The sequence below is a fragment of the Impatiens glandulifera genome, chromosome 5 (genome assembly GCF_907164915.1).
Source record: "Impatiens glandulifera chromosome 5, dImpGla2.1, whole genome shotgun sequence".
NCBI classification, from domain to species: domain Eukaryota; kingdom Viridiplantae; phylum Streptophyta; class Magnoliopsida; order Ericales; family Balsaminaceae; genus Impatiens; species Impatiens glandulifera.
In genome coordinates this window covers 45,908,687-45,980,775 of record NC_061866.1, presented here as the reverse complement: position 1 = coordinate 45,980,775, position 72,089 = coordinate 45,908,687, and the positions used below count along the sequence as shown (strand labels likewise).

The window sequence follows — 72,089 nt, the reverse complement described above, 5'->3', positions numbered from 1 at the left end:
AACAATAATAATAATAATTTTAATAATAATAATTATTATTATAATAATATTAATACTAATAATAATTTTAATAATAATAATAATAATAATTTTAATAATAATAATAATAATTTTAATAATAATAATAATAATTTTAATAATAATTTTAATAATAATAATAATAATTTTAATAATAATTTTAATAATAATAATAATAAATTTTAATAATAATTTTAATAATAATAATAATTTTTTTAATAATAAAATTTTTAATAATAATAATAATAATTTTAATAATAATAATAATAATAATAATAATTTTAATAATAATAATAATAATTTTAATAATAATAATAATAATTTTAATAATAATAATAATAATAATAATTTTAATAATAATAATAATAATGATGATAATAATAATAATTTTAATGATAATAATAATAATAATTTAAATAATAATATTAATAATTTTAATAATATTAATAATAATAATAATAATAATAACAATAATAATGATAATAATAATAATAATAATAATTATAATGATAATAATAATAATTTTAATAATAATAATAATTTAAATAATAATAATAATAATTTTTAAAATATTATTTAGTTTATTTTAAATGAAAAAAATGATTAAATAAAAAGGTTATATATTATTAAATTTCTAAAATATAATATACAAAATAATTTACAAAAACATATTATTTACATCATCTAACATTATATTGGAGGGTTTTAAGTCGCCAATAATATATCCCAAATCTTTGATAAATTTTTTACAATTTTATAAAATTTTAATAATAATAATAATAATAATTTTAATAATATTAATATTAATAATAATAATAATTTTAATAATAACAATAATAATTTTAATAATAATAATAATTTTAATGATAATAATAATAATTTTAATAATAATAATTTTAATAATAATAATAATTTTAAAAATAATAATAATAATAAAATTAATAATAATAATAATAATTTTAATAATAATAATTTTAATAATAATAATAATAATTTTAATAATAATAATAATAATAATTTTAATAATAATAATTATAATAATTTTAATAATATTAATAATAATAATTTTAATTTTAATAATAATAATAATAATTTTAATAATAATATTAATAATTATTATTTTAATAATAATAATAGTAATTTTAATAATAATTTTAATTTTAATAATAATAATAATAATAATTTTAATAATAAAAATAATAATTTTAATAATAATAATAATTTTAACTATAATAATAATAATTTTATTAATAATAATTTAAAAATATTATTTAGTTTATTTTAAATGAAAAATGATTAAAAAGATAATATTTTATATTATTTTGTAATAATAAATTTATTAGATTGTATTTTATTTTCTCATTCTGAAAAAAAACATATGATTTGAAAAAACATATAATTTGTTAAATTAAATAATGTTATATAATTTGTTAAATTAAATAATGTTTATAGATAGAGTATAAATTAAAATAAAATGTAATTATACCTTTATTGATTAAGATTAAAATTAAATCCTTATCACATTTAATAATAAGTTCGATAACATTACATTTAATAATAATTACACTTAATAATAATAATAAAAAGATTTTAGTTAAATTGATTAGATATTTTAACATAGAAGATTTTATTTATTTTATAAAAAAATATTACAAAATAATATTAGTTTTATTTTTTTATATAATGTTAAATAATAAATATTATTTTTTTATTTTAAATGTTTCAAGTCAATAAAAAAGAATGTTTTACTTAAAACAATAATAATAATAATGAACCTCAGTTTAAAAATAAAATAAAAAAATAATTGTTGCTTTATATTTATTTATTAGGATTAAGAATTATCATAAGCTGAATTATAATAGAATTTAATATGTTATTTAATTTATTAAACTATATAAGTTTATAAATTTAAATATAAAATAAATATATATTTTTTCAATTTAACTTAAAATATGTAAAAATAATAAAATTTAATCAAATAGGTACAGCAAAACACACTTTTTTTTTTTCAGAATTTAATAAAAGAGTTAGAATAAACAAATAATTAAAATGAGATTAAAGTCCAAACAAACTGATCATTAATTCAATTAAACTAGAAGAGAGAACATCATGGTGTGAACCCTTGTTGACTGAGTCCAATCTCAACTCATAATTATTTATTTATTTTTTTAACTTTGAATACTGTATCTAAAAGAATTAAAACATAACATATTTTTACTTTATTTTAATAAAAATTAAAAAATATTATTTTAATAATTCATCTTTAAATAATTTAAATAATTTAGGTATACTGCATATTTATCATACACTCAACCGTCTCTATTTTGAATTAATTAATCAATTTGTAAAAACATCATATTTACATCCATTCTCATCCTATGCATGCATGATTTTAGGTTCTGAATAGATAACTATACATTTAAAATAGACATTTTAGAATTTTCAGTGTTAAACTTAAATAATTCCAAAATTTAGAATAAAATACCAAAATATCATGTTTAATATTTAGATCACACCTAATATTCAGAAGTTATGCAAATTGTAAGTAAATATGATAAAATAAAAAATAAAATAAAATGCTTTTGTCATGTCCTATCTATCTATCTATGTGGAGAAATAATTAAAATAAAACATGAAATAAATTATTGAAAAGATACTAGGCCCAAACCTAATTAAATAACCCTAAGTGTTGATATCAAATCCCTACACCAACATTCTAACTCTTTTTAAAATATATGCATACATGCAAAGATAGTTTTATGATTTCTGTTTCGTGGATCACATAACAGAACAGACAGAAGAACACATGGCTTGTACATCAGCAGTCACTCTTTAGCTTCTAAAAAACAGAGAGCGTAATAAAACCATGCAATTAATCCTCAGAATCCGATCATGAAAAACCTGATAACTACAATAGTCTTTCAAAATAGAATCCTTCTTATGAAGTGAAAGAATCCTCTGAATCCAATCATCTAATCTTTGAAAATAGAACGCATAACACCTGCAACCCTAACTCCACTAGTGTCTCTATCAAATTCCTCACAATTTCATTCGAGAAGACACTAATAGGACAGACAGGTCATGAATGATTAATCGGAAGTTCATAGAATTTCCATAACCACTACGAAATTGCGTTCTTATAAACTAACTATTCTAGAAGATCGATAGATAAATGATTTAAGAACACTACCATACCAATATACAACAAAGTTGTCGGAAATTGCTATAAAGAAAATTCAGAAAACAAAAAACACTTACGAGTCATAATTTCTAACCTAAAAATCTGTTTTAATTAAAAAAAATGCATTTGTCTTAACATATATATAAGAACATACATTCAGCCATTCGTATTCCCTGTCAAGTTTGATTACTCAATTGGCAACACAAATTAATCACATTGTCTACAAGTTACTCATGAAATGATCAATAATATGTGAAAATAGTGCAAAGAACAAGTCGAATCAAAAGATAACAAAGAGAGAAAAATCTATCGAATGAATTTTGAAATTGAATTATAATAGAGGGAAGTCTATCAGATTAATTTTGAAATTGAATTATAATAAGTTTATGCTTACAAAAACATTTAAATAAGATTGTGGTTTTCATGCTAGTTCTTCTTAGTTACAAAAAAAAAAAAACTTGAACAAACTTATAATGGACAGAGAATTGATGATCGCTTATCGACTTAGAACAAGCTATTTGTGCTCCGGTAGTGGTGTATTGAATTTTCTGAAGAGTACCTCGAGAGGTTCGTGAAGGAGAACTCTGTTATAGACTGAAACTTTTTCATTCAGCAAACATTAAAATGAAAGGGTAACATATCCCTAACATACTAACCTACCTCACTTCAAAATTACCCTAATGTGAAATGATAAACATACTTCACTATAAAACATATATAATAGCTTTCGGCACTTAATTCACTAAGCTGTTGTTTGTTACTTAAAGAACAAACAAAGTTTTTTATGTTTTTGTAAATAACAACAATTATCATTGTTTTTTTTACAATTATCATTTATTATTATTCTTTCTTTTTTACTTTTAAATTATATCTTATAGAATTAGTAATTATTTTTAATAACAATTATATTTTATTTAAATTTAATATATTTTAAATTAGAATATAACTTAAAATGTCTGTCATATCAAATTTAACTTTTATAATATAAAATAAAATTTATATTAAATTAAAACTTTAATATTTAAAAATTGCAAATTATTTGGGTGGCCCTTGAATTTTTTAGATCGTTTACATTTTATCTTCAAATTATTTTTTAAAATAAATCACCCCTCAAACTTTCGAAAAAGATCACCAATGATCCGTCTGTCAATTTTTTTTATTCCAAACTTTCGAAAAGGATCACCAATGATCCGTCAGTCAATTTTTTTTATTCCCTTAGCAAGTTTGATTACTCAATTTCCAACCCAAATTAATCACATTGTCCAGAAATAATTTAAATTTAAATATAAAATAAATATATATTTTTTCAATTTAACTTAAAATATGTAAAAATAATAAAATTTAATCAAATAGGTCCAGAAAAACACACTTTTTTTTCAGGATTTAATAAAAGAGTTAGAATAAACAAATAATTAAAATGAGATTAAAGTCCAAACAAATTGATCATTAATTCAATTAAACTAGAAGAGAGAACATCATGGTTGAACACTTGTTGACTGAGTCCAATCTCAACTCATAATTATTTATTTATTTTTTTAACTTTGAATACTGTATCTAAAAGAACTAAAACATAACATATTTTTACTTTATTTTAATAAAAATTAAAAAAAAATTAAATTAAAAAATATTATTTTAATAATTCATCACTAAATAATTTAGGTGTACTGCATATTTATCATACACTCAACCGTCTCTATTTTGAATTAATTAATCAATTTGTAAAAACATCATATTTACATCAATTCTCATCCTATGCATGCATGATTTTAGGTTCTGGACAGATAACTATACATTTAAAATGGACATTTTAGAATTTTCAAGGAATCGAATTATGTTAAACTTAAATAATTCCAAAATTTAGAATAAAATACCAAAATATCATGTTTAATATTTAGATCACACCTAATATTCAGAAGTTATGCAAATTGTAAGTCTAAATATGATAAAATTAAAAACAAATAATAATAATGCTTTTGTCATGTCCTATCTATCTATCCTGTGGAGAAATAATTAAAATAAATCATGAAATAAATTATTGAAAAGATACTAGGCTCAAACCTAATTAAATAACCCTAAGTGTTGATATCAAACATTCTAACTCTTTTTAAAATATACGCATAGATACAAAGATAGTTTTATGATTTCTGTTTCGTGGATCACAGAACAGAAGAACACATGGCTTGTACATCAGTCACTCTTTAGCTTATAAAAAACAGAGAGCGTAATAAAATCATGCAATTAATCCTCAGAATCCGATCATGAAAAATCTGATAACTACAATAGTCTTTCAAAATAGAATCCTTCTTATATATGAAGTGAAAGAATCCTCTGAATCCAATTATCTAATCTTTGAAAATAGAACGCATAACACCTGCAACCCTAACACTCCACTAGTGTCTCTATCAAATTCCTCACAATTTCATTCGAGAAGACACTAATAGGACAGACAGGTCATGAATTATTAATAGGAAGTTCATAGAATTTCCATAACCACTACGAAATTGCGTTCTTATAAACTAACTATTCTAGAAGATCGATAGATAAATGATTTAAGAACACTACCATACCAATATACAACAAAGTTGTCGGAAATTGCTATAAAGAAAATTCAGAAAACAAAAAACACTTACGAGTCATAATTTCTAACCTAAAAATCTGCTTTAATTAAAAAATTACATTTGTCTTAACATATATATATAAGAACATACATTCAGCCATTCGTATTCCCTGTCAAGTTTGATTACTCAATTTCCAACACAAATTAATCACATTGTCTACAAGTTACTCATGAAATGATCAATAATATGTGAAAACAGTGCAAAGAACAAGTCGAATCAAAAGATAACAAAGAGAGAAAAATCTATCGAATGAATTTTGAAATTGAATTATAATAGATCAGGGAAATCTATCAGATTAATTTTGAAATTGAATTATAATAAGTTTATGCTTACAAAAACATTTAAATAAGATTGTGGTTTTCATGCTAGTTCTTCTTACTTAAAAAAAAAAATACTTGAACAAACTTATAATGGACAGAGAATTGATGATCGCTTATCGACTTAGAACAAGCTATTTGTGCTCCGGTAGTGGTGTATTGAATTTTCCGAAGAGTACCTCGAGAGGTTCGTCGACAAGGAGAACTCTGTTATAGACTGATACTTTTTCATTCAGCAAACATTAAAATGAAAGGGTAACATATCCCTAACATACTAACCTACCTCACTTCAAAATTACCCAGTGTGAAATGATAAACATACTTCACTATAAAACATATATATAATAGCTTTTGGCACTTAAAGAACAAACAAAGTTTTTTATGTTTTTGTAAATAACAACAATTATCATTGTTTTTTTTACAATTATCATTTATTATTATTCTTTTTTACTTTTAAATTATATCTTATAGAATTAGTAATTATTTTTAATAACAATTATATTTTATTTAAATTTAATATATTTTAAATTAGAATATAACTTAAAATGTCCGTCATATCAAATTTAACTTTTATAATATAAAATAAAATTTATATTAAATTAAAACTTTAATATTTAAAAATTGTAAATTATTTGGGTGGCCCTTGAATTTTTTCGATCGCTTACATTTTACCTTCAAATTATTTTTTAAAATAAATCATCCCTCAAACTTTTGAAAAAGGTCACTAATGATCCATTTGTAAATTTTTTTTATTCCCTTGTGAAGTTTGATTACTCAATTTTCAACCCAAATTAATCACATTGTCTACATGTTATTCATGGAATGATCAATTAGATGTGAAAACGGGATGAATGAGAGATAAAAAAAAAAATAAGCCTAATCAAAAGATAATAAAGAGAGAAAAGTCTATGGGATGAATTTTGAAATTAAATTAAAATAAAAGAAGTCTATCAGATGAATTTTGAAATTGAATTATAATAAGAGTTTATTGTTTACAAAACATTTGAATAAGATTATGACTTTCATGCTAATTCTTTCTCTTTAGTTAAAAAAAAAAAAACTTGAACAAGCTTATGATAGACAGAGAATGATCTCCTATCGTCTTAGGGCATCTCCAACCCTACTGCAAAATGGGTTTGCAGTAGCCCATTTTGCTCCAACCCTACCGCATTCCCAGCGGTATTTTGCAGATCCGGCAAATATGGAGAGAGAAGCCGACAAATTTGGCGTACTACTATTCATCACTGCAATTAGGCATAAAATGTAATCATGTCCTCCAACTTTTGTATTTCTTTTAATTAAGGATTTTTTTATTTATTTTTATATTAAACATTTTTCTAATTTTATATATTTATAATCTTTAATATATAATCTTTTTATATTTATATATAATTTATTTAATTATTTAATAATTTATTTATTTAAATTATATTTATGTGTATGAGTTGTTAATTTATAATTAAATTTTGTTTCATAAACAAATAAAAAAAAATTGGGGTTAAATTTATAAAGTTAATAAATATATAGATAATATTAGTAAAGTTAAAAAGTTGGTATAAAAAAGAATATTATGAGAATATTCTTTTGAATTTAGAAATGGGTTTTTGGGTTAGAGATGAATTACTGTTTGATGTGATGTTTACTGTATTTTGGAGTTGAAAATGGTGTTGAGGATTGGAGATGGTCTTAGAACAAGCTATTTGTGCTCCGGTATTGGTGCATTGAATTTTCTATGAGTACCTCGAGAGGTTCATCACTCTGTGACAGACTCTGAAACTTTTTCATTCAGCAAACATTAAAATGCAAGGAAAACATATCCCTGAAACATACTGACCTACCTCACTTCAAAATTACCATGGAAATTACACTATGGGTCTCTCTTAAATTAGGTTTTTTTTTTTTTTGGTTAAAGTAATAAAAAATCTGTATAAAATATGGATAAATTTTTTGGGTAGAATGAGTTTTGAGACATTTAAGTCCTCATTATTGTTAAAAATTACGGAACGTACCACTAGATAATAAGGTTTAATAATTTAAAATTTAGAAAAATTGTAAAGATTTATAATATTTTAAATAAAGGAATGAAGTGATTGAAAAGATTGAAGTGATGAATAAGAAGAGAGAGAAAAATCAAATTAATCCAAAAAAAAACTAAATAGAACATGCCCTATTTAGACTGACAAGTTGAATCAAGAGATAAAACAAAGAGAGAGAAATCTATCCTATGAATTTTGAAATTAAATTATAATAGTTTATTGATTACACAATATTTGAACAAGATTTTGATTTTCATGGTATCCTTAATTTTAAAAAAAAAAACTTGAACACTTTTTTGAACACTTTTATGATGGACATGGACATAGAATGGTCTCCTATAGAACTTAGAACAAGCTATTTGTGTTGTGGTGGTGGTGCGTGCATTTAATTAAAATACAGGTTTTGTGACTTTTGTCAATGGAACTATGTTATAGACTCTCAAACTTTTTCAATTAGCAAACATTAAATGAAAGGGAACCTATCTCTAAAATATACTAACTTAACCTCACTTCAAAATTACCATAATTCACGAATCACTATGAAACATATATTATAGCTTTTGGCGCTTAATTCACTTAAACTTTTTTTGTTAATTAAAAGAAAAAACAAAGTCATTTACGTTTTTGTAAATAATAACATTTATCATTGTTTTTTATACAATTATAATTTATTATTAATTCTTTTTTTACTTTTAAAATGTATCTTATAGAATTAGTAATTATTTTTAATAACAATTATATTTTATTTAAATTTAATATATTTTGAATTAGAATATAACTTAAAATGTCCCATCACATCAAATTTAATCTTTATAATATAAAATAAAATAAAATTTATATTAAATTATAACTTTAATATTTAAAAAGTGCAAATTATTTAGGTGGCCTTCAATATGTAAGAGATCGATCAAAGAACAAATCGAATCAAGAGATAATAAAGATAGAGAAATCTATCAGATGAATTTTGAAATTTTGAAATTGAATTATAATAGAGTTTATAGCTTACAAAACATTTGAAAAAGATTTTGGTTTTCATACTAGCTCTTCTCAATTTTAAAAAAAAAAACTTGAACAAGCTTCTTATGGACAGAAATTTATCTCCTATCGACTTAGAACAAACTATTTGAGCTCTGGTGCTGCGTTGAATTTTCCGACGAGTACCTCGAGAGGTTAGTCAATGGCAAACTCTATTAAAGACTCCCAAATTTTTTCAATCAGCAAACATTAAGTTTAAAGGGGAATATATCTCTAAATCATAGAGACCTACCACACTTCAAATTTAATCTAATTTATGTTATATTTTATAATTTTTTTTATATTTATAACTTATATTTTATAACTTTAATTTTATAAATTATCTTATAATATGTTAAGTTTTAATATAATATGTTTGTTTATTTAAATGTATTAGAATTATTTTGTTGTTTATGAATTATTGATATATAATTAATTTTATCTTAAATTTATGAAATGAAAGAGAAAAGATTGGGATTAAATATGTAAAGTTAATAAATATATAGATAATATTAATAAGGTTAAAAAATTAGTGTAAGAAAGGATTAATATAAGAATATTTTTTTTGGTTTGAGAATTAGTTTTGAGTTGGAGATAAATTATTGTTTGATGTACTGCATTTTGAGTTTGAGAATAAGTTTATGGGTTGGAGATGATTTTACATAGATATAGATATATTATGTACCATATTTTCTTGAATTTTCAAATTGTCTGAACAAAAATATAATTGCAGAAAGTAAACAATCTCATACTAAAATTTCATATCTAAAAAAAATAATCTTAATTATATATTATTATTATTTTGTATGTGACCCAAAAAAAAATGTATTGACAAGGATGAATGATGAGAGTTAATCATGTAATTTTGTATTAATAATATGAGAAAGAAGAAGATAGAATTAATTTTTTTTATTAATATTGTTGTTATGTAAACACGTTTAAATATTTTATATATATTAATTAATATAGGTGTGATTAAACAAAAATATGACACTATTTCAGCCTATTTTAATATGACAAAAAAAATTGCGATCAATAAATGGTTGCATATAACGTCTTTAATGGAAGTTTATTTCTTATATCTAAGTATAAATTAACTTTATGTTTTGTAAAGGCCTGATCAGCGTCGAACCCAACAACATATTAAATAATTTATTTGATTATTTTTGTTATAAAAATGTTATATTTTAATAGTGATTTATATTTTATTATTTTTGTTATTATAAAGCCTAGATGGTTCTCCTACTCTACCCAAAGTTTGGGACTAGTTTTGATTGGTTCAGGTTTATATTCAGATTCAACTAAATAACTTAGGTTATAATAATTGATAATAAGATAGAGGAGGTGATATTTTTTAGTAAAAAAATTAAAAGTTATTAATATATAATGAAAAATAAAAAATAATATTTCAAAATATATGATATTTTAATATTTTAATTAATAAATTAAATAATGTGATCAAAAATAAAAAAAAAGTTTGAAGTGTTGTTTTTTGATTTTTAGTTATTCAAATAATTTCAAACTAACAGTTGTAACGTAATACGTGAGATGATGTAATTGTAACTCCCGGGAATTGTTTCCTTGGTCCGTAGCATAGCACGTGTCTGGACGACACGTGACAAGACGAGAAATCGTAGGGTGACTCGATGTTCGATGCGTTTCAACTTTGTTTTGCGTGTCAAGCGTCTTTTAAAATAAAACATTTAATTTTTAAAAGATTTTAAAAATATCTAGGATTTTTTAGAAATTAATTATGTGAGAATAACTAATTTTGTTCAAATTCTAATAATCTGGGGGTTAAACAATAATTTAACCAGAACCCGATTTGAATTAATCAAACATAACTATTTTAAAAGATTACTTTATTTGAAAACAGAGTCGCCAAAAGATTTTAGAATTTTTTTTTATTAAAATGTACGTGTATATGCATATTTAGTACCGGAGTTTCTATAAGGGGTTCAGTCTTTGGTTACGCTCGGAAAAGGGCTTTCGCGTTATGTCCTACGCGCCCGTCAAATGACGGTTTTATTTTTTAAAGCAAAGTTTGGCTATTACAAGATTTATTTATAACATTTATTTCATTTAATTAGTAGTATGATGGTCCTAAACAATGATATGTTTAGATTACGTAAATAATTGTACAAAATTATTTAAAAGGGCGTACCTGCGATTGCGTTGATATAAGATTAAACAAAACCTGAAAAATATCAGAAAAATGTTAAGAATTTAAAAATAAATTCCAAACGGGGCCTTAGCCAAAATATTTGTTTAGGAAATATCCCAAAATTTAAATATCATTTTCTGACATTTCAAGATTATTTGAAAATAGATTGAGGTTCTAAAATTACAAAAATAATTTTGTATTTTAAAAATTGGAACAAAATAGGCAGGGTCCGGTTTTGGTGATCTGGGTTTAGACGGGTTCGTTCTAGACCAAGGCTCTAGAGTATGGGTTAAGGGACCGGAGGGCTCGGTCTCAAACTTAGACTACTCGGTCGAGGGATCGGAGGGCTCGGTCCTAGGCTTCAAGAGGTTCGGTCCTGAACTTGGGATGTTTGGTCCTAGGGTTAAGGAGGCTCGATCCTGAACTCAAGTTGTTCGGTCATAGGTATGAGAGGTTTAGTCCTAGGTATAGTTTACTTGTCGGGTACTTCGGTCCTATGTTATAAGGTTCTCGATCCTAGGGTTAGGAGATCATCGGTCCTAGGCTAAGAGAATGTTTAGTCTTAGGTTAGAAAAGGGAGTGCTCAGTCCTTCCTCAAGAACATCGATCATAATCCTCGGTCTTAGCTCAAGAACACCGATCCTAATACTCGATCATAGCTCGAGAATACTAGTCCTAGGTTAGAAAACTCAGTCTGGGTTCCTCGGTCCTATGTCAATTTTCTTGGTCCTAGGTCAATTTTTTCGGTCCTAGGTTTCAGTCAGGACCTAGAATTCTCGGTCCTATTTCTCAGTCCCGATCTTACAGGACTCGGTCGTTAGGGACCAAATATTCTTGATTTGGTCAAAACTTACAGAAGCTATAACTTTTTATACAGATCATGGAATCATGATCTGTATGTTGCAGATGATTCATATTATTATAAGTAGTGGATTCACACAATCATGGGCAGATTTATCGACCACATATCAATATTAATTTGAATTGCGGTAGAAATGTCACATTACTCCTTAATTATTTATTTATTTTTAATTCAATTTATTTTTAATTTCTATAATTCATAAAAAAAAATGGGTAAAACATACATTTATATATTCGTTTTATTCACAATTTTCTTGTTATTTTTTGAGTCTAACCTAATTTTTTTTCAAGTGCACTCCAACTCGAATATAATTTATACCTCATAATACCAAAATAAAATCAATATTTTTTTTAAACAAAAAGACATTAGTCCGACCCAACATTTTTGTGGCAGCAACTCAAACCTCCAAACCTCCAATTTGGAAATGACTAATGACGATTTGAGAAATTCACAAACAGATTTGGAAAATGGGAAGATAAATGGAAGAAAGAAATCTTTGATTTTTTTAGGTTTAGACTTGTAAGAGGATAAACGGGAAGAAAAAGAAAGGAAGAGAGATGGAAGGAAAAGAAAGGGAAAGAGAGATTTATTTAATAATATTTTTGTTTGAATTTGTTGTTTATTTAATAAATTTTAAAAATCACCGGATTGGCTTCGGGTATTCAATTTTTTTTTCCGATCCGGAAATCCGGTAAAAATATCCGATCGGGTCGGCCGGATCAACGGATCGGATATTTCGGATCAAAATTTTTGGCCACCCCTAGTTTTAACAATATAAGTTTAACTTTTTAACTAACCAATGTATATATATGTATATATAATGATGCTTAATTTTAAAAGTGTCTGGATTGTCAGGATGAGAGTTGTGTTTAATTTGGATATATATATGTGAGAGTAAATGAATATTTGGATCGGATTGTGGGTTGACACGCCCATAAATTTAAAACGGTTAAAAATAAAATAAAAAATACTATTAGTATGTTTCGAACTTGAAACCTATCAATAATAAGTATAACCTTTTAACCAAATAGGTTAATAAAATTTTATATTTTAAATTCAACACCAAATTTTATGAAAAATGACGTTTATATATATATATATATATATAATGATACTTAATTTTCAAAGTTCCCTTCTTACCGGGTCGAGAGATGTGGTTAATTTAGATATATATGTGAGAGTAAATTAAAAATGTTATCACATTTTAACCGTAATTTTTTTTCTCAGTTTTTATATCATTACTCACGCACGGTTACCTACAAGTTCTTTTAATACCACTTACTTAATTTGTTCAACTTGATATATTTTTTCTTTGATTTTATGAAACTCAAATAAATTTGACTTTAGAGTCATACTAAAAATTAAAAGATTGAAAAGACAATTATTAGAAAATTAATTTTTTTAAATTTGTTATATTATTAACATCTAGATTAATCTTTTATGATTTTATATATATTGTCTTATAATATTTAAATATTTAATTTTCAAAAGGTAACTTATTTTTTTAATTAATTTTTTATTGGTTTACAATTTGAAATTTAAGGTCATTTTCAAGTATATATCCAGAACATACATAATTGTCGAAAGTTTACTTAATAGTTTTTCGTACTATTTTGACCGTCTTAAAAAATAATAAATAAACTTATAACAAGTATATTTTGACACATCTATTTTTATAAATGAGAGAAATATAAGAATATTTAAAATGAAAAAATATTAAAGGTAAATTAACATAATGATAATTTATTTATATTTTTTTTATGAAAAATGAAACTTAATGATTTTGAGATTTTCTTTTACTCTTTTTTCTTGATTTAACTCTCAAGTATTTGGGGAAAGTAAAAAATAATTGATTACCTTTTAACAAAAATACAAAATCTTAATTTTTTATAATTATTCATTTAGTTTTGAATTATTTTTTAAGTCAAACAAGACTAAAAAAATATTATAACTAGTGGATTCATATCATCTTACAAGAACACACAATCAGGGGCAGATTTATCTACCACATATCAATATTAATATGAATTGAGGTAGAAAGGTCACATAACTCCTTAGTTATTTAATTATTTTTAATTCAATTTATTATTAATTTCTATAATTTATAAAAAAAATTTGGTAAAACATACATTTATATATTCGTTTTATTCACAATTTTCTTATTATTTTTGTAGTCTAACCTAATTTTTTTTCAAGTGCACTCCAACTCGAATATAATTTATATCTCATAATACCAAAATAAAATCAATATTTTTTTTAAACAAAAAGACATTATTCTGACCCAACATTTTTGTGGCAACAACTCCAGCCTCCAATGTGGCAATGACTAATGACGATTTGAGAAATTCAAAGAAGAAAGGAAGAGAGATGGAAGGAAAAGAAAGGGAAAGAGAGATTTATTTAATAATATTTTTGTTTGAATTTGTTGTTTATTTAATAAATTTTAAAAATCACCGGATTGGCTTCGGGTATCCGATTTTTTTTTTCTGATCCGGAAATTCGGTAAAAATATCCGATCGGGTCGGCCGGATCAACGGATCGGATATTTCGGATCAAATTTTTTGGTCACCCCTAGTTTTAACGATATAAGTTTAACTTTTTAACTAACTAATGTATATATATATAATGATGCTTAATTTTAAAAGTGTCGGGATTGTCGGGTCGAGAGTTGTGTTTAATTTGGATATATATGTGAGAGTAAATGAATATTTGGGTCGGATTGTGGGTTGACCCGCCCATAAATTTAAAACGGTTAAAAATAAAATAAAAAATGATATTAGTATGTTTCGAACTTGAAACCTATCAAAATAAGTATAACCCTTTAACCAACTAGGCTAATAAGATTTTATATTTTAAATTCAACACATAATTTTATGAAAACATGATGTTTTAACTATTTAATGATACTTAATTTTCAGAGTTCCCTTGTTACCGAGTCGAGAGATGTGGTTAATTTAGATATATATGTGAGAGTAAATTAAAAATGTTATCACATTTTAACCGTAATTTTTTTATTCAGTTTTTTTATCATTACTCTCGTGCAAATGCACGAGGTTACCTACTAGTTCTTTTAATACCACTTGCTCAATTTGTTCAACTTTATATATTTTTTCTTTCATTTTGATGAAACTCAAATAAATTTGACTTTAGAATCACACTAAAAATTGAAAGATTAAAAAAAAATTATTAGAAAATTAATTTTTTAAAATTTGTTATATTATTAACATCTAGATTAATCTTTTATGATTTTATATATATTGTCTTATATTATTTAAATATTAAATTTTCAAAAGGTAACTTATTTTTTTAATTAATTTTTTTATTGGTTTATAATTTTAAATTTAAGGCCATTTTCAAGTACTAATAGTTTAATCCAAAACATGCATAATTGTCGAGAGTTTACTTAATAGTTTTTCGTACTATTTTGACCATTTTAAAAAATAATAAATAAACTTATAACGAGTATATTTTGACACATCTATTTTTATAAATAAAAGAAATATAAGAATATTTAAAATGAAAAAATATTAAAGGTAAATTAACATAATGATAATTTATTTTTATTTTTTTTTATGAAAAATGAAACTTAATGATTTTGAGATTTCTTTTACTCTCTTTTCTTGATTATCTTGATTTAACTTTCAAGTATTTGGGGAAAATAAAAAATAATTGATTACCTTTTTAACAAAAACACAAAATCTTAATCTTTAATAATTATTCATTTAGTTTTGAATTATTTTTTAAGTCAAACAAGACTAAAAAAATCTTATAACTCATGAATTTATACCATCTTACAAGAACAAATATCTTATTATAAGCAGTGGATTCATACAATCAGGGGTAGATTTATCGACTACATATCAATATTAATATGAATTTCGGTAGAAATGTCACATAACTCTTTAATTATTTAAATATTTTTAATTCAATTTATTATTAATTTCTATAATTCATAAAAAAATGGGTAAAACATACATTTATATATTCGTTTTATTCACAATTTTCTTGTTATTTTTTTAGTCTAACCTAATTTTTTTTAAGTGCACTCTAACTCGAATTTCTCAATCCGACTCTACCCACGTGTAGGTCTCTATTTTTTTCATTTTTCTTTTTAATAAGAAACACTATTAATATTTAACACTATATTATGTGTCTTCTACTTATTTTCACTATAAATAGCTTGAAGTTTATCCTAAACATCTCATCAAAATCTTCTCTCTTTTCATATTTATATATTTAAATGAGTTATGACAAATCTCAGATTATAAGGAGCTTTCATCGTGGTGATGGTGATGATGATGGTGAATTTGATACTTACAATATACAATAGACTTCGACCAGACTATGACCCTAGAGAGTCACGTTCTTTCACGAAAATATGGGTTTGGACTATCTGAATGAGAGGAGAATCACAAAAGTAATACCGATTTTCAATTCATGAACAAAGATACTCAAAGAGTGGCACCAGGAGGGCCAAACCCTCAACACAACAAAAGTCAACCACAGAAAGAGACTTAGCTGCTTTTTAAGAAACATGAACAAAATTAATCAAATTATATATATATATATATATATATATATATATATATATATATATATATATATATATATATATATATATTTAAATAAGTTCACAAAATTGAATAATGGGGTTTAAATATATTTCTTATATATCATCAGTTTCATGGAATCTTATTTACATGCATGTATAGATTTTATTGTTAATATTATATCATAATTTTATTGTGCATGCATATACTCTATAAGACATTGATATGAACTATTAAATTGCAGAGATGAAAAAAGAATAAAAAATCACTGAATCTCAATTTTAAAATAATGATTAATCGGTTAACTTGCAATATCTTATAATTTGAAGGACAATTTCAGAGTGAAAATAAATTTGATTATAGGGTTCAATTTATTGATTTTGCTCTCTCTAGAATAATCTCTATTTTTTATTTTTTTAATTAAACTTTATATTTGAGACATACAAGAGATAATATTATAGTAAAATAAATAATAATAATAAAGAAGATTATACTACTATTTATTTGAAAATATATTTTCTATATATTATAAGAATACAAATAGAAGGGATAATATTATAGGAGATAAGTAATAGTAAAGAAGATTAGACTACTATTTGAGAAAATATATTTTATGATTTTATATAAAGTAAAGATAACTAAATATAAAAAATGTTAAGATCTTTAATAATAATTTAAAGTTAGAAAATTGGTTGGAAAATATAATACCGTCACTATATTGTTGCTAATGGCTGTGATTTTGCGAAGTTTGAGATTATTAGGTTAAAAACAAAATCTAAATTTTAGCTTATATTTGTTTGAAATTTTGTTTTCTCAAATAACTAAAGTTAATAAAGTTTAAATATTTAGATTAAGTTAAAAATATCCAAATTCAAACTTAAATAATAATAAAACATCCAAATATTATTTAACATGTTTCTAAAAATAAAGGAAATAAGTAATAAATTTTGTGTTGAATAGAGATTTATGTACCTTCTTATAATAGGAGAATATTAATAAAAAAAATATTCACATCTTAAAAAAATAATAATAATAAATAAAATCTTAATAGGATTTGTATTGAATGAATAGAAAAATACCTCAAATTTTATATAATTATTTAAGTTCCTAGAATTATTTTTCAAACCCAACAACAATATAACTTGTGGATTCATATCATGTTGTTCATTCATAAGTAGACTAGGGCTGCAAATGAGTCAAGTATCTCGTGAGCTACACGCGAGCCGCTCGATCAAAGCTCGGCTTGAGCTTGACTTTAATCGAGTTCGAGCCGAGCTCGAGCCAGCTCGTTTAATATTCGAGCCGAACTTGAGCTCATATAATGCTTGCTCGATGACTTGTCGAACTTTTTCGAGCCTGAGAATATAATATATATTTTTATTTATTTAATATTAAAATTTATAACAATATTTATTTTTTCTCTTTCTTTTCAAAGCTCATATAATAGGCCCAATCCATATTATTATAATTTAAAGCAAAACACTAATTTGTAGTCTCTTTTTCTTCTTTCTCTTCCGTCTTCACAATTTCTTATTCTTCATTGCCATTTTAACTTCTTCTTCACCATTTCATTTTCTTCTTTTTCACTATTTCATCTTCTTCTTATCTTCTTATTCTTTTTCACCATTTCATCTTCTTCTTCACTATTTCATCTTCTTCACCATTTTATCTTCTTCTTCACTATTTCATCTTCTTCTTATTCTTCTTCACTATTTCATATTTTTCTTCTTTTTCCGTCTTTACTATTTCTTTTACTCATTGATAATAAGTTGATTCAATTTTTCATATTATATTTCTTCTACAATATTTTTCTCATTCATTCACAAGGTTTATAGGTAAATTAAAATCTATCTATTTTCACTTCTAGTATAGATAAATTTGATTTCTTTTTGTATTATGAGAAACTTATGCTTATAGTATGAATATAGAAAAACACTGTTTTATATTATATATATATAAGCATGAAATATAGAAACACTATTATATATAAGGTTTTTTAATTTATATTAGGGTTGATATATAATGATTTTAAATATATATTTGGGTTGGATTAATGATAGAAAACAAAGAGTAAATAAGGATATAATAATTAGTATATTATATATAGAGTAATGATAGGGAACACGAATATGGGGCCGCGAATGTCAGCAAAAATAGAATATTCCTTTAAACATCGAATATTTGATTAATTTATCCTATTATCACGATTAATTATTTCACTATTTTTTTTTATATTTATTATTTCTCATTTAACTGGTAAAATAACTCAACACTTTATAACTTATATTTATTAATTAATTTCTTTTTTCACTAAACTCTAATTTCTAAATTTTAAACTCTAAACCCTAAATTTTAAACCCTAAATCCTAAACCCTAAATTATAAATCCTAATTAATACTATTGTTTAGTTAAATTATGAATTTATCTTTTTTATTTTTTTATATTTTTATGACTTTTCAATTCCTTTATTTATCAAATATTTTTTATTTATTCTTTATGCAGTCTTTTTTCTTTTTCTCATTATTTTTTTGTAATGACTTATTAATATTTTTTTAGTTTTATTATTTATAAATATTTATCTAATATTTCTATTCTCACGTTAATTATTTTCTCTCCACAATTGGTGACTAATTATTAATAAATTAATTTTTTTCACTCATTTCTTTTGATAAATTCATAATTCAACTAAACTAACCTTAATATAAATATTAATTAGGGTTTAGGATTTAGAGTTTAAGGTTTAGGGTTTAATAGAAATATTAATTAGGGTTTAAGATTTAGAGTTTAGAGTTTGGTTTAGAGTTTAGGATTTAAATAAACTATAGTTATAGTGAGATAAATTAATTGATTAGTGAGAGAGAAAGAAAGATAAATTAATTAATTCTTAGAAGAGGCAGAGAGAATATTCCGTGTTGACATTCGCGGCCCCGCGTTCCCTATCATTACTCATTATATATTATATAATGTTATATAATATTGAAGGAGATAAAAAAATGTTAAAATGATAGGAGGGCCGCCGAAAGTCCGCGAAAATAGAATATTCTTTTAAAATACAGAATATTCTCTCATTTTATTAATTAATTTCTCTCTCCTTTATTAATTAATTTCTCCCTCTTCTTATTAATTAATTTATCTCTATTGTCTATATAAATTAATTAGTTTATCTCTCTTACTAATTAATTAATTTATCTCTATCCTCTCTAATTAATTTATTTAAATCATAAACTCTAAACCCTAAATTTTAAACCCTAAATAATATCTCTTATTTTTATTTAGTTGAATTATGAATTTATCAAACAAATTAATTAATTAGAAAATGATTAATCGTGAGAATAGAAATATTAGATAAACATTTATAAGTAATAAAACTAAAAAAATATTAATAAGTCAATAGAAAAAAATAATAAGAAAAAGAAAAAAAGAGGGCATAAAGAATAAATAAAAAGAGAGTTTAGGGTTTATGATTTAGGGTATAGAGTTTAGGGTTTATGATTTAAGGTTTAGGGTTTAGGATTTATGGTTTAGGATTTAGGGTTTAAGAGTTAAAGATTAGGGTTTAGCGAAAAAAATAATTAATAAATACAACACATTATATTTTATTTTACCAATTAAAGTTAAAGTTAAATGAGAGATAATAAATATTAAAGAAATGAGTGAAATAATTAATCGAGAATATGGATAAATTAGTTAGTAGAGATAGAGTTAGAAATTAATTAATAAAAAGAGAGAATATTCAGTAATTAAAAGGGAATATTCTATTTTCGCGGACTTTCGGCCCCCGCTTTCCTGTCATTACTCATATATTATATATTATATTGAAAAAGATAAAGGAAAATGTTAATATATTATATATAATAAAAAGTAAAGAAATGTTAGTATATATTTTATATATAATATGAAGGGATAAAAAAAATGATTGTATATATATTATATATAATATGTTGAGAGGAAAAATGAATTTATAAGATTGATAATATATAAAAAAAAAATGAGTAGATTCAAGCTATAAATAAGTTAATAAATTCTTGTTATATTTGCAGTCAAATAGTTTAAATATATATAATAATATTTAACATAAAACATGTCTAATATTTTGTTGACAGTATCTATTTCTTAATGTATAAGTTAAATTTTAAATATTTTTTTAACATATTTTTATATTAATATTTTTAAGCTTGAACATTTTATATTATTGGTTGTAGGTAAGTACGTGTTATGCTTGAAAAACTTAAAAAAATTAATATATTGAATGTTCAAACAATTTATATTATTTTGTACTTTAAGTTTAAAATTTTATGTTTTATAATTTTGATTAATAATGGTGGTGTGATGTTTTTGAGTTTGGACTATCATTTTTAAAATTTTGAATATTTATGATTGTTTCATATTTTTATTTTAAAATATGTTTTAAATATTGAAATATGTATAAAAGTTTGATATTTTCATTTTGAAAATAATGATTTGAGTTCAAGCTCGAGCTTGAGTTTAAAAATTTAAATATAGTCAAGCTTTTTGAGCCGAACCGAGCTTGTAGTTTAATAGTCGAGCTCGAGTTCGAACTCAAATTTATAAACTCGTTCGAGTCGAGCTAAAAAATACTAAATCGAGTTGAGCTCAAGCTGGTTCGAGCTCGACTCATTTGCAGCCCTAGTGTAGACCATATCACTTTTTATTTATTTTCTTTATTTTTTAATAATAAATTAATTAATATTAGTAGGTGACTTTACTTTTCCTACGTGATGACAAATCTAAGATTATCAAGAGCTTTTATTGTGATTGTGGCGATGATAAATTTCGATCAGGCTAGAATATTATAGAGCCACGTCCTTTTATGAAAATATGGATTCTAACTAACTAAATAGTAGAAGAATCACATAAGTAATGTCGATTTTTAGTGCTTAGACATACATACTCAAAGATTGACACGAGGAGAACTAAATTTTAAGCATCACGATATTAATCAACCATCGAAATAGACTTAGCCGTCAAAATCAATCAAATTATGTATAGTTAAATAAGTTCACAAAATTGTATGATGGGATTAATTATCTATGTTATATATTATCCGATCAAGTTTCATGGAATTTTATTTGCACACATATATGGCTTTAATTAGTAATGTTAAATCATGGCTTTAATAGGTAATACTAAATCATAATTATATGGTGCATGATATCATCGTTTTCTCTCCTTGGCTCTCTTCTGCACTAATTACCGCATCTCTTTTGCGTTCACACTTTTCTCACCTACTTAGTCCAGTTATCGTGTCTTTGGACGTAATTTTGTTTTATAGTTCACAATTTTCTCTCTTAGGATTGTATTATATATTATTTTAATATTTATATTCCCGACAACTTTGATGTATTTTCTAAATGAATCTTAGAAAACATAATAATAATAATAACATTATTAATCATACGCATTTGGAAAAGCATAAAAAAAAATTGAAATTACAATTCTGACCTAAAAATAATGGAATTGAAAACTATAAAATTACATTATATTAAATTTTATTAAAATTATAATTTCAATTCTTAATATTAAAAAGTTTACTTAAATTAAAAATTAAAATTAAACCCTACAATTCAAATTCTAATACTAATTCCAGACTAACCAAACACACATTAAAATTTTTCTACTTTTGAGGCGGTAAGTGACGCAGTTTTTAGCATCATTTGGTCTAGGCATTAAATATGGTATAAGGTCTCATTTTGACGTTTGGGCTGCACTTCTTTTTGTTAATATTAGTTTTTTTGCTGGGTTTCTGTTTAGACCGGCCCTCTTATAAGAATAAATTAAAATAAATTAGGCCTAAGGGTATTCTTGATATTTCATTTTTTATTTTTGATTGATATATTATTATTATTTTTTTTTGGAGAAAAAGGTTTCGTGTCATTTTATTAAAAAATCAATAGTAGGAAAAAAATACAAAAATTTAAGATCAAATTTAGATAATTTTTAGATTTGACAATAAAACAAGAATTGAATTACAAACCACAACCATCATAATTTTATTGGTTCCAAATTTTAAAAGTTCATTTGTCAACTTTTTCAATTGTACATTAAAATTGTACATTTCATTAATATTATGAGACTAAGAAAGGATCTAGAATTAGAATTAAAGGAAAATTTTAAAAATAGTAGAAAAACTTAAAATAGGTTTTAAATGTTTTTAAAAGAAAAAAGTAATATATAATTTGAGAGAGAATCAAACTGAAAGTGTGATTTAATTATTTTTTTGTTACATTAATACTATACAATAAATATAATTATTGGAATATATACCGGCATAACAAGTAATATTGTTTTTTTATTTTTAGTTTAGTATGCCAATATGTAGATCAGTCTCTAATTATAAACTTTAGACCAATGATACATGTAAACAATTTAAAATACATTAAATATGTAAACATTTTCTGGTTCCAACCAGAACACACAGGGTCAAAGTTCATTTGTCACTAATTTACATTATAATTCATACTATTTTGACTAGTCTTATAAAAAAAATTGACTCTCATCACTATTTTGACACATCTATTTTTATAAATCATAGAAAAATAAGAATATTTTAAAATAAAACTAGATGATTTTGCTAAGTTTTTTTATCATGATTTGACTCAAAAGTGAAGGTGTTGTTGATGCTGGTAATATTAGAGATTAATAAAAAAAAAATGTTTAACTTTGTTTAAAAGATAAAAAAAATTCTTATAGGATTTTGTGTTAAATGAAAAAAAAAAAATACATTAGTCTTATATAATTATGCATTTGGTTAGAATTATTTTTTAAACCAAACAAACTTATAACTTGTAGATTCACACAATCCTTATATGAACAAAAGTCTTATTACATATTCACACAATCTTATCCATGTGTAGGCCTCTACTTATTTTTAATAACAAACACTATTAATACTATTAGCTGGCTTCTACTATTTTTTTCACTATAAATAACTTCAACTTCATTCTAAATATCTTATAAAACAAAATCCCTTTTCATATCTATACAAACACTATGACAAATTTCGGATTATCAAGAGCTCTCATCTTGATGATGGTGGTGATAAGTTTGATACTCACAATAGACTTCGGTCAGGCTATGACTATGACACCAGATAGTCATATCCTTTCACGAAAATATGGGTTTCAACTATCTGAATGGGAGGAGAATCACAAAGGTAAGACCGATTTTCAATCTTTGGACAAAGATATTGAAAGGGTGGCACCAGGAGGGCCAGATCCTAAGCACCACGACAATCAACCACTTACAGAGACTTAGCCGCTTTGTCAAGGAAGTATGAACAAAATTATCAAATTATATATAGTTAAATAAGCTCAAAAAATTGTATAATGTGTTTATTATCTATCTTATATATAATCAAATAAAGTTTCATGGGATTCCATTTATGGCTTTGATTGATAATACTAAATCATAAATGTATGGTGCATGCATATACTCTGTAAGACCTGTCCTATCAACTTGTAATCAGAGAGATAAAAATAATTAATTAATTAATTGCTGATCAATCTTAATTTGAAAATAGTGATTAATTTATAAATTTGTAGGGAATATAATTTATGATACAGTTTAATTTATAGATGTTGCTCTCTAGATTTGTTTTTTATAAGTAAATTTTATATTTGAGACAAAGAGATAATATTATAGTAGATAAGAAACAGTATAAAAGATTAGACTACTATTTAAATTATTTTTTGAGAAATTTATGAATGAAAGTGGTAGATTAGCATATGGTTTACCTATTATTGATAATTAGAAAAATAAATAACTAATTAATTTTTAAAAAATAAAAAAAATTAGAAGGCTATGTCACTTTTTTAGCGTAAAATTTTTTTGGGTGGGCTTGAACCCACTCGGCCTTAACGTAGATTCACCCCTACGCAAAATGACACCGTTTTTGGCATCCTTGGGTCTAGGCTTGAATCCGATATAAGGTCTTAGTCTGTGTAGAGACGAATCCAAAATTTAGAATTATGGTGTGTTTAAAATGAATTTATGATGAGTTAAAGAAAATAAAGGAAAAATTATATAGAAAACGAGTGAATAATGTAAATTTTGCTGTTTTTTAAAAATTATATAAATAAATAATAAATTAAATTGAAAATTTTAAGAAATTAAGAGCTTATGTCACACTTATACATTATTTTTTTTGAACTTAAGCCATAATATAGATCCGACACAAAACTTCTAGAAATTAAAGTTAAGGTTTAAAAAAGATATTGAAAAAAGAGATATGTTGAATTAAAAAATATGCAGAATAAAATAATTTATAGTTGGCAGTTGGGATATATATATATAGACTTAAATAATAAATTATTTTTGTTCAAGTTTAAGTCAACTCTTTTTTTAGATCCATCTCTAATTATAAATCAATATACAATGTGTAGAAACTTTGCGGTTCCATCTAGGACCCAGACAGTCAAGCGGGGCATGCATTGGTTCAGTTGTCATAAATTTTACATATTTCTTCATACTATTTTGACACATCTTTAAAAAATAATTAAAAAAAATACTATTTTCACTATTTTGACACATTTGTGAGAGAAAAATAAGAATATTTAAATAAAAAATACCATATATATATAAGTTGAACATGTAACTAATTACCGTGTAGGTGCAGATGAACTTGTAACATATTTTTTTATTATCTTATAAGTTTGTTTCTTTAGAGGTTAGGGAATGATTTTTTTATTGTGAATTTAGTGATTTTTTTTTTTTGAATTAATAGTCATGTATATAAAATTATAAATATAAATCAGTAACATTTTGCTAACTAGACGTTAAAGTGTGTAGGGTACATGATACAGGCAATATTTGCAACATTTAAATTATTATAATTTTTATAAATTTTTTTTTTTTTTATGAAGAAACAATGTTGGTTTGCGAAAGTGTGGGTAAAATGATGAGATGATTGATCAATTAGATTTGGTGGTTAGTTTGTTGAGAAATAAGAGGTTGGTGACATTGAGATTGGTGGATAGTTTGTTGAGAGATTAGAGATGGTAACAAATGAGATATTGGTGGTTAAAAACATATGAATCAGATATTTGACCAAGGTGTGAAAGTGTGAGGTCGTGAGGTTAAAGATCGATTAAGATCAGCGGTCAGTTTTTCGGGAGATAAGAGACGTGTGAAAGTGTGATTTGAATGTGGTTTGCTAAGGTAATAGGGCCAGTAACAAAGAATCATAAGGGCACGAGATTGAAGATTGATTGAGATTGGTGATTGATTCGTCTATGGATAAAAGACATCTGAAAATATGTTTGAGGTTGGTGGTTAACTTTACGAGAGATAAGAAACCTTAGTTTCTTAGAGATAAGAAACCTTAGTTTCTTAGTTTCTTAGTTTTTTATTAGTATGATAATTGGGACATCTAAAAACTAGATTTGAAATATTCATTACATCTCTCTTTGCAACAAAATGAAAATAATAAATAAGATTATTAATTATTTTAATCTTAATTGCGCAAGGATGATATTTGTTCCATCCATTTGCCTTCCAAACTCTTCAGAGTCCATATTTTCTATATGAGAAGTAGTCTCAATTTCTTTTCCTTTATTTGATGCTCCACTTTTCTTTCCTGTTTTTCTTGTTTCTTTTTTAAAAACATTATTAATTTAATTGAAAAAAAAAGATTGTTTAAAAAAGAAGAAGCAGAAAATAATATGCATAATAAATTGTTCACAAAAACACAAGTAAAACATGTTTTTCACTCTTAAGCTCAGAGCACATCCAATCAAAACATTAGAAATCTTTACATCCAATTTGAAAACTACCTTAAAGCATCAAAGAAAGAGAAAAAACCTTGCTCATTGTGATTTCGTGAATAATGGTAAAGAAAATGCTTGTTCTATAAAGAAATTTAAATTAAAAAAATATATAATATTTGTTTTAATTGTTTTACCAAGTATCTTTGTTTGTTTTTTTTATAAGTTTCTATAATAAGAAAAATAAAAATACAACATGTATGTCTCTCTAATTTGATGTTACTTCATTGTACACATAAAACTTTAATTAAGTATCTTTGCCTATCAAGTTTGTTTTGTTTGAATGTTTTACTTCATTATACATATATAAACCCTAATTAAGAATTTATGTTTATCATGTTTAGTTTGTTTGATTGTTTGCCAAATATCTCTATTTGTTTTTGCTCTTAACTTAGAATTACAGAACATGTAATTTCTATTATGAGAAGAAAAAAAGTGTTGTCTTTTTGGTTTGATGTTTACTTTATTGGATTTAATAATGACTATTAAATTTTATTGTAAATATTGAAACTCGAATTAAACATTTACTTAGCAATAACTTTTAAAAATGTGGTTTTCAATTACATTTTTAACAATTAATGAGTATGACTAATTGATTTAGTTTCAACAGTGACTAAAGAGCAATCAATACTGATTTTGCAAGATCAGACATGTTTATTTGATGTTTTAGGTTATTATCATGTAAACTCACATGAAATTTCAAATAGAAGATGTAATATATATATTAGGTAAATAGAACTGCATCCTCTCTATACACGCGTAAAAAATTTTTTTAAGTTTTTTAAAAAACTTTATCAAACATGATTGTTTTTATTTTTTTCAAACCCTCACAAAAACCAAAAAACCCAAAGATATGAGTATTAACATTAAAATTAACTGAAATTGTCCTATATGATCATCTGACTACTGTGTCAGATTTCTTTCAGATATATAACTCACAAAACAAACAATATATTTTTTGTTTTCTTCTCGCTCCTCAACATTAAATTATAACTCCCAAAAAAAAACTATGTTAAATTGAATGAATTTTCATCTATATTTTATTTATACCGTTTGAGTTTATTTGAAAATAGTTTAGAATCCACTTTATTGTTTTAAAACTAAATTACTTATTTTATTATTTTGCATAGAGTCCGTATAATTTATTATTATTATTTTTTAAAATCGATCTCAAATCTCCGACCCAATTTGAATTAAAAAGCCTCTTATCAAATAGATACTAGAGTCTTAATTATTGAATATAACTACCCGGTCGAATATAAAAATTCACACACATTATATTTTTTTGTTTATTTATAGAAAAATAATAAATAAAACAAATTAATAATAATTAATATATTACAATATGAGCAAACCAGTTTATAAAAGGACACAACCATGTTTTGAATGAAGGAAAGCAACATGTCATAACTATATTTGAAAGACTCCTCCTTTCATCCATGTTAATCAAAATCAAGATTCATATCTCATTAAAGCCAACAACTGCATCATCCCAATCCAGGATGATAACAAATCCACAAAATATGTTAACATGTTGTGTACCAAATATGTTGTACTGGAAAAACCTGTTAGAAACACCACAAACCCAACAAATATGATACAAACACTTTAGAAAAAATACTTAGAAGTAATAAACAGTTGCTGAAACTAAAATATAATCATCCAATTTCAGTTTGATCAATAAAAATGAACCTGAATAGCAAATTCTCAATTTGATCAATAAAGAACCGAGATTAACTTACATTTTGGACAATTTTCCGAATAAACGGCATCCCATATCCTTCTGGCAGACGGACCAACATATATAGCCAGTGTAACACGTTCAGTGTTGAATTGCTCAGCTGCAAAAGAAGAGTAATATTTGAAGCAGTATTGATCAAACAATATTGTCATAATTAAAGTTGCAACCACTAGAAATATTTACAAAGGGTAACAAAAAACCAATACAATGACAGTTCATTACCATTATGATCAGTCTCATCATCATTAGTCCAGGATTGTCTGTTACACTCAATCAATCCTCTGAAAGCTTTATTGTCTAGTGCAGCTTGAGGATTCCATTCTTGGCAAGCCAAATCATCCGAAATAAGCCCTAGCCCTAAGTCTTTCCACTATGCCTATGTATTTCCGAGAACCCTGAACAAATATGAGAAAAAAACAGCCTTCTCCATCTGGGTGTCCGTCTATAATAACAAATATATATGTATATTTTAATTTTCTAAATTCAAAAATAAATATTCATTCAGTATGTATATTGGTTCAAAATGTAACTTACTAAATTAAAAAAAAAAAAAAAATACATTGATTCGATAATTTAACATCATAAATTTAAAACTTTAGTCGTGCTTTAAATAATAAAATAATAAGTTATTTTGTTTGAAAAAACATAAAAAAATAAAAATAAAAAAATTAAAAATACACATCTAAACTAAAAAAAAAAGTGTAATTGAGAATTATAAAATTACAGTAAATTGAATTTAATTGAAATTTTAATTTCATTTCTAATTTATGATATTAAAGAGTTTACCCAACTTAATAATTGAAAAGGAAATGAGTGGGAAAGGGAATTTAAGAATTTTAAAGAAAATGATGTGACGCACAATTTGTTTGAAAAATTAACAAATTTTCTCTCTCTTCTTATCCTTTATTTTTTTTTTAGCCTTTATCATTTTTTTCAGCCAGTATGTGTGAAGTCATTCATCCCTCATTCCCTCTCTCAAATTTTATTGAAGTCATTAATAGTTTACAGGAGTTAAAAAAACTAAACCCCCTTTTAAGCATTTTTTTTTTTATTTTTTTTTCTCTATTATTATTATTATTATTATTATTATTTATATTTGTTCTTATTTTGGATATTATTTTTCCTCTACATAGTTATTTGAAGAAAATATATATCAACAACAACTGTTAACATATTATAAATCCAGATGATAATATAAAGAAAAAATAGTAATTGACTAATGAGAAATATGACTTAAATAAAAGTTATATGTAAAATATTTGTAAAACAACATTTGGTAAGAAGTTGAATTTTCCTCACTTTATTATTGCTACAATTTGTGGGTGCTTGAATGATTTTAAACTTATTACCAAAATTGTATTATGAGTCAATTAAATTTTAGGGAGAAATTATAAAATTTTACTTTTTTACATATTCTTTTATTTACATAAAGTTACAAATTATTTTTAAAAATACAAAAAAAAAAATGATCACATAGAGTATTATATTATTGATTAATAAGATAAACAGTTGTAATTGCTACACAAAAACAAGCATATTATTACCTAAATATGATCCTTAATTAGAAAATAATTAAAGTAAATAAAGCCTAAGATAGTGAAAATGAAAAACCAAAAACAATAAATACATTGTTCCAAACATAACAATTCTTTAATTCTAAAGTTAACTATATATCCAAAGTCTAAATATATATATATATATATATATATATATATATATATATATATATATATATATATATATATATATATATATATATATATATATATCTTAAAACATAATGTAAAGTTGTTGGTCAGATATACAGCCGATGAATTCTAGGCATATTAGGTTTTGAAGGATTCATAGGCTTCTCAGCACTACACTTGTCCCAAAACATTTTCTCTACGCACATAATTTCTTGGTGGGTCTCGACCACTTTTAATTTTTGGAAAGCCTCCACAACTTCAGACATTGTAGGCCGACAAGTATAATCAGGTTGTACGCATTGCACAATCAGCCTTGTTATCTCTTTTCCATCTTCATTGCAATATGTTGGATCTTTCTGTAATCTCTCGTGTACAAGAGTTGTCTTCTCTATATCATTTGAAGTAGCCAAACATCCATCATCTGACTCAATTTTCATATTTTCAGATATCAAGCATTGAAGCAACAACCCAAAAGACAAGACATCGTCCTTCGTGGTCCAAGTGCCTGCTGCCAAAGTATCTCAATCATTGTTAGTCAACGACAACTTAATTATTAAATTCAATATTACTTCCTAAATCAAACACACAATAAGTCAAAATAGTAGATTCAGCACAAAAACAAAAACACACACATATATATATATATATATTTAAAAGCTAACCAAATTTAAGACATTCCATATCATTTACAAGTAAATATGTATAATGTATTCATAGATAAGTAACTAGACTACTAGAATTAGCAACTCCTAAAAGGGATCATCATCTAGATATAATTCTTTAAGCTAAAATTGGCTAGCTTACAGCGTATGTCATTAGCTGGTTCTCTTCCCAAGCTTGGAAAAATCCCACCAATTATCATACCAAAGTCAATTAACTTTGGATTGTATTCCTGTATATCAAGTACCAAAATAATTATCCTTTCTTTTTCACTAGAAACATTTTTTTTTTGCGAAAAAAGGGAAATATAAAGCTAAAAAATCACAATTTAAATTTTATTAAATTACCTCATCTAACAATATATGAGTTGAACGCAGATTACGAATAACGAAAGGATCCATGCGATGCGGTACAACATGCAAAAACTTGAGGAGAGAAGCCACTCCGCACGCAGCTTTAGTCCTATGTAGCCATTTAAATTCACCTAAATATGGAAAAAGCACATGTTAGTATATACTCTATATGGTGTCTATGATGCACCAGTTAGTTTACTTTCGGGAGTTTAGGAATCTTGCAACTCCTAAAGGACATGCGCAATAAAAAAAATAGAATGCTACTTTCATAGAATGAAAAGAAATATACCACTTGACAGGAGATTATGCATGGAATTCTGAAACTTCACGAACAATACAATGGCAACATTTTCATCTTCAAGACAGTAACCCATCATTCTAACCATCCCAGGATGACAAATATACATTTCATGATGTAAAAGTAATATTTCATCCTGCAAGATTGTTATACAATTTTATGTTAGAACTTATATGTTCAACAAATGAAATTTCAAAAATAACCATACCCCTAGTCTTAGTAAATTATGTTGCAGATTTTGATCATTGTCCCATATCTTAACAATGATGTTTCGATTTCCAATAGAACGATTCGTATAAACTCCACGAAAGATCTTGCCAAACTGAAATTTTCCAATGTAATTGTTTTTGCTGAAATTGTCAGTGAAGTATTTCAATTTGTCACTAGTGAATCTTCTGATATCGTAATCCCGAAAATAGCTGAGATTATCTGAAGAAAAATACAATGTCAGTCTTTAAGAATGTCTCGAAATGAAACTATTTATCTATTTCGTAAAACATTTTTACATGCATTTAATTTATAGATCCTGAGAGAGAGAATGAGTCAGAAAGAAAGAGCAGATAGTAAAACAAAACTATCTCAGATAAGCAAAACATAAGTGGATAAATGTGTGTACCTATTTTGGTATCTCTATACTTCATATCGTTAATGGGTTTCTTGTTATTCCACGTATAAAAAGAGAAGTAGGGGTGGAGTTTCTTGATCAAAAGTTCTTTTTGATTCTGCAGAACACGCAGATGTAAAAGTTTATTGACAACTTCCTTCATTGACGGCCGATCTTGACATTTATAAGATGTACAAAGCACGCCTATCATTGAAAGCTTTTTCCCATCAACATCATAGAAACATGGATCTGCCAGCAAGCTCTCGTGAACCAATGACTCGCAAAGCTCATATTTTTCATGTTCCCATTCGCTTACAGAAATCTCACCCATTAGCCACATTTCATCTGTGGTGATCTTTTTGGAAACTAGGCTTAGAAGCATAACACCAAATGCATAAACATCACTCTTTTTTGTCCAGGTTGCTGCAAGAAAGAATTTCAAATATTAAGTAATTACTCTATTTTAAAATGACAAGATGTCAAAATTAAGGGAATAATTTTAGTCAGAAACATAAAAACGGTACAATTTATGGGCTTGCTGGAGTATAAATAAGAAGATCAACGACATCTTTCATGTAAACAACCAATTTAAATAACAAATATAACCAGATTCTTTTGAATCCACAATTTGAACCTGCAATGGGCTTATACCAGCTTTCTTAAACATGGAAGTGGCTTAGACAAATCATTTTTGTGTATTGATTAATCCTTAGTCGATGAACACTACATGAAAACGGCGCACTTCTGCTCAGAAACGAAATGTCCCTCGAAATTCTTGCTCCCATCGGATCCAGAATTGAAAATAAGAGGATCGAAACAATATTTCATGTCATCCACGCATTTTCAAATTCGATAAATGTTGGTTGATTGTATATTTCATCGTATAGCTCTATAATGAAACTCCAACAATATACGTTGTAAACAAAATAGTTAGCACGAGTATTTTGAAAATAGAAAACCAAAATTGGCAAACCTATATAAGCTGGTGAGTCTTGAAATAGTAAGTCTGGGTCTCTGTTAACCCTGCTTCCATAAGGTTGAAAAGAGTATACTTGCCTATTTGGAAATATTCCACCTGTTATCATGCTGAAATCAACCAACTTAGGATTGTATTTCTGCATGTAAAAAAGAACAAAAGATAAATATGCTAACAAAAGCGGGTCTTAGATAAAAAGAAAACATAATGTTATTGGACTGTGAAAATACAATATAACAAAAAGTGCAGAAAACTGACCTCATCCAATAACACATGTTCTGCAGCCAAATTGCGAATCACAAATGGATCAAGGTCTCCTAATCTAGCTTGCAAGAACTTGAGGAGGCAGGCAAATGCAAAGGCAACATTAATCCTTTGTACCCATGTAAAATCGCCTAATATTGTAGAAGATATGTTTAGATATAGTTGAAGGATAATATAAAAGGCAATGATTTGAAATTTTCATGCCAGATGAATTGAAGATAAGAAAAACAATACAGTTTCAAATGGATGAAACATATATGCTTTATATTTGTAAGAATAAACTAAAACAAAGAACGTGTTTTTTATAGAAAAAAAATCTTAGTTTGAGATTTTTTTTCATGTTTACATGTTGTGTAAGAACTTAAGCAAATCAATGAAAATGCCTAGTTACGAATAAAAAATAATTGATATTATAGTCATGTTCTCGAATTGGAGAAGCCAAATTTAGATAGACCACAAACATCGTGAAGTTCATCAATATCGTTAAGTTAAAAATCTAATCACTCAAGAAATGTTTAAGAGTTTCAACTTATCAATGAGACAATATATGTTGTTAGAAGAAGAGTAAAAATACGAATACAGTATATGGATATATGGATGTGAAAACAATATGTTGTGATTGTAAATAGAATAGTAGGGTTAAAGTATATTTGTATACTCAATACAATTAAACCTAAAGTAAAATTGTGTAGAAAACAAACCTCTGGGGATAAGGTTGAAGAGGGAATCGAGAGACTTGATGTTATAAACAACAGCAGGTGGATGGTCTTTGTCTCGACAATATCCAAACAATATGGGAATGCATGGATGCACAAGAGCATAATGAGTTCATCCTGCGAGAATATTATTGAAGTTCTTTAAAGATTAATTAATTAAGAAGAGACAAAAAAGGAAATAGAATAACACACAAGTACCATCAATCTGCGTTCATGATTTCCAATGATATATGCATTTATTTCTGGTGCATCCCATGTCTTGATAGTGAAGTGTTGATCATTAAGAACCCCATGAAAAAGCTTACCGAACTGATAAGTCCCAATGCAGTTCTCCTCTCTGAAGTTATCAGTCATTATTACTAAGTCTTTGTGTGTGAGTAGCTTTGGTTCTTCTTCCCCTCCTGATGAAAACGAAAACATGCTATCTAGTGTAATAAATATGAAAATAAACAAGTGTGCCTAAACTAAATCGAGTTGGGGGTAAGAGAACGATAGAGAAAGCAGATGATGATGATCGTAAAACCATATATCTTAATCTTATCTTAGTTAGAATGCTAACCTGTCTGAGTATCTCTACATGTTATTATATCTCTACATTCTCTTCCCAATAGGAGCCTCCTTCTTGTTCCTTCTAATCGGCTACCGAAGAACGACAGACTTTCTTTAATTGATTTTAGGGATAAGTCTACTATTAAATATTAAGGATAAAAAATAATATATTATTTATTATATATAATATGAGGAAAGAAATAAGTAATATATTATTATAAAATATTAAGAGAAAAAAAATATATTAATGTATAAAATGAATATGATATTATAAAATAAAATAGATATTTTATAATATATAATATAAAATTAAAATTTTGAGACCCCTAAAAAGTAGGATACATGCAATTGTATTTGTTGCATTTTTTTTTTGTTGATATATATATATATATATATATTAGTTTGAATTTGATTTCAATAAAAAAAATTAATACTTTCAAATTTAAGTATTTTATATTAAAACAAACTAATTTTGTTTTCTTCTAAAAATGTTAATAATTTTGATTTTATCTTCAATTCTTTAAAAACAAACCCTTTAACCTTCAAATTACAATAATATTTATTCAGAATCAAGGATCATGCCTCCTAAATTTTGATGGCTTTTAATTCTTTAGATGTGGATTCTTTTATTATATTTTATTTCAATTTTAGTGTCTCATATCTATATTTTTAACATTATCTTTGACGTCTATCTCTATACTCCACATTATGCTATTACAAAATTAACCTTTATTAAAAATGATGTTGATAAGTTTTGAAAAGTATTGAATTGACATCAGAATTTGTTTTTTATTAAATTCTATCTAAACACATTTTGAATTAAAACGGGGCATGATTATAGAGTGTCATTCTAGTTTTTTTTAATTGAAAAAATAAAATTAATCTTTATGTTTGATGTATTTGAAGAAATATTTTTTTTATTTATAACCATCAATAAATTTATGATTACAATATGATGTTATTCTTTTTTATGTTTGTGTTACTTCTTGTTTAAAGGGAACTTCAATATGTATAAATTTATTTCATTGCATCAAACTTATCAAAATATTATCTATAAGTTAATTTCATTGCATCTAACTTATCAAAATATTATATATACTTATATGTCTTTTTTAGACAAAACTCTTAATTAATATTAATTATTATTTTTTAGAATTTTGACAAATATATAGTCTTCAATAATATGAATTTTATTTTATTATTATATATTAATAATTTTTAAATATTTTTACTAAAAAATATATATTATATATTCTCAAAATCACGATAATCATTATTTTTTTAATAATTCCAAATTATTTAAATAACTTTAGGTTTTCAATGATTACATAATTACATAGTTGAGGTTTAAGTTGTAATTAGTTGCAGATTTTAAATTTAAATTTCGTGTAGGAATATTTTTCACTTGGATTTAAGCTAAATTTCATATCATTATCTAAACATATAATTATATAATATATATGTTAAATTTATAAAGTGTATTTTTCATAGAAAATACAGGTTAAATTTATAAAATCGTTAATGTGTATTTTTCTAGTTGATCATACTTAGAGGAATGAACCAGAACACCAATCAATATTAATTGGTTAGAAAGATGATAATCTCAAATAACATATAATATTTTTTAAGAAAAATGATTGTACATGTACCTCACAAACATTTCAAATAAGTAAGGTTGTGACATAATCATCCTATAAATATATAGGATTTAAGATATTTAAAGATGAATATTCAAAACATTATAACTCCTTACTTAGTTAACTTTTTATTATATATTATTTTATTTTATAAATAAATAATATAATATATATTTTTAAAAATTTTAATATCAAAATTAAACTATTTAATTATATATTATTTATTTTTTAAGAATATTATTTATTTTTAAATCTTAATTCTATAATTAAACCCCTTTAATTATATATATATATATATATATATATATATATATATATATATATATATATATATATATATATATATATATATATATATATATATATCATTTTATTTTATAAATAAATAATATAATAATTATTCTAATTAAATAATATTTAATATATTTATTAACAATCCCTCGTCATTTATTTGACTAATTAACTTAGTGTGACTTCAATGACCAAATTATCTCACCACCTAGGGCTGCAAATGAGCCGAACCGAGTTTAAGCTTGTTGAACTCAAGTTTGTTGGAGTTCGAGATCGACTCGATTAAGTATTTATTAGCTCGACTCGAACTCGAGCTCGAACGAGCTTATAAATTTGAGCTCGAGTTTGACTCGACTATATTACTCAAAAGCTCGACTCGAAAGCTGAACCAAAATTGAATTATATATAATAATTTTTTTTTTTATATTATATACTTTTATTATATATAATATATTAACGTTTTTTTTTATCTTTTTCAATATTATATACAATATATTCATTATTACCTCCTTAGTATTTACTTTTATTATATATATATATATTAATATATTTTTTTATCTTTTTAATATTATATATAACATATTAGTTATTATATCCCTAATATTTATTTTATTATATATAATATATTAATCTTTATTTATCTCTTTCAATATTATTTATAATATATTTTTATTATATATCTAATATATTAACATTTTTTTATCATAAATCCTTAATATTGTTTGTCAAATTTTTTTCTATCTTCAATCAATTGAAAATCAGTGTTTTTTATATTTATTCAACTCTATCTATATAAACATAAGTTTCTTCTAATACATGAAGAAATTATCTAAAAGCAAAAAACAATAACTATAAAATAAGTTAAAACAAATTTAATTACCAATAGGATTTTGTAAATTAATGAGATGTGAAGATTGAAGAAAGAAAAAGAAAAAGAAGAGTAAAATAAATTGTGAAAACTGAATAAGAAGTATATAAAAACTAAAGAAAAAAAAAGATAAGAGTGACAAATAACTAAAGAAGAAGAATAACTAAAGAAGAAGAAGATTAACTAAATAATAAGATATAAGAGTTATTGAAGAAGAGTAACTGAATGAAGAAGAGATGAGAGTGATGAAGAAGATGAAGAGTAACCGATGAAGAAGAGTGACGGTAGAATATTGATGAAAAGGAAGAGATGAAGAGTGACTGTAGAATATGATGAATGAAATATATATTAGAAATTAGGGTTTTACTTTAAGAATTATGGGCCTTCATATTGAGCTTTGAAGAGAGAGAGAAATAAAAAAAAATATTGTGTAAAATTTTAATATTAAATAAATAAAAAATATTTAATTATTTGAGGCTCGAAAAAGCTCGACAAGCCATCGAGCAAGATTTATATGGGCTCGAGTTCGACTTGAACAATAAACGAGTCGGCTCGAGCTCGACTCGAACTCGGTCAAAGTCAAGCTCAAGTCTAAGGATGACAATTTGAAACCGTCCCGCGAAAATCGAACCGAATTAACTTGAGTCAAGTCGAGCTTTGACCGAGCAACTTGCGAGCGGCTCACGAGCGGCTTGACTCATTGCAGCCCTAAATTCTCACCCTAACGGATCATCGGATAACACGGATATCGAGTATACAGGTACCCATTATCATCCCTAATATACATATTAAGCCCATCAAGTTTAGTATACTTAGACTGATTAAACTTAGCTTTATATGACTTTCGATTTAATATTTGTTTTTTTTATATATAATTTATATAAATTATTGTCCGGATCAATTTTTTATAAATATAATGTGGATTGGTTAAAACCGATTTGACCACCTATTTGGATTCAAATAGTGCAAGTGGGCCTCGTCGAACTGCTGCACTATTCTAAGTCCAGAATCCAGATCGTGTGGCACATGATTTTCTTGTTTCAAAATTCTTCGACTCATTGTTTGGGCTATCCATAAGAATTTATACTTTTGTGGCCGCAAGTGACGCAGTTTTTAGCATCATTTGGTCTAGGCTTAAATATGGTATAAGGTCTCATTCTGACATTTGGGCTGCACTTCATTTTGTTAATATTAGTTTTTTTGCTGGATTTCTGTTTAGACCGGCCCACCTATAAGAATAAATTTGGCCCAAGGGTATTCTTATTTTTTATTTTTTTATTATTGATATATATTAATATAGAACTAATTATTACATAATAATTTTCTATAAAAACCTGTTTAAGAATAATTTTATTGGTTTCAAATTTTAGAAGTAAATTTGTCAATATACATTAAAAATAGTATATTGCATTAATATTATGAGACTGATAAAGTATCTAAAAATTGGAATAGATTCAAAAATGTTTTTAAAAGAAAAAAAAGTAATATATAATTTGAAAGAGAATCAAACTGAAGGTGTGATTTATTTTTTTGGTTACATTAACACTATACAATAAATATAATTATTGGATTATATACCGACATATCAGATAATATATATATATATATATATATATATATATATATATATATATATATATATATATATATATATATATATATTAGTATTAGTCTAGTATGCCAATATGTAGATCAGTCTCTAATTATAGACCAATGATATGTAAACATTTTGTGGTTACAACCAGAACACACAGGTCAAAGTTTACCTGTCACTAATTAAATTATAGTTCATACTATTTTGACAAGTCTTATAAAAAAAAATTGATACTCTCGTCACTATTTTGACACATCTATTTTTATAAATCATAGAAAAATAAGAATATTTTAAAATGAAACTAGATTATTTTGCTACGTTTTTTATCATAATTTGACTCAAAAGTAAAGGTGTTATCGGTGCTGGTGATGTCGGGGAAAAAATGTTTAACTTTGTTTAAAAGATAAAAAATTCTTATAGAATTTTTGTGTTAAATGAAAATAAAAATACATTAATCTTATATAATTATGCATGTGGTTAGAATTATTTTTTAAACCAAACAAACTTATAAACTTGTGGATTCACACAATCCTTATATGAACAAAAGTCTTATTACATATTCACACAATCTTATCCATGTGTAGGCCTTTACTTATTTTTAATAACAAACACTATTATTATATAATACTATTAGCTGGCTTCAACTATTTTTTCACTATAAATAGCTTCAACTTCATCCAAAATATCTTATAAAAAAAAATTCACCCTTTCATATCTATACCATCGAATTATCAAGAGTTCTCTGTTGGAATTTATGGGTCACTATTATAATAAATAATTGTGCAAATATCATCTTTTAATTAAGCCAAAATAATATGATCTAATTAGAAATCAAGTTTATAGGCTTATGGGTGTATTTGTCATGAATATAAAGTGAGGATACCTAAGTGGACTTTCTAATTTTATGAAGGGGCTAAATTAGAAATGTTTAAACTAAAATAACTAACATTATGGTTATTTTGTAACGGTATGGTCCCCAATTGATGTACGATTCAATTTCTTCTTTGCGTCCCCATCAACAGAGAGAGAAAACAAATTTGATGTACTCATCAATTGGAAGATCCATTCCACTTCTAAAGGAAGAGAAAACTAAAGAATCTTTCAAACATAAGGAAAGAGATGACGAGTACAGGTACGCTTCCGCTAATGTTAATCGTAATATTCTTGTCTCATATATATATATTATTAGGATTTAATTCAGATAATTCAACAATTGGTATCATAGCCATCCTAATTTAATTATGTGAGAAATTATATGATGAATTATATCGATGTAGATATAATATACAGATTTAATTATATGATGAATTATATCGGTGTAAATAACATATTAAGATTTAATTATGTAAGGAGAAAATTATATCGGGTGTAGATATATGCAGATTATATGCATGCTGATTAATATGAAATTATATGCATGCATGATGATAATAAAAGCATGTTATTAGGAATATATATATATATATATATATATATATATATATATATATATTAATTTGTGATAATTTCAAATAAATTTGGGGAAAATATAAAAATTTAGGGTTAAACAGAGGAATTATTTTTTTGATAAAATTTAGGGATATTAAGATTCTCTCCTAAGTCGACTATTTAGATTATTGATTGATATAATATATAATATATTATAAATCTTAAGAGAGAATTGAGGAATATATAATTTATTAGGTATAATTTATTTTATTTCACAATAAAATTAAATTAAACTACATGTCATTTATCAAAAACAAAATAATATGTTTATTCAGAAAATAATATATTATTGATTTTGGTTATACACAATAATATATGACATTTAAATTCAAAATTAATGATATTATAGTTCATTAATTGAATTGTATTCATTGATACAAATAATCACCAAAGTGACAATGTTTGTTGAAATTGATTCAATAAAATTTTGAATGTAAGTATTGTGTAATTCATGTGATTATATTATTTGATCCAAAGATTAATAATTAATTGACCGAATTACATAAATACTTGTGATGATAAACATGTAATAATTATAAAGTCATATTTATGTGAATAATTAATCTATCCAAAGATAGATTTTATTATTTGACATGTCTTATTATTAATGTTTGATCATTACAACAAAATACTATTAGCAATTAATATTACTGTCCAAAGACTTGATATTAATGTTGTGTTAAGTATTTTGAGATGGGATAAATCATAATTTGAATTTAATTGTTACTTAATATTATAGTCATGAGCATGTTATTAATGTAATTTATTATTTTGTTTTTTTATGAGTACAGCTGCTGCTACTGTATCTGCTAATGCTAATTCAATTCCGATCCTTAATGGAAGTAATTTTAAGGATTGGAAAGAGAGCATTCTTATTGTTCTCGGATGCATGGATATCGACTTTTCGTTTAGAATGGATGAGCCCACTCCTACTACGGATGATAGTAACTCTCATGATAAGAGAATATATGAGAAGTGGGAACGTTCTAATCGTTTGAGTCTTATGATCATAAAGCGTGGCATACCTGAGGCTTTTAGGGGTGCGGTATCTGATGAGATAACCAATGCCAAAGATTTCCTTGCCAAAATCGAAAAGTACTTTGAGAAAAGTGATAAAGCAGAAAAACTAGCACTCTTTTAAAGAGACTAATTTCTATGAAGTTTAAAGGTAAGGAAAACATAAGGGAGTACATCATGGAGATGTCTAATGTTGCTTCTAAGTTGAAAGCACTCAAACTCGAGATGTCTGAAGACTTACTCGTGCACTTGGTTCTTATATCTCTTCCAGTTCAATTTAGTCAATTTCAGGTCAGTTATAACTGTCAAAGGGAGAAATGGTCTCTTAATGAGCTCATTTCATTTTGTGTACAAGAGAAAGAGAGATTGAAGCAAAACAAGACTGTAAGTGCTCATTTGGCAAGCACCTCTAAAGAAAGGGGTATAAAGAGGAAAAATGAGGCTGCTAATGATAAATTTTCAGCATAAAAGAAACGAACTCAATCTCAATCTCAAGTTAAAATTGATAAGAGTTGTTTCTTTTGTAAGAAGGAAGGACATTAAAAGAAAGATTGTCCTAAGTACCTTATTTGGCGTGCTAAAAAAGGTACATTTCATAATTTAGTTTGTTCTGAAGTTAATTTAGCTTCAGTACCAAGAAACACTTGGTGATTAGACTCTGGTGCTACTGCTAATATAAGTGTTTCATTGCAGGGTTGCCTGAATTACCGAAGACCAATTGATGCTGAAAGACACATTTATGTGGGAGATGGGAAATCGGTAGAAGTGGAAGCAATAGGGCATTTTAGATTGTTATTAAGTACTGGTTACTATTTGGATTTAATGGATACTTTTGTTGTACCGTCATTTAGACGTAATTTAATTTCTGTTGTTTGTTTGGACAAATTGGGATATCATTGTTCATTTGGAAATGGAAATTTAACTTTATCTATTAATTCTAAAGTTGTTGGAAGTGGTTCACTTATAGCTTATGATAATCTTTATTTGCTTGAAACAGTTGCTTCTTATAATGAAACCTTGAATGTGGAATCACATGGTACTAAGCGAAAAATAAATAATGAAAATTCAAGTTCCTTATGGCACAAACGATTAGGACATATCTCTAGAAATAGAGTTGAAAGACTTGTTTCCGAAGGAATTTTGGATAAAATTGATTTTTCAGACTTTAATGTATGTATTGAATGCATTAAAGGAAAACAAACTAAAAGGAAGAAATTATGTGCAATAAGGGCAAATGACGTCTTAGAGTTGATACATACGGACATTTGTGGGCCATTTCCTACATCTTCTTGGAATGGTCAACAATACTTTGTATCATTTATAGATGACTACTCAAGATATGCATACATATTTCTAATTCATGAAAAATCACAAGTATTGGATGTGTTCAAATCATTTAAAATTGAAGTTGAAAACCAACTCAATAAAAGAATAAAGAAAGTCAAATTTGACCGTGGTGGTGAATATTACTGTAGATATGACGGTTCAGGTGAACAACGTCCAGGACCTTTTGCCAGATACCTAGAGGAGTGTGGGATTGTCCCACAATACACCATGCCTAGTTCACCGAGAATGAATGGTGTGGCTGAAAGACGTAATCGCACTCTTAAGGACATGGTAAGGAGTATGATTAGTCGTTCGACTTTACTAGAATTCCTATGGGGAGAGGCACTAAAGACTGCAGCCTACATTTTAAATAGAGTACCAAGTAAAGCAACTGCTAAAACACCTTATGAACTTTGGACTAGTCACAAACCTAGTTTAAAGCATTTTTATGTTTGGGGATGTCCTGCTGAGGCAAGGCCTTATAGGCCGAATGAAAGAAAATTTGATCCCAAAACAGTTAGCAGCTATTTTATTGGGTACTCTGAACGATCAAGGGGATATAAATTTTATGATCCCAAGTTAAAAACAATTTTTGAGACGGGAACTGCAATATTTTTTGAGGATATTGAGTTTGATGGGAGAAATAACTTTGTCTTTGAAGATAATTTGGATTCAACAATTCCTATTGAGGAAGACTTGATTCATATCCCAAATGATTTTGACATTGATATGAATATTATTCATATTAATGATCAAGTTCAAAATCAAGAGCAACAAGAAATTGTTGAACAAACTCATGAAGAACAAACTCAACAACCTCAAGATCAAGTGCTTTTAAAACGATCCACTAGAGAAAGGAGAACTGCTATATCAAATGATTATATAGTTTTTCTTCAAGAAAATGAGGATAGTGGTAGTATAATGGAAGATGACCCTATCAGCTTCCAACATGCTATGAAGGATACTAATTCTGAAAAGTGGATTTGTGCAATGAACGAAGAGTATAAATCTATGCAAGACAATAAAGTTTGGGAACTTGTCACGTTACCAGAAGGAAAGAAACCTATTGGTTGTAAATGGATTTTTAAAACCAAACGGGATTCAAAGGGTAATGTTGACAAATATAAGGCTCGTCTTGTAGCAAAAGGTTATTCTCAGAAAGAAGGGATTGACTTTAAAGAGACTTTTTCTCCAGTTTCATCGAAGGACTCTTTTAGGACAATCATGGCATTTGTTGCACAGTTTGATATGGAGCTTCACCAAATGGATGTCAAGACAACGTTTCTCAATGGAGACATTGAAGAAACAATATATATGGTGCAACCAGAAAACTTTGTGTTAGAAGACTCAAAGCATATGGTATGTAAATTGAGAAAATCCATTTATGGGCTCAAACAAGCTTCTCGTCAATGGTATCAAAAATTTCATCAAATTATTATCTCATTTGGTTTCGAGGTAAATGTCGTTGATGAATGTGTGTATCAGAAATTTGTTGGGAGTAAGCATATTTTTTTGATTTTGTATGTTGATGACATACTACTTGCCACAAATGATTTAAGCATATTGTATGAAACCAAGAGTTTTTTATCAAAGAATTTTGAGATGAAAGATCTTGGCGAAGCTTCTTTTGTATTAGGAATCCAAATACATCGAGACCGTTCTCGAGGTATCCTTGGGTTATCTCAAAGAAACTATATTGATACAGTGCTTAAAAGGTATGGAATGTTTGATAGTAAACCTTTAGATACTCCTGTCGCTAAAGGAGACAAATTTAGTCTCAATCAATGCCCAAAAGGAAATCTTCAAATTGAAGAAATGAAATCAATTCCCTATGCTTCGGTTATTGGGAGTTTGATGTATGCTCAAGTATGTACGCGTCCTGATATTGCGTATATTGTTGGAGTTTTAGGCAGATATCTTAGTAACGCGGGATTAGATCATTGGAAAGCAGCCAAAAGGGTTATGAGATACTTAAAGAAAACAAGAGATTGCATGCTCATATATCAGAGGTCAAATAAGTTTGAGATCATTGGGTATTCTGATTCTGATTTTGCGGGATGCCAAGATAGTAGAAGATCGATTTCAGGCTATGTTTATCTGTTAGCTGGAGGAGCTATATCCTGGAAGAGTGCTAAACAAACTCTTGTAGCTTCTTCTACCATGGCAACTGAATTCATAGCATGTTATGAGGCATCAAATCATGGTTTATGGCTAAGAAATTTTGTCACAGGGCTGCGTATTATGGAAGGAATTGAAAGACCACTAAAATTGTACTGTGACAACAGATCAGCCGTATTATATTCCAATAACAACAGGAGTACAACAAAGTCAAAATTTATTGACATTAAATTCCTTGTTGTTAAAGAAAGGGTACAAAATAGACAATTAAGCATAGAACATATAGGAACAAACTCCATGTTAGCAGATCCTCTTACAAAAGGCTTGGTACCCAAGGTCTTTCATGAGCACACTACTCACATGGGTATTTTAGTATTTGAGGATCTTTAGTTTAAGTGGGAGTTTATATTACATTGTTGTTCTATGACTTTAAAGTATTTGTGTATACACTTATGTTTTAATTTTCAGTTATGATAATGTTTAAAAATATTTTGTACAATAATGTTAAAAGTTTGATCTCACTTAAGTAGGACCAATTGAAAATTGACATGAAAAGATCACCGTGCATGGAATTTTCATTCCTCACATTCATGATATGATTTGTTAGTTAATTGTATTGATTTATGTGATCATTGTTGGGTCTAGTTGTGAATAAATACAACGACGAGCTCTTTGGTCCTATATTGATAGAGTTAATTGATAAAATTGTTTATACAACATATGAATGAGATGACACAAAACTTCGGGCGCATTATGATTGTTACATTTATTTTTTGTAATACGTGATCTAGTGGGAGATTGTTGGAATTTATGGGTCACTATTATAATAAATAATTGTGCAAATGTCATCTTTTAATTAAGCCAAAATAATGTGATCTAATTAGAAATCAAGTTTATAGGCTTATGGGTGTATTTGTCATGAATATAAAGTGAGGATACCTAAGTGGACTTTATAATTTTATGAAGGGGCTAAAATAGAAATGTTTAAACCAAAATAACTAACATTATGGTTATTTTGTAACGGTATGGTCCCCAATTGATGTACGATTCAATTTCTTCTTTGCGTCCCCATCAACAGAGAGAGAAAACAAATTTGACGTACTCATCAATTGGAAGATCCATTCCACTTCTAAAGGAAGAGAAAACTAAATAATCTTTCAAACATAAGGAAAGAGATGACGAGTACAGGTACGCTTCCGCTAATGTTAATCGTAGTATTCTTTTCTCATATATATTATTAGGATTTAATTCAGATAATCTAACATTCTCATCTTGATGATAGTGGTGATAAGTTTGATACTCACAATAGACTTGTGTATGACTATGACACCAGATAGTCATATTCTTTCACAAAAATATGGGTTTCAACTATCTGAATGGGAGGAGAATCACAAAGGTAAGGCCGATTTTCAATCTTTGGACAAAGATATTGAAAGGGTGGCACCAGGAGGGCCGGATCCTAAGCACCACGACAATCAACCACTTACAGAGACTTAGCCGCTTTGTCAAGGAAGTATGAACAAAATTAATCAAATTATATATAGTTAAATAAGCTCAAAAAATTGTATAATGTGTTTATTATCTATCTTATTTATAATCAAATCAAATTTCATGGGATTCTATTTACATGGATTTTTGGCTTTTATTGATAATACTAAATTATAAATTTATGGTGTATGCATATACTCTGTAAGACATGGCATATGAATTTTTAAATTGGAGAGATGAAAATAAATAAATAAATAATTACTGAATCTCAATTTGAAAATAGTGATTATCTATCTATAAACTTGTAATATCTTATAATTAGCCTGACATTTTCAGAGAAAAATAATTGGTGATACAATTCAATTTATAGATGTTTCTCATTAAAAATTTTATTTATTTTTCAACTAAACTTTATAATTGAGACAAAGAGATAAGGTTTTTGAGGCATTATGGAGTATCTCCCAGCCTCAAGCCCTCAACCCGCTAATATCACTCCAATCCATAAATCATCAACAAGGATCAAGATATTTGATTCCTTCACCTCTCTCAAGTATATCTAGAGACAATTAGGTCGGTTTCTACTTAAGTATGTTTGATTCCTTCACATCTCTCAAGTATATCCCTCAACCCGCTAATATCACTTCAATCCAATTCATAAAGAAGAATGTGAATTTATTCATAACTCTGATGCGGTTAAAAGTAGAATCTGGGTAGGAGGAGATAAAAGAATGGTTGAAATCAAGAAAATTTTTGAAAGCAAGCAAGTTATTTTGACAGAGGTTATCAATCTGGTGACAAAGGTAAAAATATTCTTATCGGTAGTCTATGCAAGTAACTCTGGGACAGAGAGGAAGACATTTTGGAATGATTTGAGAAGAAGCATTACGGACGACGAAGCGTGGGTTATTATGAGAGATTTTAACATTACAAAATTCAGAAATGAAAGAGAGCCTGAGACAGACATAACACAAGACATGCAGGATTTCAATGAATGCATTCGAGACATAAGCTGCATTGAATCGTCTTCCTCAGGTAATCTATTTTCATGGTCAAGTACAAGAGGGGCGGACAACATGACAAAATGGGCAGAGTTGATAGAGGCCTAGTGAATGAAAAATGGATGGAGCTTTACCAAGAAGCCAAATCCATGTTTTGCAACCAGGTATCTCTCATCACTGCCCTTTGAAATTCTTTTGGGAGAAGGAGAAAAAACAGAAAAGACCCTTTAAGTTCTTCAACTTCTGGATGAAAGATGAAGAATTTAATGAAATCCTTAATGAAACTTGGAACATTAGAATTAATGGAACAAAAATGTTTAGAGTTTGTGAGAAACTAAGATTACTGAAAGGGAAGCTGAATAAGCTAGACCAGAAAAAATATAGTGGGATTTCTAAAAGAGTAGAGGAAACCAGAACGAAACTGGAGGAAATACAAAACAAGGCACTAAGAGCCCCAAATCTACCTTATAATAGGGAAGAGGAAAAAGAGGCTCTTACGCGATTCAGAGACCTCTGTTCTAAAGAGGAAAGTTTTGCTAAGCAAAAATCTAGAGAAAATTGGCTTTCATTAGGAGACAAGAATACTTCTTTCTTCTATAAAAAATGTTCATCAAGAAATTTCAGAAATCAGGTCCTAAGGCTCACAAACTCAAATGAAGATGTTTTACAAGGACAAAAGGCAGTTCATGAGGAAGCAATAAGTTTCTACAAAGATCTTATTGGAACAGAAATGAGCACAATAATAGAGGACAACCGAAGATTGCTTCAACAGATTGTGCAAAGGAAAATCAGTGAAGAAAGTGGTAACCAATTGATTACAAGAGTCAATATGGAAGAAGTCAGAAAAGCTGTGTTTTCGATGAAGGGAGATAAAAGCCCAAGGCCAGATGGTTTCAACGTGAACTTCTTCAAAAAAACTGGGAAATAGTGGGTAAAAGATGTAAACGAAGGGGTTTTGGAATTCTTCCAAAACAAGAAAATGTTGAAGCAATGGAACGTCATAGTGTTGAATTTGATTCCCAAGAATTCAATTCCGGAAAAAATTCAGGACTTTCGTCCTATTTCATGCTACAATGTTATTTACAAAATTATTTCAAAAATTATTTCGTAACGTTTGAAAACAGTTATTGATAAGCTTGTAGGATTAGGGCAATCAACATTTATTCTTAAACGCTCTATTTCCCATAACATCCTACTCATGCAGAGTTTATTGAATGGATATGGCAAGAAAAAAACATATCGCCACGTGTGGCTTTCAAAATTGACATTAAAAAAGTTTTTGACTCAATCAGATGGGGATCAATCCACGAATTTCTCCTTGCTGCAGGTTTTCCAATTATTTTCATTGATTGGATTATACAATGTGTTTCCACTCCTCACTTTGTTGTGAGCGTGAATGGGGAGTAAGGCAAGGAGACCCTTTATCTCCTTACCTATTCGTCTTTATAATGGAAATTGTTGACTGCATTTTAAAAATGCTTCTGAGAAGTCATCATTTCAAATTTCACCCGTATTGCAAAGAAGAAGCAATAACCCATATATGTTTTGCAGATGATCTATTTTTTGTGGCTTATGCGGATGTTGAATCTGTTAGTATAATCAAAGAAGCTCTAACAATCTTTTCGAGTATTACAGGTTTATATATCAATGAGGACAAAAGTCAGGACTTCTATGGAGGGGATAATGAAGAAAGGAAAGAAAACATATTCAATATTATGGGAATCAAGGAAGGTGAACTACCAGTGAAATACCTTGGAGTACCCATGTCATCAAAACCACTCCGATACAATCACTTCAGACAACTGGAAGAAAATGTTAGAAATTATGTCTTGGGTTGGGCTACGAAAAAACTGTCTTATGCAGGTAGAATCGAGCTCGTTAAAAGAGCTATCTTTGAAATTATTGGCTACTGGGCACAACAGACAGTCATCCCAAAGAAAGTAATGGTTGATTTCGATAGAATCATGAGAGACTACATCTGGGGAACACAATACAAAGGAGGAAAAAAAGTCAAATGGGAGGATGTTTGCACTCCCATGGAAGAAGGCGGACTAAGAATAAAAAATTGTGTTAAATGGAATAATGCCTTCACCATCAAGAGTTTATGGGAGTTAGAGAAAAAAAGCGGACTCCCTATGGGTCAAATGGGTGCATACAAGATTTATGAAAGAAGAGCAGAGTATCTGGACACGAAGCATCAATGAAAGAATGACATGGTCATTTAAGAAAATCTTTAAAACAAGAAAAGATGCATTTCAAATGGTGAAAACCACAATTGGAAATGGAAGAGGGATATTATTCTGGAATGATCCTTGGCTGGATAATATTTCTATTATATTCAAAGAAGAAATGCATGGAAGCAGAGTTAGAAGAGAATACATCAAGTACTCATTTAGAGACGTCTATGAAGGTAAATGTGATTCACTTTTGAGGCGTATTCCAGAAGGTGATAGAATCCTAAACCTAATGAGGCAGAAACAACTCAATGAAAGTAATGATGAGATATGCTGGAAAACAGAAAGCAATGATAAGTTTATTATAGGAATGGCATGGGAAATGGTTAGAACAAGAAGATAGGAGGTAGATTGACATAATGTGGTATGGTTTTCAAAGATTATTCTTCGTCACCAATTTATTCTCTGGCTGGTATACAGGAAAAGGTTGACAACAAAAGACAGAATTCGAAAATACATAAATATTTCTGATATCAATTGTGTCCTATGTTCGGGAATTGAGGAAAACATAAACCATTTATTTGGGGAATGCTCTTTTGTAATACAAATCTGGAGGATGTATGCTGCAAATATTAACATCATCAACTTTCCAGGAATATGGGAAGAAATCCAAGAGTGGATGAAGAATAAAGCAAAAGGAAGATCCTTCTATGTAAGTATGTTGAAATGCTACTTTGGAGTAGTAATCTACAATATTTGGAAAGAAAGAAATTCAAGAACTCACAGTGGAAAAAGTAGAACCACTGAAGATATTTAGAGAGATATAACTTCAGATGAAAATGCACTCATTCAATCCTGAAGAGGAATCGAAAGGAATGAAGAGAATAGAAAGTTCTACCAGATATGGGATATTTCGTTTGAGAAAATCACAAGTAGAATAAAAGTAAAAACGCTAGCGCTAATTGATTGTTTATTGTCTGTAATTCAATTATTGTTTCATTGTCAAATCTAGAAATTGTCTAGATCTGATTTTTAACTTTTGTATTTTTTTTCCCCTCTTTTAGGTTTTTTTAATGAAATGTCACTAAGCCCCAAAAAAAAAATTAATTTTGTTGATTCAAGATTATTCAAAAATTATAAATTAGGGGTTAAATTGAGTATTCCCAAGTCTATTTTCAGTATTTATATAAGAGTTAAAACCATTTGTAAATAAATCAAAAGAATATTTAGAAAATTTAAACTAAAGAGAAAATGTTCTGCTAAATAGTTTGAACAATATATAAAAATTGAAAACCCAATAAAAATAAATCTCATTCAATTCTTTTAATTAAAAATCAAATAATTATATTTTATTCATACAATTTGACATTTTAACTCTAGATATTTATTTGATGAGCGATACATTAGAAAATTTGGGATAGAAAATGAGAAGGGAATGATGTGTCACAACATCACTAAGGCCTTGTTTGATGAAAGAGTTTTTGGGATAAAACTCAGTTTTTATCCCATAACCCAAATATCTTATCAATTATCAAATCAAATAATTTTATCATTTAAATACCAAAATTACCCTATAATTTTATCCTCTCTCTAAATCATCATTCTCTCACCTACACTATATCCTCTCAAGTCAAAGGGCAAATTAGTCTTCAAATTTTAAAAACCAGTTTTTTTCTATTTTTTATCAAATAAGGATTTTTTTGGATAAAACCCAGATAAAACCAAAAAAACCCTTTCCTCAAATAAAGCCTAATAGGAAAATGATAAAGGGTGAAGAGAGAAGAACAAATTTGTTATTTTTTCGGTGAATAAATCACATTGCGCTTCATTCTTTTTCCAAATTATTTCTCATTTATTATAATTATTAAAAATTTGAAGAGTCACCTCATTAAAAAAAATATATATTATATTAATTAAATCGGGTATTGGTTTCGGGTTTGGGTTTGCCGCACTTCCCATCCCCGAACCCGATTTAAAATATTCGATCTCGAACCCGATCAGGTAACCTTTATCATTCTCATTCTCACCCTGATTTGAAATATTTGACCCCGACTATCGGGTACCCACGAGTGTCGGATATACGAATAACCATTGTCATCCTAATGCCCATAATGTATGCATCAAGCCCATAATGAACCCATCAAGATTAGTATACTTAGTCTGAGTTAAACTCAACTTAGAGCTTTATATGACTTTGGATTTGATATTTGTTTTTTTTTATTTTATATAAATTATTGTCCTGAATATTTTTTTATAAATATAATGTGGATTGTTTAAAACAGTTTAGGCCAAATTGACCTATTGACCTATTTGGATTCAAATAGTGCAAGTGGGCCTCGTCGAACTACTGCACTATTCTAAGTGCAGATCGTGTGGCACATGATTTTCTTGTTTCAAAATTCTTCGATTCATTGTTTGGGCTATCCATAAGAGTTTTCTACTTTTGAGGCCGCAAGTGACGCAGGTTTTAGCATCATTTGGTCTAGGCTTAAATATGGTATAATGTCTCATTCTGATGTTTGGGCTGCACTTCTTTTTGTTAATAATTTTTTTTGCTGGATTTCTGTTTAGACCGGCCCACTTATAAGAGGCCCACTTATAAGAATAAATTAGGCCTAAGGGTATTCTTGATATTTTATTTTTAATTTTTCATTGATATATTATTATTTTTTTTTAAGAAAAAGTTTCATTTCATTAAAAAAAAAATTAATAGTAAAAATATAAAAATTTAAAATTAAATCAAGATAATTTTTAAATTTGAAAATAAACAAGAATTTAATTACAAACCACAATAATCAAGTTTAAGAATAATTTTATTAGTTCCAAATTTTAAAAGTTCATTTGACAGTACATTAAAATCGTACATTTAATTAATATTATGGACTAAGAAAGAATCTAGAATTAGAATTAAAATAAAATTTTAAAAATAATAGAAAAAAAATTAAAAAAGGTTTAAAAATGTTTTTAAAAGAAAAAAAGTATTATATAATTTGAGAGAGAATCAAACTGAAAGTGTGATTTAATTATTTTTGGTTACATTAACACTATACAATAAATATAATTATTGGAATATATACCGACATAACAAGTAATATTGTTTTTTTAGTTTTAATCTAGTAATTATTATGGGTTTCAACTATCTGAATGGGAGGAGAGAGTCACAAAGGTAAGGTCGATTTTCAATCTTTGAACAAAGATATTGAAAGGGTGGCACCAGGATGGCCAGATCCTAAGCACCACGACAATCAACCACTTACATAGACTTAACCGCTTTGTCAAGGAAGTATGAACAAAATTAATCAAATTATATATAGTTAAATAAGCTAAAAAAATTGTATAATGTGTTTATTATCTATCTTATCTATAATCAAATCAAGTTTCATTGGATTCTATTTACATGTATTTATGGTTTTTATTGATAATACTAAATTATAAATGTATGGTGCATGCATATACTCTGTAAGACATGTCATGTCAACCTATAAATCAGAGAGATGAAAATAAATAATTAATTAATTGCTGATCAATCTCAATTTAAAAATAGTGATTAATTTATAAACTTGTAATAATAGATGTTGCTCTCTAGATTTGTTTTTTCCACGTAAACTTTATATTTGAGACAGAGTGAAAATTATAATAGATAAGAAATAGTAAAAAAAGATTAGACTATTCTAAAAATTTCAGGATAGCAAACATTCTCTAGAATTTCTCTTAGATTCAAACCCATAGCTGATGATAGAACTAGAATAGATATTTTTTGTTTCCTACTTACACGAGCCCATATCCTTGCTTTTCTATCAATTTCTAATTCTGATCTTCCTCCCCAATCTGATATTATGGTACCGGTATAGACCGCAATTCCGTTATGATCCAATTCTGACCGGTAATAAATACCGGGGCTTTGCAATATTTGATTGATCACAATTCTGTATATTCCATTTACTATAGAAGTTCCCAGGGAATTCATTAGAGGAATGTTTCCAATAAAAATTGTTTGTTCTTGCATGTCCCGACTCGTTTTCCAAATTAATCCTCCAAATACATATAATTCAGAAGAATATGTGAGTGATTCAAACACAGCATCTCTTTCTTTTATCAAAGGTTCGACCAATTGATATGTTTCTACAAATAATTGAAATTCAATTTCTTGATCTATATCTTCAATTTTTGGAAACTTAGAAAGTTCTTCCGCCAAGCCCCGATCAATGAACCTAAAAAATCCTTCAAATTGTATCTGATTAAACCCAGGTATTGTAGACATTTTCTCATTTCCATCCCGGAGCTTTTTTAAATTGCGCATTTCTCTAAAATCCCATTATTGGCTCATTCTTCATTGAATCGTATAAACGATCTAGCAATAATGAAATTTTTATTCTATTTACTTTACTGAATCACATGAAATTTTTCCCAACTCCTTATATGGAATGTATGAAATACGTATGAATGGAGGAATAAAGAGAATTTTCTACTTAAATTGAATTGGAATTTGCAACAGATACAAATGGAAAGGAATTAATAAAACATTCCTAGAAATAGAATTTGACCACTTAAACAAACTTAGTATGTTAGGGGATTTGTATAGAATACAAAAAAAATCATTGAATTTGTACGATTATTATGATATTACATATTCTAACTTGCTTGAATCCCCCCCCAAAAAAAAATAAATGGATTTGTTATTTGATTTGATCTTTTCAATAAGAAAACAATATAAAAATCAGAAAAAAATACAGTCTTTTTTTTTTTCACTTAGTTCCTTTCATGTATTTTATTCTTCAAAAAAAGGATTCACAGAGAAGATTTTTACCTATTTTTTAGTCGTATTTGTAGAATACGATCGGGAATAAAAAGTCGACCGAGAATTTCCTGATAATTATAGTATAGACAACATATAGAAAGAAAATAACACATTTGTTATCTGTGTAATAATTTTGATTATGGGGTTTACATATACTCAACGTTGTTGTTATAATTAACATTGAAAAAAGATTGTTTATTAAAATGAATTTCTAATAATGAGTTATGTATCAATTTGTATTTTCTTATGTCATTAGGAAAAATCAAATTGATATTAATATACAAGAATAGTTCATGAATTCACAGTTAATAGTTAATGGTTCCAATCCAATTGGTCATGAATTTTGGCTTTTGTGACTTAAAATCCACATTTTTTTTTTCAAAAGAAAAGGGATTTTTTAGTTATTATAGAATGAATTGAAATAGTGGATCAAATCCAAAAAAAGGAGAAAGCAATTAAGGAAAACAAGCTTCAAAGCGCAAGTACAATAAATAAAAAAAGAAGTTCAGTAATCTAACCAAAAAGGAGAGAATTTTCATCTATTTTGTATCCTTTTGGCGATATGGCCGAGGGGTAAGGCGGGGGACTGCAAATCCTTTTTCCCCAGTTCAAATCTGGGTGTCGCCTGATTAATAAAAGAATCGAAATCTCTGGTAAGAATTCTTTATTTTATTAAGAAGAATTCTTTATTTTATTAAGAATTGAAAATAAATTTTCTATATAATATTATATGAGTTGAATAAAATATATTTTCTATATATATTATTTGAATTTATACAAAATAAAGGTAACTAAAGAATTAAAAGATGTTCAGATTTTTAATAAAATTAAAAAATTGGTTGGATTTCTAAAATACCGTCACTAATGCAACTGAACTATAAACGGTTGCTAATGGCTGCGATTTTGTTGGCCCGATTAGGGGAAAAATGACATTTAATTTTTGTTTATATTGTTCAAACAGTTTAAATGTTTTTTTTGCAGCTGCCGCCCTTTAAAGAAACACAATTATATATGTTTAGAGACCCTCAATTCTCTGGTTTTATTGAGTTTTGAAATTAGAGATCTTAATTCAAAGAATATATACATAGTTAGAAGATGAGTTACACATTATATTAACAAATCCAACTATACATTGTTCTTTTACCTTTGAGACACAAAGTTAGTTACGAAACATCATTTGAAGTTGGGCTGTGCTTAAAAAAATTGGGATGAGTTTAAATTATTTTTTGAGAAATTTATGAATGAAATTGGTAGATGAGCGTATGTTTTACATATTTTGGATAATTAAAAATATAAATAACAAATTAATTTAATATATATATGGGTGGGTGGGCTGCCCACTCCGTTCTTAACATAGATTCGCGCCCTTACGCAAAAGGACACCATTTTTTGCATCCTTGGGTCTAGGCTTGAATCCAATATAAGGTCTTAGTCTGTGTGTAGGGACAAATCTAAAATTTAGAATTATGGTGTGTTTGAAAAAAAATTATGATGAGTTAAAGAAAATAAAGGAAAAATTATAAATAAAACGAGTTAATAATATAAATTTTTCTATTTTTAAAAAATTACAAAAATAAATATTAAATTAAATTAAAATTTTAAGAAATTAGGAGTTTATGTTACACTTATACATTAATTTTTTCAGTGGGCTTAAAACATAACATATATCCGCCACAACGAGTGAACATCTAGAAATTAGAGTTAAGGTTTAAAAATTATTGAAAAAAAGAGATATGTTGAATTAAAAAAAATGCAAAGAAAAGAATAATTTATAGTTGACAGGGAATATATATATATATATATATATATATATATATATATATATATATATATATATATATATATATATATATATATATATATATATATAAAATAAATTATTTTTGTTCAAGTTTAAGTCAACTTTTTTTTTAAGATCCATCTCTAATTATAAACCAAATATACAATATGTAGACACTTTACGGATTCCATCGAGAACCCAGACAGTCAAGCGGGCATGAATTGGTTCAGTTGTCATAATTAAAAAAATACAATTTTCACTATTTTGACACATCTGTTAGAGAAAAATAAGAATATTTAAATGAAAAAATATTAAAGGTAAATAATAATGATAAAAAAAAAACAAATTAAGAAAAATGAAAATAGATAAAAAAAAAAATATTATCATAATTTGATTGAAGTATAGGTTAAAAGGTGCTATTCGAGAGATCTGACAGTAATAAAAAAAACTATTCACCTTTTAAAAAATAAAATATCTTAATAGAATTTGTGTAATAAAAGGAAAAATAGTTCAAATTTTATATAATTATTCATGTTGTTTGAATTGTTTTTCAAACCAAATGAGACTATAACTTGTGATTCACACTATTGATTATCCATCCATGTGTAGATCATATTTACTTTTGTTTTTCCTTTATTATAAACTTTTTAATAATAAAAACTAATTGATATTAGTAAGTTCCTCTTACTTTTTTTTTTTTTTTTTTTAATATAAATAGTATGAAGTTGATCCTTAAAATCTCATCAAGCGCTTCTGTCATTTTATATCTATATATACATGTTATGAAAAATCTTATATTGTCAAAAGCTCTCATTCTGATGGTGGTGGTTATAAGTTTGATATTTACATTAGACTTTTGTCTGACTATGACACTAGAGAGTTACCTCCTTTCACAAAAATATGGGTTTTAACTAACTAAATGGGAGAAGAATCACTAAAGTAATGCCAATTTTCGACCAGTCCTTAGACATACATACTCAAAAGTTGGCACCAGAAGGACCAGATCCTAAGAATCACGATATACCACCAAAAGAGACTTAGCCGCCAAATCAAGCAAATTATGTATAGTTAAATAAGTTCACAAAATTTAATGACGGAGTTTAATTATCTACGTTATATATTATCAAATCAAGTTTCTTACACGCATGCATACATGGCTTTAATTGGTAATACTAAATTATAATTGTATTGTACATGCATATACTCTCTAAGACACGTCATATGAACACAAATTAGAAAGATGAAAAAAATGATGAATCTCAATTTTTAAATTGTAATTATTAATTGGTTATAGTTAAATTTATAGATGTTGATCTCCAGACCAATTTTTTTTTTTTTTTTTTTTTTTTTTTTTTTTGGGAAAACGACTTAGCGTCATTTCATTAAAAATTCCCAAAAACGGGAAAAAAACCACGAGTTTAAGAGATCATTCTAGACAGGCCTAAAATGATTTTGAAGTCGTAACATTCTGAATAAAAGCTAAAAACGTAAATGAATTATCTATTTACAATGCTTTCAATTCTAGTGAGTTTAAAAAACGGTAAATTCCATTTCCTACAGATATTCCAGTTCTGCTCCGTGCTTGGAATTCCTCTCCACGTTCCCGCGAGGGCGCTGCAATCCGATACAATATCTTTCGTCAATGCTCCTGCGGGTTCTGTCATATACCCTTGCATTCCGTTCTTGCCAAATGTTATACACCACTGCTCCAAAGCCGCACTTGAACACGCTTGTTGCAAATCTATTTCCCTTGGCTTTGAGTAGTGCCGCTTCTTTGATTTCATTCCATTTACTCGGGAAACTAATCAGCTCCAGACTTTTATAGAATCTGTCCCAAAACTCCGAAGCAATACAACAACTCCCGAATAGGTGATCTATGGTTTCTTCATTTCCTATGCATAGAAGACAGCTCGCGTCCGGGATGCTCATATACTTACTGATACGATCACGTGTACTGAGTCTTTCCTAGAATGCGAGCCATAGGATGAACTGGTGTCGATGGATAATCTTCGTTGACCATACAAGAGGAGCCCATTCTACTTTCTGCGCTTTTTCCCGGATTACCTCCCATATTTTCTTCAATACCAGCTTCCCATTGTCCTCAGCTTTCCATTCATGAATATCCGGTCTGTCGTGTAGTTGTATGTTACTTATATGATCGAGTATCCTCTTTCCTTCTGGAATTCTTCTCAAGAGCAAGTTCCAATTCCCGTATTTGATGTCTCTGATTTTCGCTTTTGCGCAGTCCCTTCTGATACGAGTATTTTGAAGCTGCTCCTTGTCGATGATAGGCTGGTTTTCAAACCAAGGGTCGTGCCAGAATAGAGTGCCTTTCCCGTCCCCTAGTCGGATGTCATAAAGATCTGCAATATCGCTTCTTAGTTTAAGAATCTTTTTTAGAGACCAGCTCATACCTTCGTGAATTTTGCAGGTCCAGATGCTGGTTTCGTGTTTCATAAATCTCGTATGCACCCATTTGATCCATAGTGACTCCTGATTGCGCTCCAAAGCCCACAGATGCTTGAAGGTTAGAGCCTTGTTCCACTCGATACAGTTCTTCAAGTCGATGCCTCCCTCGTCCTTCGGTTTGCAGAGAGCGGTCCATTTGACTTTCTTTCCTCCTCTTCCACTATTACCCCAGATAAAGTTTCTCATCAGTGTGTCGAGTTCCTTCATTACCTTCTTCGGAATGACCATTTGTTGCGCCCAATAGCCAACTATGCCCATAACCACGGTTTTGATAAGTTCGATCCTCCCTGCATAAGAAAGTTTTTTCGCTGCCCAGCCAGATATCGTGTTTTTTACCTTTTCAATCAGCGGCTTGCAGTGTGAGATCTCGATCTGCTTCGCAGTTAACGGAATTCCTAAGTACCTTATGGGAAATCTGCCTTCCTTGATGCCCATGATGTTGAAGATGTCTTGCTTTGTTTCGTCCTTCACGCCACCATAAAATGCCACACTTTTTGCTTTCATTAATAGTTAAACCTGTTATCTCAGAAAAGAACGTTAGTGCAGCCCTAATAGTTTTAATGGAATCAACGTCCGCGTGCGCTAGAATGAACAAATTGTCAGCAAAGCATAAATGTGTTACCTCCTCTACCTCACAGAATGGGTGAAAGATGTACGGACGATTCTTTCAGAACATCGCGAAGATGCTCTCAAAGATCGCCATGATAGCTACGAAAAGGTAAGAAGAGAGGGGGTCCCCTTGCCTTACCCCGTTTTCACCCTTGAAATAGCCTCTGTGGACTCCATTGACGCTAACAACAAAGCAGGATGATGAAACGCATTGCATAATCCAATCGATAAAAATCATAGGAAAAGCAGAAACAACCAGAAAGTCTCGAATGGCTTCCCATCTAACAGAGTCAAAAGCTTTCTTGATATCTATTTTGAAAGCCACTCTCGGGGATATTTTCTTTTTCCCGTAGCCTTTTAATAGGCTCTGCATGAGAAGAATATTATGAGAGATTGTCCTACCGGGGATGAATGCAGATTGATTAAGATTTATTATTTTTCCTATAACATTTTTAAGACGTTTAGAAATGATTTTTGAAATTATTTTATAAATCACATTGCAGCAGGAAATTGGTCTAAAATCTTGTACTTTCTCAGGTACCGCAGTTTTGGGGATCAAGGTTTAAGAACTAAAATTTATAATATTTGACATAAATAGAAAAATAGTATTATAATAGATAAGTAATAGATTAGATTATTATTTATTAATAATATATTTTCCATATATTATTTCAATAAGAAGAATATAAATTTATAAGAGTTAGGGTATTTAAATATTCAGAAGATTTACATCACTCTAATAAAATTAAAAGTTACAAAATTTGCTCTTAATGGTAGAGTTTTGATATTTTTTTCTAAATGAAGGGGATGGACAATCTAATGAAGTAAGTTTAATATATCTATGATTGTTGGTTACGCGAGAAATGGTTTATTTCAGGAAACTCTAAAGTTGTTGTATCGAATGAAGGAAGGTGTTAAAATGGACGATTATGTTCATATGGAAGTTCTCACGGCTTGTGGAGATTATATTATCCTATGGCTAGTCAAGTACTTGATCACGATGTTAATGTTCTTTAGGAAAATGAAAAAAGTTTCATATGGAGATTATTGTTAGTAATTAAATGATATTATACTTATCCAACATGTATGGTACATAATAAAATACTAAACATCACACTTTAGAGTGGATTTTATTGAGTTAATTTATCTCAAATTTAGAGTTGTATGAGTTTAAGTAGTTTAAAAGTGTATTTAAATATGATCGTTATTCTCTTTTAATATTGTAAAATTTGAAGAATAATCTTAATATTTTAGCATCCGAACTTTAGAAATGAGATTAGTTTTTCCAATTCATTATGCTTGATCAATCCTGAAGAAGCTCACACTTTGTCTCATATGATGAACTTTAAACATTTTTCATTTACACAAAATTTCAAACACCTTGTATGATATACTTAACCGGAATTGTCTATCTATATATCTATATATATATATATATAGAGAGAGAAATGATTAGGTGAGGGAATTTGGTGAGGGAATGACTTGGCATAATCTTATTCGCTGAAAAAATCAAATAATTTCTCTCTTTTCTCTTTTTCCTCCCACTTTTACATTTTCCAAACAATGAAGGTGATGCCAAGTCATTCCCTCACCAAATTTCCTCACATATATATTATTTTATTTTTGGGGGGAAAAACGACTTAGCGTCATTTCATTAAAAATTCTCAAAAACGGGAAAAAAACCCACGAGTTTAAGAGATCATTCTAGATAGGCCTAGAATAATTTTGAAGTCGTAACATTCTGAATAAAAGCTAAAAAGCTAAAAACGTAAATGAATTATCTGTTTACAATGATTTCAAATCTAGTGAGTTTAAAAAACGGTAAATTCCAGTTCCTACAGATATTCCAGTTCTGCTCCGTGCTTGGAATTCTTCTCCACGTTCCCGCGAGGGCGCTGCAATCCGATACAATATATTTCCATAACTCGTCAATGCTCATGCGGGTTCTGTCATATACCCTTGCATTCCGTTCTTGCCAAATGTTATACACCACTGCTCCAAAGCCGCACTTGAACATGCTTGTTGCAAATCTATTTCCCTTGGCTTTGAGTAGTGCTGCTTCTTTGATTTTATTCCATTCGCTCGGAAAACTGATCAGCTCCAGGCTTTTATAGAATCTGTCCCAAAGCTCCGAAGCAATACAGCAGCTCCCGAATAGGTGATCTATGGTTTCTTCATTTCCTATGCATAGAAGACAACTCGCGTCCGGGATGTTCATATACTTACTGATACAATCACGAGTGCTGAGTCTTTCCCAGAAGGCGAGTCATAGGATGAACTGATGTCGAGGGATAATCTTCGTTGACCATACAAGAGGAGCCCATTCTACTTTCTGTGCTTTTTCCCGGATTACCTCCCATATTTTCTTCAATACCAGCTTCCCATTGTCCTCAGCTTTCCATTCATGAATATCCGGTCTGTCGTGTAGTTGTATGTTACTTATATGATCAAGTATCCTCTTTCCTTCTAGAATTCTTCTCAAGAGTAAGTTCCGATTCTCGTCTTTGATGTCTCTGATTTTCGCTTTTACGCAGTCCCTTCTGATACGAGTATTTTGAAACTCCTCCTTGTCGATGATATGCTGGTTTTCAAACCAAGGGTCGTGCCAGAATATAATGTCTTTCCCGTCCCCTAGTCGGATGTCATAAAGATCTGCAATATCGCTTCTTAGTTTAAGAATCTTTTTTAGAGACCAGCTCATACCTTCGTGAATTTTGCAGGTCCAGATGCTGGTTTCGTGTTTCATAAACCTCGTATGCACTCATTTGATCCATAGTGACTCTTGATTGCGCTCCAAAGCCCACAGATGCTTGAAGGCTAGAGCCTTGTTCCACTCGATACAGTTCTTCAAGTCGATGCCTCCCTCGTCCTTCGGTTTGCAGAGAGCGGTCCATTTGACTTTATTTCCTCCTCTTCCACTACTACCCTAGATAAAGTTTCTCATCAGCGTGTCGAGTTCCTTCATTACCTTCTTCGGAATGACCATTTTCTGCGCCCAATAGCCAACTATGCCCATAACCACGGTTTTGATAAGTTCGATCCTCCCTGCATAAGAAAGTTTTTTCGCTGCCCAGCCAGATATCGTGTTTTTTACCTTTTCAATCAGCGGCTTATAGTGTGAGATCTCGATCTGCTTCGCAGTTAACGGAATTCCTAAGTACCTTATGGGAAAGTTGCCTTCATTGATGCCCATGATGTTGAAGATGTCCTGCTTTGTTTCGTCATTCACGCCTCCATAAAATACCACACTTTTGTTTTCATTAATAGTTAAACATGTTACCTCAGAAAAGAACGTTAGTGTAGCCCTAATAGTTTATAATGGAATCAACGTCTGCGTGCGCTAGAATGAACAAATCGTCAGCAAAACATAAATGTGTTACCTCCTCCTCTATTTTTATATATTTATCTAAACATGGATATAAAACACTCATTAAAATTTTGTTAAAGATGATTGTGCTCATTAAGCTTTTTTTTATGCATTTTTATTCATAACTTAGCAAAAATATAAAAATTATGACTTAGAAAAAGTATAAAAATTATATGAATTATGATTTGATGACTTTGTTTAAGCCAAAACAAATTGTAACGTTATATTTGCCTTGACCATTATAATTATTTTTAAAGGTTATTAAAATAATTTTAAAAAATTAATTTTATTTTTATTTATTATAAAAAGTGTAATTAAAAACTTATTAGTGTAAGATGTGTTAAAGGTTATACAAATTTTGGATTGTGAGATACATTTTGTTTAGATGTGATATTTTAGTCAAATGATATTTTGTGAATATACCAAATTTAAAATTTATAAATCATGATTAAAATTGTAATATTTTTTATACAATGAAACAAAAATTATACTATATGTAATATAAACTAATATTTATACAAATTGAAGTTTCTTAATTATATTATTTTAATTTCAAGAGTATTACCTAAATCCCAAAATAGTTAATTTCCATTTATATTTAGGTTGAAATGGGAAGTAATATAATATAATATAATATAATATAATATAATATAATATAATATAATATAATATAATATAATATAATATAATATAATATAATATAACAATGTTAATATTATTATTAAACTGTTTAGATGTGAAAAATAAAAACTAATATGGCTTGGTCTCAAGAAAATCCTGAAGTTATTTGTTATTCGAAATGGAGATGGTAGATCAGAGGAACAATCTTTTGGCATGACGTGACTGCCATGATACTATTGTTCGAGACATTAAGGAGGGTGAGTGGAACTCAATCTTGAGGCGCATCCCGGAAGGTACGAAAATCCTTGACTATTTACATACTTTACAGTTTAATGAGCATATGGATACTCGTGTGTGAAAGGTTGAACAATGTGGTAAATTTGTTGCTGGATTAGTTTGGGATATGATGCGAAATATGGGTGATTATATTCAATGGTTTCATATTGTTTGGTCTTCCAAAATTATACGTAGGCACCAATTCATTTTATGGTTGATATATAGAAATTTCAGATTCTAAATGTTTGCTTTGTAATGATATGGATGAAACCATTGATCACATTTTTTTTTGTTGCTTCCCATTAACTCAGAACTTTGGAAGAAATTTGTTAAATCCATGGAATTGGCTAGATTTCCAAGTGAGTGAGGGATGTTAAGGAAGTGGTTATGCATATGCAAAATGTGATAGATTATATTCTAATGTGTTCAAGTGTGGATTTTGTTCTATTGTATATCACATTTTGAGAGAAATAAATAATAGAGTGTTTTCAAGAGTGAGTAGAAGTATTGATGAAGTTTGGGAAAGCATTGTGTTTGATAGTGGATTTCTTATGCGAACTTGAAGGTGTATTCCCGCAAGTGAGCAAGCTTGAAGTATATGCTAAAGTTGGAAGATCTCTTATGATGTAGTCACTCAAGTGAGAAATTTAAAGGCGAGATAAAACTTTAAAATTTGGTCGTAATAATTCACTAGCCTGTAATTTGGATGTATGTTACCTTGGTTGTCTTTATAAATCATGTCTAGGTTTTGTCTAGCATGATACAAATAATGTTGATTTTTCCCATTTTGAGATTTTTAATTAAATAATGTTAACTCGTTTTAAAAAAAAAAAACTTTGTCACAGAACTAGTTCAGCCATTCGCATGATGCTTAAACATATATACAAGTCTTGAACGTGTAAGTTACTGTATAGAACAAATGAAATTGCAACATTTTTTTATTGTCTTATAAGTTTGTTTATTTAAATGTTAGCGAATGCATTTTTTCAACATTTTTTTATTATCTTATAAGTTTGTTTCTTTAAATGTTAGGGAATGAATTTTTTAGTGTTAATTTAGTGATTTTTTTGAATAAACAGTCATGTATATGAAATTATAAATATAAGTCAGTAATATTAAGTTAATTAGATGTTAAAGTATACATGTACATCGTTTACGAAAAAGTTACCGTAACCACTTATTTCATTGCACTTTAATTTTTAATTCTCATTTGTCATTTTTTATCTTTTATTTTTGTATCTCATCCAATTTGTTTTTACTCTAATTTTCTATTTTCCTTTGAATTCATGTAACTCCTTTGCCTTTTTATACATTTTATTATATTGACGTTACGTCGTCTTCACAAAAAAAAAAATAGGAAAAAAACTCACTTAGACGTATGTATTAATAAAAGATCATTTAAACATATGTAATATCAAAAATTGTCTCATTTAGCCTCTTTTAGTAACCATGGTTAACTTTTATTTTTAAATTTATATATTTATTAATTAAATATTAATATATTTTCTCTTTCTTTCATTTTCATTTATTATTTTATTTATTATTTTATTTATTACTAATAAATAATATATATATTCAAAAAATAAAAAATACTGCCAGTTATAAATACTCATATAAAAATAATAAAAAATTATAAAAAAGATAAAAATAAAAGGTTCATTTAATAGTAATAAATGAAATAATAAATAAAAATGATAAAAAGAAAAAATATATTAATATTTAATTAATAAATATATAAATTTAAAAATAAAAGTTAATCATGTTTACTAAAATAGGTTAAATAAGCCAATTTTTTATAGTATATACGTTTAAATAACTTTTTATTAGTACATACGTTTAAATGACTTTTTATTAGTATATACGTTTAAGTGAGTTAGTTGTACAAGTATATACGTCTAAATAAGGTTTTTTCCTATATTATTTAACTATTTTTGACTAAAATAATTATTTATGTTATTTTATATTAATATTTTAAACAATTTTATTAATAAGTCTATCATTACTAGTTAAAATTTTTAATAAAATAATGTTAAAATTATCATAATTTATTTAATTTTAATATAATAAATTAAATTAAATTAAATTTTATTATATTCAGTTTTATTATATAAAAAATAAATAAAACTTTTTGTACACCAAACTTTATTATTTTTATTAATAGTATTTTATTAATAATATTATTATTAATAATTTTAATATTAATATTATTTTATTATTTTTATAATTATTATTATTACTATCATTAATTTTATTAATTTTATTTAATTATTAAAATAATTATTTACGATATTAAATGTTTATTAATTTAATTTTTATTATTATTAAAAAAATCAAGCTAATTTTTTCAATTATTATTATTAATATTTATTATTATTATTTTATTACTATTATTATTATTTTATTATATTTCTCACAATTTTATGTTGAATATATTTTAATTGTATTTTATTAAAGGCAAAAAGTTATTTATTATTATTATTATTATTATTTTATTATAATTATTATTATTAATAATTTTTTATTTTATTATTATTATTGTTACTATTATTATTATTTTATGGTTAGTAATAATAATATTTTGATGTTATAATTTTTCAATATAACTTAAATTATTAATAATAAAATAAATTATATAAATATCTAAAAATAAGATATATATTATAAATATTTAATTTATTAATTTAAATTTAATTATTATTAAAAAAAAGCTAATATTACTATTATTATTATTATTTTATTTGTATTATTATTATTTTATTAAAGGTAAAAACAAATTATTTATTATTATCATTTTTTTATTACAATTATTATTATTAATAATTTTTTATTTTATTTTATTTATTTTTTATTATAATTATTATTATTATTATTTTATTATTAGTAATAATAATTATTTGATGTTATAATTTTTCAATATATAACTTAAAATATTATTAATAAAAATAAATTATATAAATATTAAGATATATATTTTAAATATTTAATTTTTATTTCGGTTGTATGTTGTAGTATCAATTAACAGCATGATGCTTTTTTTTATTTTTATTAATATTTTTTATATTATTATTATTATTATTTATTTATTGTTATTATTATTACTATTATTACTAATACTTTTTTATTTTATTTTATTGTTATTATTACTATTATTATTTATAAAAATATAATAAAATAAATAATAAATATTTAATGTTATAATTTTTCGATATAACTTAAATTATTAATAATAAAAATAAATTATATAAATATCTAACAATAATATATATATTTTAAATATTTAATTTATTAATTTAAAATTTATTATTATTAAAAAAATAAGCTAATTTTTTCAATTATTATTATAATTATTAATTTTGACTTTATTATTATTTTATTACTATTATTATTATTTTATTAAAGGCAAAAAAAATTATTTATTATGATTATTTTATTTTATTAAAATTATTATTATTATTAATTTATGTTTTTTATTTATTTATTTATTTATTATTATTATTATTACTATTTTATTATTAATAATAATAATTATTTGATGTTATAATTTTTCAATATATAACTTAAATTATTATTAATAAAAATAAATTATATATATATTAAGATATATATTTTAAATATTTAATTTATTATATTTAATTGTTTCTCAGTGTTCTAGTATTAATTAATAACATTTGAATGACTTATTTTATTTTTATTATTTTTATTAATATTTTTATATTATTATTATTATTTATTTATTTATTGATATTATTCATTTTCAATATAACTTAAATTATTATTAATAAAAATAAAATTCATAAATATTTTATATTTTAAATATTTAATTTATTATATTTATTTCCACTTTATTTATTGATATTAATTTTGTAATATATTTACATTAATTTTAAATATTACGAGTAAATTTTAAAATATTATTTTTATGAAAAAGACTGACATATTTTTTTTGTAGTCATTTTTTCTTAATAATATATATTAAGTTTTAAATTTTAATTAATAATTAATATTTTTTTCATACTAACTATATATATTATAAGTTTGTTATATTTTTTAAATTAAATATCTATAATAAACTAATTTATTTTCAAATTATTAATTTAGTTAATTATAAATATTTAAAATTAATTATATTTTAGTTTATTAATTATATATTTAAATTTTTTTAAATATTTATAAGTTTGTTATTTTTTAATTATAATATTTTTTTATTAATTATCTTGGTTTAATTAATAGTTAATTAATGTTCGTTAAAATTTTTATTTGTAATATATATATATATATATTAATATTTCTTATTAATTTTTATTTCTATTTTATTTTTAAAATTAATTTTATTATAAATATTTATTATATATTATCTATATAATATATTGGTTATTTACAAGAAAAAATAAACATATTAATATAATTTAAATATTTTAAAAATTATATATATATATATATATTAATATTAGTTCAAAATCTTTATAAAAAAAATATCTTAAATTTTTAATTTTATTTAATAATCTAATTAATAGTTAAATTAAACAGAAATAAAAATAATTTAAAAAATTATATTCAGACTAATTATATTTTATAAATTTGTTATATTTTTTAATATTAATATCTATAATAAACTAATTTATTTTCAAATTATTAATTTATTCAATTATAAATATTTAAAATATAATAATATTTTTTAAATTTTAATTTATAAATATGTTTACACTAATAATACTAATAGTTATTTTATTTTATTATAAATATTTATTTTATTTTATCTATATAATTTATTAGTTATTACAAGAAATAAAAAACATATTAATATTATTTGTATAATTTTTTTAATGTTTTATATATTTATATAAATGTTTTTTTTTTAAAATTATAAGTATGTTGTAAAGTATCCCAATATTTCTTATAAAAATAATTGTTTATAAATTAAATTAATATATTATAACTTTATAATATTAAAATATATTTTATTTTATAAATTATGCAAATTAATAATAACTAAAATAAATTATTAATATAATAAATTGTAATATATTAATTATAGATTAAAAATTAATTTATTAATATTATTATTAATTTAAGATAGACAAATTTTTTATAAAAAAGTGAAAAATAAATAATTATTAAATGTTAAAAATGAAAAAAAAAATATATATCTAATTAAATCAAATTACTTACTTATAAATATTTAAATTTTAATATTTTTTAATTTAAGTTATTAGTATCTTTATATATACTCATATTTATTTTATTATATATTAGGAAAAAAACTCACTTAGACGTATATACTTGTACAATTAGCTCACCTTAGACATATGTATTAATAAAAGATTGTGTTTAAACATATGTACTATCACAAATTGGCTCATTTAGTCTTTTTTTAGTAATCATGATTAACTTTTATTTTTAAATTTATATATTTATTAATTAAATATTAATAAATTTTCTCTCTCTTTACTTTTCATTTATTATTTTATTTATCAGTAATAAATAATATATATTCAAAAAAATACTATCGGTTATAAATACTTATATAAAAATAATAAAAAATTATAAAAAAGATAAAAATAGAGGACTCATTTATTAGTAATAAATAGAAAAAATATATTAATATTTAATTAATACATATATAAATTTAAAAATAAAAGTTCACCATGGTTACTAAAAGAGGTAAATGAGCCAATTTTTGATAGAACATACGTTACCTTTTATTAATAGAGTGAGTTAGTTGTACAATTAAGTGAGTTTTTTTCCTATATATTATCTATATAGTATTCGGTGGTGAGGTTCAATAATTTCGGCCTTGGTTACATATTAATATTATATAAATATATATTTTTTAATGTTACAGAGTGTTTGATCTTTGGGTTTTCTTAGGTTTTGTTAGTGTCTTTTTATTAAAAAAAACAATCATGTTTGATAAAGTTTTTTTTAAAACTTGACAAGGGATTACTGGATTGGTTACAAATTAATATTATTTTAATGTTAGTAGAGGTGTTTGATTTATGTTTTTAGTAGAGGTGTTTGATTTATGTTTTTTTTGGGGGTTTTTTTCAAAAAATAAAAATAAACAATTATGTTTGATAAAAATATTTTAAAAAACTTGATTTTTTTTTATGGTGGAGAAGATACTTTGCCTTGATAATCTATGGATTACATTTGTTATTTGAAAAAGTATAAGTGGCGTTTTTTTTCAAATGTCTTCAAGATGATTATTATGTGAATTTAATCTTAAAAATTAACTTCGATCATTTAAGCAAACCATGATTTTACTTAATTTTGTTCAAAAATATAATATAAAATCCAGGGTGTGATAATTTCAGAAATAATAGTGTTGCAAGAGTACATGATGATATTTATTTAGAATTATTTATTTGATTTTTAAATTTTATATTATATAAGATTATTTCATAATTTTTATTTCAATTATGAACTTATTTTTATTTAATAAAAATATGTTTTTTTAAAAAGAAATAATTTACTTATTTAATTTATAAAAAAAGTAAATTAAAGCAACATAATAAAAATTGTATAAATAAGTAAATATGTATTTATAAATCATTTTAATTTTGAATATTTAATATTTAATAAATAATAAATAATTAAATAAAAAGTAATTTTAATATAAAAAAAGTGTGATTAGATAGATGAAAGTAAAAATTGGAGATGTTTGCGTTTAAATTGTTAATGGTGATTTATTTAAAAAAGGCCCATCAGTTAAAACTAAATCAATTAGTCATACTTATTTATTGTTAAAATTATAATTGAAAACCACATTTTTACAAGTTATTGCTATATTGTAAATGCTTAATTATTGTTTTTCCTTTTCTGTTACACTTAATTAGAGTTTCAATGCTTACAATGAAATGTATAGTAGTCGTTATTAAAGGATGTCCAATAAAGTAGACAAATATGTCATTTTTTTTATAATTATAGAAATTTACATGTTCTATTATAAATTGAGAGTAGAAACAAACTGAGATATTTAGTAAAATAATCAAATAAAACAAAATGATAGATAGAGATACTTAATTAGCTATAGGATTTTTATGTGTACAATGAAGTAAATATCAAACCAAAGAGACAAACATATTTCTTTTTTCTCATAATAGAAATTACATGTTCTGTTTGAAGTTATTTGGCAACAATCAAACAAACTAAACATGATAGACAAAAATACTTAATTAGAATTACATGTGTACAATGAAGAACATCAAACCAAAAAGACAATCATGTTTTTTTTTCTTATTATAAAAATTTACATGTTTTATTTTAATTTAAAAGTAATAACAAACGTCATAGACGTACTAGATAAAATATTCAAACAAAACAAACATACTAAGATACTTAATTACAGTTTTTATGTGTACAAGGAAGTAACATCAAATTAGAGAGACATACATGTTCTATTTTATTTCTTATAATAGAAATTTAAATATTTTGTTCTAAGTTAAGAACAAAAACAAACAAAAGATACTTGGTAAAACAATTAAAACAAATATTATATTTTTTTTAAAATTAAATTTGTTTATAGAACAAGCATTGTCTTTAGCATTATTCACAATGAACAAGGTTTTTTCAAATTGGATGACAAATTTTTAATGTTTTGATTGGATGTGCTCTAAGATTAAGAGTGAAAATGTTTTACTTATTATTTTTGTGAACAATTTATTATGCATATTATTTTCTGCTTCTTCTTTTTTATACACTTTTTTTTCAATTAAATTAATAATGTTTTAACAAAAAGAAAAAAAAAGGAAAGAAAAGTGGAGCATCAAAGGGAAAGAAATTGAGACTACTTTTCATGTAAAAAATATGGACTCGGAAGAGTTTGCAAGGCAAATTGATGGAACAAATATCATCCTTGCGCGACGTAGACACCACATTTTTACACCCTAAATACCTAATAAAAAAACTCGGCCCGAAATAATACTCATGTTTGTTTATTGAACCGAGAAAATAAAAATAGAAACACCTCGTGGAAAACCGACCTAGAAAATCTTAAAAGATAATGATCCAAAGGTCGAATATCATAACGACTCTGTTTTCCCAACCCGTGACACGTTCAGGTTGTACGTTTTGAAAAATCTTGAATTTTGAGTGTAATATTAATATTTGCAAATTTGTGTAAAAATTGCTCGAAAAGAGGGAAAACAAAAGAACGGGTCAACCGGAGTCAACCAGCCAACCGACGAGTCAACCCGGGTCAAAGAGGGATCAAGCACGTGTCAAGAAGAAGTGGGATAGAGTAGACTGGTCTCCTAGAGTGGGAAAATCGGATTATTTGAAAAGTGGGTTATTTGAAAAGGGAGTTATTGGAAAAGAAAATCAAGAATCCTTAAGTTTGAAGTTTCCATGGAGCTTCCATTGGAACCCTAGACTTCATGAATTTATCTCGTCTTCAATACTGGATGAAATTCAATGATCTTGGATGTTTTGAAAAGATAAATTAGTCCTCTTTCATATGGTGTAGCCCAATCTCCCATTGGTTCCCTATATCTAGCCGAAATTCGGTCATGAGTGGAAGGTGTTCCTGAAAGGTTTAAACCAAACACCCATTTACTTTAAAATTCGTAACTTGATCTGTGCTTGATAGTTTTGAATAATTCAAGTTGGGTTGGAAATATAACTCGCATATCTTTCCAATGGCACAATCCCCAAACCGTGATTCGAAGGTTAAGGCCCTCATTCGATCTGTACAAGAGAAGCAGTACTACCGATTCAAATCCTGGGAGCCAGTTGAAACTGTGCTGCACTTCCAAAAATCATATCTTTTGAACCAATGATC

The 72,089-nt window shown here is 26.2% G+C and overlaps 3 protein-coding genes, 1 long non-coding RNA gene and 1 other non-coding gene across 6 annotated transcripts; 2 read left to right on the top strand and 3 right to left on the bottom strand.

Moving 5' to 3' along the window:
- Positions 1–29,802: 29,802 nt before the first annotated feature.
- LOC124940376 (serine/threonine-protein kinase BIK1-like) lies at positions 29,803–32,320 on the bottom strand. 2 transcript variants are annotated; one of them, XM_047480890.1, is made up of 6 exons: positions 31,491–32,320; positions 31,274–31,418; positions 30,979–31,115; positions 30,776–30,863; positions 30,037–30,476; positions 29,803–29,965 (listed from the first exon to the last, which is right to left on the bottom strand). In XM_047480890.1, exons 2-5 carry the CDS (start codon positions 31,389–31,391, stop codon positions 30,079–30,081), a joined length of 741 nt encoding a protein of 246 aa, XP_047336846.1. In that variant the 5' UTR covers positions 31,392–31,418; positions 31,491–32,320; the 3' UTR covers positions 29,803–29,965; positions 30,037–30,078. The 2 variants fall into 2 exon arrangements, with proteins under 2 accessions (XP_047336846.1, XP_047336845.1); XM_047480889.1 differs by having other exon boundaries at positions 30,037–30,479; positions 31,491–32,319.
- Positions 31,452–33,601, bottom strand: LOC124939498 (probable serine/threonine-protein kinase PBL11). Its single transcript, XM_047479970.1, has 5 exons — positions 33,588–33,601; positions 33,121–33,235; positions 32,860–33,001; positions 31,899–32,309; positions 31,452–31,711 (listed from the first exon to the last, which is right to left on the bottom strand). Exons 1-5 carry the CDS (start codon positions 33,599–33,601, stop codon positions 31,452–31,454), a joined length of 942 nt encoding a protein of 313 aa, XP_047335926.1.
- Positions 33,602–33,879: 278 nt separating this feature from the next.
- Positions 33,880–34,466, bottom strand: LOC124937553. The gene is made up of 3 exons (XR_007099373.1): positions 34,402–34,466; positions 34,041–34,243; positions 33,880–33,959 (listed from the first exon to the last, which is right to left on the bottom strand). It is a non-coding gene; the product is annotated as an uncharacterized LOC124937553 (long non-coding RNA).
- A 5,434-nt stretch (positions 34,467–39,900) lies between these two features.
- Positions 39,901–41,410, top strand: LOC124939497. The gene is made up of 2 exons (XM_047479969.1): positions 39,901–39,913; positions 41,061–41,410. Exons 1-2 carry the CDS (start codon positions 39,901–39,903, stop codon positions 41,408–41,410), a joined length of 363 nt encoding a protein of 120 aa, XP_047335925.1.
- A 13,334-nt stretch (positions 41,411–54,744) lies between these two features.
- On the top strand, positions 54,745–54,815 carry TRNAC-GCA. Its single transcript has one exon. It is a non-coding gene; the product is annotated as a tRNA-Cys (tRNA).
- The last annotated feature ends 17,274 nt before the right edge of the window (positions 54,816–72,089 follow it).

Excerpts from the sequence above, each read along its gene's own strand:
- LOC124940376 (XM_047480889.1), bottom strand. The coding sequence starts at position 31,391 with ATGTATATTTGTCATCCTGGGATGGTTAGAATGATGGGTTACTGTCTT. Across the intron at positions 31,116-31,273 it reads GCATAATCTCCTGTCAAGTG|GTGAATTTAAATGGCTACAT; the intron begins GTATATTTCTTT and ends TTCCATATTTAG. Across the intron at positions 30,480-30,775 it reads ACCAGCTAATGACATACGCT|CAGGCACTTGGACCACGAAG; the intron begins GTAAGCTAGCCA and ends ATACTTTGGCAG.
- LOC124939498 (XM_047479970.1), bottom strand. Across the intron at positions 33,002-33,120 it reads AACATGTGTTATTGGATGAG|AAATACAATCCTAAGTTGGT; the intron begins GTCAGTTTTCTG and ends TTTTACATGCAG. Across the intron at positions 32,310-32,859 it reads AGACTCACCAGCTTATATAG|CAACCTGGACAAAAAAGAGT; the intron begins GTTTGCCAATTT and ends TCTTTCTTGCAG.